Consider the following 58,085-nt stretch of genomic DNA (forward strand, 5'->3'; position numbering starts at 1 on the left):
GAATTGATGCTTTTAAACTGTGGTGTTGGAGAAGACTGTTGAGAGTCCCTTGGACTGGAAGGAGACCCAACCAGTCCATTCTGAAGGAGATCAGCCCTGGGATTTCTTTGGAAGGAATGATGCTAAAGCTGAAACTCCATTACTTTGGCCACCTCATGCGAAGTGTTGACTCATTGGAAAAGACCCTGATTGCTGGGAGGGATTGGGGGCAAGATAAGGGGACGACAAAGGATGAGATGGCTGGATGGCATCACTGACTCGATGGACGTGAGTCTGAGTGAACTCCGGGAGTTGGTGATGGACAGGGAGGCCTGGCGTGCTGCGATTCATGGGGTCGCAAAGAGTCTGACACGACTGAGAGACTGAACTGAACTGAAACTATGGTATTGACAGAAAAAAACACCCGTAAGTAAATACCTAGCCAAAATATTAAGCCTCTAAAGAAAGTGTAGTCATTTTATGACTCTTTAAAATTCAGTTAAAATAATGTTTCTCGATATTTAAAATAAATGTTAAAATAATGTTTCCTGATGCTTTGACCAGGCTCTGGTACATAATGCAAAAGTTCAGAAGCGTTCTCCTGTGACATTTGATTTCCCATTGAGTGCTGCCCTCTGCCGGGAGAGTTGTGTCACGTCTGGTCCCACTTTTCTGTGCTTCTCAATTTTTGTAAAAGTTTCCGACTTTCGTTTTTGTGAATGAAATGTATTTATCTTCCTCCGAAAATGCTTCATATGAAATTAAAGCAGTTGTAAATAAGGTAAAGATGGCTATGACATATTTTCAATTAAACTAAGAAAAAAAATCTATTTTTACATTTACAAAGAAAATCATAAAATGGAAAAAATATGTATTATCGATTGCATTGCATTATTAAGAAGAACTAAAATCAAATATTTTAAAGAATTTTAAAAGCAGGTATTTGAAGCAGGTATATGAGCACTTAAAATCATCTTAAATTTTTTCTATTTTATAGTGGAGTATATTTAACAATGTTGTGTTAGTATCAGATGTACGGCAAAGTGATTCAGTTATACACATACATATATCTATTCTTTCCAAATTCTTTTTCCATTTAGGTTATTACAGAATCCTGAGCAGAGTTCCCTGCACCATACAGGAGGATCTTGTTGGCTATCTAATTTAAATATAGCCGTGTATACATGTCAATCCCAAACACCCAATCTATCCCTCCCCCTTCATTCTTCCTCCCTGGCAACCATAAATTCATTCTCTAAGTCTATGAGTCTGTTTCTGTTTTGTAAATAAGCTCATTTGTATAATTTTTTTTAGATTCTGCATAAGTGATATCATATGATATTTGTCTTTGTTTGACTTACTTCACTTAGTTAAGTATGATAATCTCCAGGTCCATTCCTGTTACTGCTAATGGCATTATTTCAATATTTTTAATAACTAACAGTCTATTGTGTATTAGTACCAAATCTTATTTATCCATTCGTCTGTTGATGGACATTTAGATTGCCTTCATATCTTGGCTATTGTAAACAGTGCTGCAGTGAACACTGGGGAGCAAGTATCCTCTCAAACCGTGTTTTTCTCCAAATACATGCCCTGGAATGGGATTGCTGGATCATCTGATGGCTCTTTTTAGTTTCTTAAGGAAACTCCATACTGTTCTCCCCAGTGGCTGCACCAGTTTACACTCCAACCAATAGTGTAGAAGGATTCCCTTTTTTCCACACCCTTTCCAGGATTTCTTGATTGTAGACTTTGATGATGATCATTCTGATAGTGTGAGGTGATAGCTCATGAGCAATGAAAATGGATTTTAAAATTGCATCTTCCTAACTATTTGGTTTAAATTGCTATCACATAATTAAACATAAGAAAGAGTTTTCTTATTTTAATGATGCTGTCATCACTCAAAACCAGTTTTGAACTGTTTATATAAAATTTTCTTCAAAAGATGTTTAAAAGAAATATAAGGAAATCAGCCTAATTATTTTACATTTTTGCTAATAATACTGCTAAATTTCATCAGCAGCATTACTTAGAAACTTAATTTTGATTGCTATTCTTATTTTAGAGCAGATATGATTTTTGGAACTAAAGATTTTCCACCACCCAGGGTATTTGAAAGAATATGATGAATGATTCTAACAAATCAATTCCAAAACATATATATGTTGAAAGGTTAAACAATCATTTATATGTAAACTGTCAGATGTCAGCTTCTGCCTAGAATATAGAAAGTTGCAAGAAAAATGTCCTTTCTACCCTAACAATAGTACAAGCCAGATAACCCATGAAATCATGGTTTATTATAAATCTGTCAAGAGAGCTAATGATGGAGAAAAATATCTCATGAATTAAAATCCAGAAAGTCACAAACCTCTCTTTGGAGGGAAGCAATGCAACAGTTTCTTTCATTCTTGCTGAAGCAGTAGAAAAGGACAAAGCCATCAGAGCAAGAAGAAAGATAAGAAGATAACTGGGGAAACTTAAGAAGAAAACTACTGAAATTTTAAGAATTTTTTGTAGACTAAGTGCGAGCTGATATGATAGTTTAGAATCTTTAGAACACAGAGTACACCCACCTACCAATACTTCACAGAGTAGTCATGAAAAATGTTGGGGCTGGAGTAGAAATGTTAAAAGAAACTTTTGAGCACTCAGGCTTTACAGATACAAGGCACCAGGCACCTAACTTTGGTGAAGAGGTGCAGAAATACTGAGAGAGAGCTGCCCTACCAAGGACCTTAAATTCTCCCGGTTGTACACAGAGTAAGAGCAGTGATAATCTATGACTGAGGGAGGGGCAGGGAAGCTGAAAGGGATTCTTCCTGAGGTGTAAGCATAGAAGGTTTCTTGAAGTCTGAAGGCAGCATAGGAAAAACTGAACTGAAATCTTTAGGTCAGTCAGTTCAGTCACTCAGTCGTGTCTGACTCTTTGCGACCCCATGAACCGCAGCAAGCCAGGCCTCCCTGTCCATCACCAACTCCCAGAGTCCACCCAAACTCATGTCCATTGAGTCAATGATGCCATCCAGCCATCTCATCCTCCGTCGTCCTCTTCTCCTCCTGCCCTCAATCTTTCCCAGCATCAGTGTATTTTCCAATGAGTCAGCTCTTCACATCAGGTGGCCAAAGTATTGGAGCTTCAGCTTCAGCTTCAGCATCAGTCCTTCCAATGAATTTTCAGGACTGATTTCCCTTAGGATTGACTGGCTTGATCTCCTTGCAGTCCAAGGAACTCTCAAGAGTCTTCTCCAACACCACCGTTCAAAAGCATCAATTATTCTGCCCTCATCTTTCTTTAGAGTCCAACTCTCACATCCATACATGACCACTGGAAAAACCATAGCCTTGACTAGATGGACCTTTGTTGGCAAAGTCATGTCTCTGCTTTTTAATATGCTGTCTAGGTTGGTCATAACTTTCCTTCTTCCCTGGGTACAAAGCAATGACTGATGTTTGGCTGGGAGAGAAGCAAGAGAACCTAGAGACATTCCTCTGAGATGTAGACAAGCAGGGTCCCAGGAAGGCTGCAAGCAAAGCAGGAGAATGGAAACAAATCCTCCAGGTACTCGGGTCCCTTGTCTGACTGAAATGAAAATTCTGATCCCTTGCACTAATTATCTGAAGCCTGTGGTAAAGATAAACCTAACTAAAGAAACAGCTAAGCCCAGATCCAACTAAATCTTAAATGAGATTAACTCAATTCTTCATGTTACTGGCTTGACAGAATGAATGTGCCCTTCTCTGGGCATAAATATTATTTATTTCAGTTTCTATTGTTCTATTGTCAATATCCAAATATTTAAAAAACTGTGACATGAAAAAAGGAAAAAAAACATGTGACTCACACTCAAGAGAACAAACAGTTCATTAACATCTGGTCCAAACATGGTCTAAGTGTTAGAATTACCAGAGGGACTTTAGAGAATAACACTGAAATATATACATTACCATATATAAAATAGATGGTCAGTGCAAGTTTGATGCATAAAGCAGGGCACCCAAAGCCAGTGCTCTGGGACAATCTAGAGGGATAGGGTGGGGAGAGAGGTTCAGGATGGGGGGGACACATGTATACCTATGGCCAATTCATGCTCATGTATGGCAAAAACCCATCATAATATTGTAAAGTAATTATCTTCTAATTAAAATTAATTAATCAAAAATAAAATAACAATGATTAAATATATTAAGGAATTGCATGGAAAAGATGAATAGCATGGTGAACAGATGGGGAATTTGTTCCCTATGTAGATGAAAACTACAAAAAGGAGCCATATGGTAATCCTAAAAATAAAAAAATAAAATATAAGATGAGGAATTATTGTGATGGCCTCATTCACATTCTGAACACATCAAAGAATCTGTGCATTTGAAGACAAGAGAAATTAGTCAAACTCAAATATAAAGTGAAAAAAATTAAAGAGGAAGGGATCAAAACATTCAATAACTGTGAAACAAAATCTAATGGGCTATCATTTATGTAACTGGAGACCCAAAACAAGAAAAAGGAACAGAGCAGAAGAAATATTGGAAAAGATAATGACCAACAATTTTCCAAAACTGAGAAAAGACTTCAACCCATAGACCTAAGAAGTTCAGTGAAACCCAAGAACAGTAAATTAAAAAAAAAATTACACCTAGGAATATCATAGTTGTACTGCTGAAATCAAAAGCATAAAGATAAAATCTTGAAATGAAAAAAGATATTATTACAGACAATGAACAATGATGAGAATGACAGCTGATTTTTTATCAGAAAACACAATGAAAGTTAAGCAATTAAATAGCATCTTTAAAGTACTGATATGTAAAAAAAAGTTAATCTATAATTTTGTATCCAGTAAAAATGTCCTTTTAACATGAAGTCAAAATAGAGCCATTTGAAAGCAGGCAAAAGCTAAGAGGATTCATCAAATCTCTGGCACATCTGTACTATTAAATACTCACTAATGCTGGGTTTGTTTTTTTTTTTTTCAGTCATTCTTATGTTCGTCATTTGTATAGTTTCATTACTATGTCTTCAAGTTCCATAATAATTTCTTCCCCAGTGTCTAAAGTGTCTAATTCGTCATTAATCCCAATAGTATGTTTTTCATTTGCAGTTTTCATCCCTGGAAGTCTAACTTGAGGGTCTTTTTAACACTTTCTGTCTTTACTTAACATGTGCAATATTTACTCCAGATTCTTAAACTTAGAAATATAGCAATTGTTTACTGTTCTTGTTTACTAATTCTATCTTCTGTGTCCCATTTAGATTGGTTTTGATTATTTTTCTCCTTATGGATCATATACCTTGCTCTGTGCATACTGATAATTTTGATTGGACATTATTGATTTGGTCTTGTTGGATGCTGTGTATTTTTGAATTCTTTTAAATATTCTTGAGCTTTATTCTGTGATGTTATTATTTAGGAACAGTTTGAGCCATCCAGGTCTAGTTTATAAGCACTGTTAGAAGGAAAGAGCAGCATTTAATTTAGGAATGATTCTGCTACTGCTGGGGCAAAACACTTCTGAGTCCTCTATCCAAATCCCATAAATTATGAAGTTTTCCATTTGGCTGGCACCCTCTGTAAATACTGAGTATTACTTCCTCTAATCCCTTCTACATCAAGCAGTTTTCTCACCTTCATGCAGTGACCAGTAGTCAACCGAAGACACACAGGATTTGCAGATCCCCAGAGAGCTCTTTCCCTGTCTCTGAACAGCTTTTTCCTGTTATATTCTTCCCTATGAACTCTCAGTTCTTGGTGTACCCAGATTCCTAGCTTCATCTTCTCAGTTTAGGAAGACCACTACACTTTATCTGGACTCTTTCTCCCTTGTGGCTTGGGAAATCTGCGGGTAATAAGCTGGACAATTTAGGTCATCTCATCTATTCAAATAGTGAATGGAATCACTACTCTTTATTGCTTAATGTTCAACACCTACAAAAACTTTTTCATATATTTTATTCAGTTTTTTGTTGTTTATTCAGGAATATAAACTTTGTTTCTCTGAATCTACTATCTTGATTAGAAATTCCTGTATCATGCTTTTTAAAACCAGTTTAAATCTATATAGTCTGCATATTATCACTGAAATGCTGGTTTTTTCCTTTCAGATTCACCCAAGTAGGATCCTCTAGGTGTTGTACAATATCAAATTTAGATACAACATAGGGTCTTCCCTGGTGGTCCAATGATTGAAAATCCATATTCCAATGCATGCAATGAGGGTTCAATCCCTGGTCTGGGAACTAAGATCACATATGACATGGGGCAACTAAGTCCTTGCACCACAACTAGAGAAGTCCATGTGATGCAACTACTGAATCTGTGCACTCTATGGCCCATATTCTGCAACAAGAAGCCTGCACCATAACTAGAGAAAGCCCACCTGCCACAACGAAGACCCAGTGCAGAAAAAAAACAAAACAAAACAGTATTCCCTATGATCACTTTCTGCTCCACAGAGGGAGTAACATAGGATGTATAAAAACCCTTTTAGTTGTCAAAAACTTTGCAAATTTGCAAACTCTGCTTTATCTAGGTAATGTAGCTTAGTCAATTTACTCTGGAATTTCTCTAGAAGTGAAGAAACATAAACACATACAACTCACACCACACATTTGTCCATTTTATCATGTTGTTCAGTTGCTAAGTCGTGTCCAACTCTTTGTGATCCCATGAACTGCAGCACACCAGGCTCCCGTCCTCCACTATCTCCCAGAGTTGGTTCAAATTCATGTTCACTGAGTCATGAGTGATGCCATCCAATTATCTCACCCTCTGTCACCCCCTTCTCCTCTTGCCCTCAATCTTTCCCAGCATCAGGGTCTTTTTCAGTGAGGCAGCTCTTTGTAGCAGGTGGCCAAAGTCATGGAGTTTCAGCTTCAGCATCAGTTCTCCCAATGAATATTCAGTGTTGATTCCTTTAGGATTGACAGGTATGATCTCCTTGCTGTCCAAAGTACTCTCAAGAGTCTTCCCTAGCACCATTATTTGAAAGCACCAATTCTTTGAGCTTAGTCTCCTTTATGGTCCAACTCTCACATCTATATATGACTACTGGAAAAATCATAGCTTTGACTGTACGGATCTTTGTCAGAAAAGTGATGTCTCTGCCTTTTAATACACTGTCTAGGTTTGTCATAGCTTTTCATCCAAGGAGCAAGTGTCTTTTAATTTTGTGATTGCAGCCACCGCATGCAGTGATTTTGGAGCCCAAGAAAATAAAATCTGCCACTATTTCCACATTTTACCCATCCATTTGCCATGAAGTGATGGGACCAGAAGCGATCTTAGTTTTTTGAATGTTGAGTTTTAAGCCAGCTTTTTCACTCTTCTCTTTTACCTTCATCAAGAGGCTCTTCAGTTCCTCTTTGTTTTCTGCCATTAGAGTGGTATCTGCATATTTGAAGTTGCTGGCATTTCTCCCAGCAATCTTGATTCCAGCTTGAGATTCATACAGCCCAGCAAGTTGCATGATATATTCTGCATAAAAATGAAATAAGCAGGTGACAACATACAACCTTGACCTACTCCTTTCCCAATATGGAACCAGTCTGTTGTTCCATGTCTAGCTCTAACTGTTGCTTCTTGACCTGCAAACAGGTTTCTCAGGAGGCAGAAGGTGGTCTGGTATTCCTATCTCTAAAAATTTTGCAGTTTATTCTGACTGACACAGTCAAAGCCTTTAGTATAGTCAATGAAGCAGAAGTAGATTTTTTTTTTTTAATTTTCTTGCTTTTTCTATGATCCAGTGGATGTTGGCAATTTAATCTCCAGTTCTTCTGCCTTTTCTCTTTTCTAAATTCAACTTGTACATCTGGAAGTACTCAGTTCATGTACTCTTGAAGCCTAGCCTGAAGGATTTTGATCATTACCTTGCTAGCAGGTGAAATGAGGGCAATTTAATGGTTGTTAGAACATTTTTGGCATTGCCTTTCTTTGGGATTGGAATGTAAACTGACCTTTTCCAGTCCTGTGGCCACTGCTGAGTTTTCCAAATTTGCTGGCATATTAAGTGCAGCACTTTCACAGCATCACCTTTTAGGATTCAAAATAGCTCAGCTGGAATTCCATTACCTTCACTAGCTTTGTTCATAGTAAGGCTTCCTAAGGCCCACTTGACTTCACACTCTAGGATGTCTGTCTAGGTGAGTAACTACACCATTCTGGTTATCTGTGTCATTAAGAATTTTTTGTATAGTTCTTCTGTGTATTCTTGCCACCTTTCTTAATCTCTTCTACTTCTGTTAGGTTCTCACTATTTTTGTCCTTTATCATGACCATCTTTGCATGAAATTTTCCCCTGGTATCTCCAATTTTCTTGAAGAAATAATGATCTGAGATAAATTTTATACCATTAGTGTCTATGCTTTAGTTTTCATTCCAAAATGTAATTTAAGAATTTAATTGAGATTAGCCCCTGATGTCTCTCTTTTGCATGTTCCTCAGATTTCAGACAAACTGTTTGTTGCAATCAATGATTATGAAGTGATTAAAATAAAAATTAACATCCTGTCTTCCTAAGTACATAGAAAAAGACAACATGAGTAGTTTACAAATGCTTCTATTATATGCAATATTGAGAACAGAGCAACAGCTGGTGTTCAAATAACTAAATCCTTTTACTGAAAATTCAGAATAGAGAGATTGGCTAGATGTGGATGATGCATCATAATTATATGATTCAGTGCTTTGCTCAGAGGTTTCTGCTTTAAGGAGAGTGTTTATATGGCCTTAATTACATAATTTGGAATTCATATATGAGAGAGGAGAAGGAGAGAGAGAGAGAGGTGGAGAGTGAAGAAGGAGGGAGAGGAAAGAAGAGAAGGTAAGGGAGGAGTGGGGAGAGGGATAGAAAGAGGACGTAGGAACATGTGTAACACAGGATTCAGGTGGCATAGTAACTTAATCCTGCTTGAACACTACCCTGAGTATATTAACCTACCTCACTTCTTTCCCTTTGCTCCTTGTTGTATGCTTTCAATTGATTCAACTAACAACATGATTAAATTATCTTGATTTGGTCTGTGAGCCCTTCTGTTCTATTATGTCTGAGAGAGCCTGATTAGTAGAATATTTGGAGACTATCATGTTTTTGTCCAGTCACTCAGTCATGTTGGACTGAGACTATTATATATCAAGCTATTTATAACCATGATGATGATTTCATTTCAGTTCAGTCACTGTTGTGTCTGACTCTCTGTGACTCCATGGACTGCAGCACGCTAGGCTTCCCTGTCCATCACCAACTCCCAGAGCTTGATCAATGTCCATCCAGTTGGTGACGCCATACAACCTTCTCATCCTCTGCTGTCCCCTTCTCCTCCCACCTTCAATCTTTCCCAGCATCAGGGTCTTTTCTAGTGAGTTGGCTCTTTGCATCAGGTGGCCAAAGAATTGGAGCTTCAGCTTCAGCATCAGTCCTTTCAATGAATATTCAGGACTGACTTCCTTTAGGAATGACTGGTTGGATCTCCTTGCAATCCAAGGGACTCTCAAGAGTCTTCTCCAACACCACAGTTCAAAAGCATCAGTTCTTTGGCACTCAGCCTTCTTTATGATCCAACTCTCACATCCATACATGACTACTGGAAAAATCATAGCTTTGACGATATGGACCTTTGTTGGCAAAGTAATGTTTCTGCTTTCTAATATGCTGTCTAGGTTGGTCATAGCTTTTCTTCCAAGGAGCAAGTGTCTTTTAATTTCATGGCTGCAGTCATAATCAGCAGTGATTTTGGAGCCCAAGAAAATAAAGTCTCTCACTGTTTTCATTGTTTCCCCATCTATTTGCCATGAAGTCATGGGACCAGATGCCATGATTTTCATTTTTTGAATGTTGAATTTTAAGCCAGCTTTTTCACTCTCCTCTTTCACCTTCATCAAGATGCTCTTTAGTTCTTCTTCACTTTCTGCCATAAGTGTGATGTCATCTGCCTATCTGATATTATTGATGTCTCTCCCAGCAATCTTGATTCCAGCTTGGGCTTCATCCAGCCTGTCATTTCACATGATACACTCTGCATATAAGTTAAATAAGCAGGGTGACAATATGCAGCCTTGATGTACTCTTTTCCCAATTTGGAACCAGTCCATTGTTCCATGTCCACTTCTGTTGCTTCTTGACCTACATACAAGTTTCTCAGGAGACAGGTAAGGTGGTTTGGTATTCCCATCTCTTTAAGAATTTTCCACAGTTTGTTGTGATCCACACAGTCAAAGGCTTTAGCTTAGTCAATAAAACAGAAGTATATGTTTTTCTGGAACTCTCTTGATTTTTCTGTGACCCAGTGGATGTTGGCAATTTGATCTCTGGTTCCTCTGCCTTTTCTAAATCCAGCTTGAACATCTGGAGGTTCTCGGTTCACGTACTGATGAAGCCTAGCTTGGAGAATTTTGAGCATTACTTTGCTAGCATGTGAGATGAGTGCAATTGTGCAGTAGTTTGAACATTCTTTGGCATTGCCTTTCTTTGGGATTGGAATGAAAACTGATCTTTTCCAGTACTGTGGCCACTGCTAAGTTTTCCAAATTTGCTGGCATATTAAGTGCAGCACTTTAACAGCATCATCTTTTAGGAAGACTTACTTTAAAATAAATTTGATAAGATTCAAGTTTAATCCCATATTAAAGTCACTTTATTTCACTTGCCTCCCAATATTTCCAAAGAGAAAGGGAGATAGAATTACAGAGGGCAAGTCTAGATAATGCAAATGCCTTGTGTAATGCATGGGAACATCATCCTTCATGTGTCAAAGCTGAACAGAAGTTGAACACTTCTGAACTAGAAAACTAGTACTCCCGGTGCAAAGTTCCCATATCCTCTAGACTTAAACTGATACTTCTTTCTGAATCCAAATCTTCAGATTTATTTCTCTGCCCTTTAATAGAGGTATGAAATCACATTGAAAGTGGAGGTAGGGAAGTCACATAGAGAAAATGCCTCATTTAACTTCATATACTTCCATTTTCAACAAGAGCCACCCCCAAAGTTGGTAAGAAAATCCTATGCTCACGTTTCTTTTTCAACTCCCACTTGCCCCATCCAATTTCCCCACATTTTCCTATCATCTTCCTATCTGAACCCTCTAAGTATACTGTGCTCTGTGTTGAAACTTTCAGAAACCTAGGATCTGCTTGCATCATTACCTAAAAAGTGTAACTGCCAGTGCTACATAAAATGAGAACAAGCAAAGCAGTACTCTTTTATTTCATTAGCACTAAGTTTGCAGCTTTAGACTCCTAGTTAAAAGATTCACAAATATTCATATTCATTCAGGCTATTCTACTTTTTATTTGCTACATTTGGTTAGAAACATTTAGACATGTGAACTGTTCTTCTAGTCAAAACAAATACTTGCTGTGTTCGTAGATCAGTCAACTGATGATTGTCTTTTGTTGAAAGCAAAATATAAAAACATGCTTTTTCCCATTTTCAATTTTCCTTTATTTCTTTACATAAATAATTATATTTGCATGAAAGAAAGTTACTGTTCTAAGAGTGAACTTTTCAATTGCTACTGTTAGCATCTTCCAGTAGCAACAGTGTTTTCAAGTTATGCTGGTAAATACAGTATAGGAAACTATGAACTGGAGAAGTTAATATTTTTGATAAAGACAGTGATCAGATGCAGGGAGGGGTGACTTGAAGTTTTACCACCTGAAGAGTGGTTGAAGGATCAAAGGGTAATTATTCCAGAGAAAAGAAGGTTTTATGGGCTGTATATTTGATTTATTCTTTCTTGTTTCAGAAGACACAACTAGAATTGATAGATAAAAACTATAAGGAGGAAATTGCAGTTCAAGGAAAGAAGACTTGCCTAACAATTACATTTGTTCAAAAATAAAGTGATTTGATTTTAGACTACCATAGGATAAATGGGGTCACCTAAATTAGAATCTCCATACACCTTCTGAATATCATACAGATCTGAAAGAATAAGTAAAACCACTGATAACTCATGTCTACAGCATGAATAAAACAGAAAAAGACTTCAATTTATAAATAACTAGGGAAATAAACATTAGAGGCACTACTGGAGCCCACATTAAAGCAGCAAATAAGCATTTAAGGTATGGAATATTGATATTTTCCAAAAGAAGTAGAGTCCTACCCTTTGGGCATAAATGCTGAGAATAAGTTTGATATTCAGATGTTCAGAGTTCTGATTATGGGGAATCAGGGGGGAAAGCCTTGAAAATGTTTGCAATCAGAAGTGGGAGTTGTACCCCTTCTCGAAGAGTGGAAAAGAATTGGAAAGGGAATAACTTTAGGGAGAAGGATTTATATGAGTTTGAGGGTGAGGGGAAAGAAGGAAATAAGCAATAAAAAATATCTCTTCTACACAAAAATAAAACAAATTTCAGAAGACTTCATTATCCTCTCATGACACTCAAAGAATGTATACATTAATCAAAGAACCTGAATTTCATCATTAACAACAGAAGAGGACACTCATGAGCTAAGAAATTTAATACACTACCAAACTCCTCCTTTTCTACACACAACTGTTAATGCTGGCCTAGAAAAATGTAAGCCATTCCTAAAATTAACAAAAGATAGAAGACAATATCTATATTAAAAGTATTGTATAGAAAATAAAAACAGTGAAAATCAAAACATTTCAGATGATGAAAATGATTACCCTGAAACAAATACAAAACAAAGAAAAATGAAAACAAAACATGCCAATCAAAATTAAATACCTTTAAACGAGCATTTATGTGAAAAAAAAAACTTAAAGAATATATTTAAAAGTTAAAATAGAAATGAACATAAAAATAAGAAGATGTAAAATGAAAGTTAGCAACACAGGGGAAAAAATGAAGATAAATTCATCATACCTTGTATGATGACCAAGGAAGAACAGCACACATTGGGACTATAAAGAGGGCCATAATCAAAAATCAAAGCAAATAACATAGTGAAAATGAAATACAGAAAGAGGTAAAAAGGGTCACTAAAAGAGAAATCTAAGAAAATAGGCATTCAAGTACTTGTAAAAAGACAACCATAAAAATATACAACATAAGAAATACAAAATATTTTCATATGACATATAATATTAACAATATTTAAGAACATATCAAAATAAAAGAAAAAGAAATATACAGTTTAGTTCAGTCACTCAGTTGAGTCCGACCCTTTGCGACCCCATGAACTGCAACATGCCCGGCCTCCCTGTCCATCACCATCTCCCACAGTTTACCCAAACTCATGTCCATTGAGTTGGTGATGCCATCCAACCATCTCATCCTCTGTTGTCCCCTTCTCCTCCTGCCCTCAATCTTTTCCAGCATCAGGATATTTTCAAATGAGTCAGCTCTTTGCATTAGGTGGCCAAAATATTGAGTTTCAGCTTCAACATCAGTCCTTCCAATGAACACTCAGGGCTGATCTCCTTAAGGATGGACTGGTTGGATCTCCTGGCAGTCCAAGGGACTCTCAAGAGTCTTCTCCAACACCATAGTTCAAAAGCATCAATTCTTCAGTGCTCAGCTTTCATTACAGTCCAACTCTCACATCCATTCATGACTACTGGAAAAACCATAGCCTTGACGAGATGGACCTTTGTTGACAAAGTAATATCTTTGTTTTTTAATATGCTGTCTCGGTTGGTCATAACTTTCCTTCCAAGGAGTAAATGTCTTTTTATTTCATGGTTGCAGTCACTATCTGCAGTGCTTTTGGAGCCCCCAAAAATAAAGTAAGCCACTGTTTCCACTGTTTCCCCATCTATTTGCCATGAAGTGATAGGACCGGATGCCATGATCTTAGTTTTCTGAATGTTGAGCTTTAAGCCAACTTTTTCACTCTCCTCTTTCACTTTCATCAAGCAGCTCTTTAGTTCTTCTTCATTTTCTGCCATAAGGGTGGTGTCATCTGCATATATGAGGTTATTGATATTTCTTCCAGCAATCTTAATTCCAGCTTGTGCTTCATCCAGACCAGTGTTTCTCATGATGGGAAAGACTAGCGATTTCTTCAAGAAAATCAGAGATACCAAGGGAACATTTCATGTAAAGATGGGCTCAATAAAGGACAGAATGGTATGGACCTAATAGAAGCAGAAGATATTAAGAAGAGGTGGCAAGAATGCACAGAAGAACTGTACAAAAAGGAGCTTCACGACCCAGATAATCACGATGGTGTGATCACTCACCTAGAGCCAGCCATCCTGGAACTCGAAGTCAAGTGGCCTTAGGAATCATCACTATGAACAAAGCTAGTGAAGGTGATGGAATTCCAGTTGAGCTATTTCAAATCCTAAAAGATGATGCTGTAAAAGTGCTGCACTCAATATGCCAGTGTGTTTGGAAAACTCAGCAGTGGTCACAGGACTGGAAAAGGTCAGTTTTCATTTCAATCCCAAAGAAAGGCAATGCCAAAGAATGTTCAAACTACCGCACAATTGCACTCATCTCAACCCACTCCAGTGTTCTTGCCTGGAGAATCCCAGGGATAGAGGAGCCTGGTGGGCTGCTGTCTACGGAGTTGCACAGAGTCGGACAGGACTGAAGCGAATTAGAAGCAGCAGCAGCAGCATGCGCTAGTAAAGTAATGCTCAAAATTCTCCAAGCCAGGCTTTAGCAATACATGAACTGTGAACTTCCAGATGTTCAGGCTGCTTTTAGAAAAGGCAGAGGAACCAGAGATCAAATTGCCAACATCAGCTGGATCATGGAAAAAGCAAGAGAGTTCCAGAAAAACATCTATTTCTGCTTTATTGACTATGCCAAAGCCTTTGACTATGTGGATCACAATAAACTGTGGAAAATTCTTCAAGAGATGGGAATACCAGAACACCTGACCTGCCTCTTGAGAAACCTGTATGCAGGTCAGGAAGCAACAGTTAGAACTGGACATGGAACAACAAACTGGTGCCAAATAGGAAAAGGAGTACGTCAAGGCTGTATATTGTCACCCTGCTTATTTCACTCATATGCAGAGTACATCATGAAAGAAATACACAAAGACATCACAAAAATAGGAAACTAGAGTTTCAAATTTTCAGTATCTGCAGTCAATGTGATACACCATATATCAACAAACTGAAAAATAAAAATCATATGATCATCCCAATAGATGCATAAAAAGTTTTTTTAAAAAATTCAACATTCATTTTTGATAGAAACTCTCCAGAGAGTGGGAACAGAAGGAATACATAATAAAGACTGTAGGTGACAAAGCCATAACTAACATCAAACCCAAGAGGGAAAAGCTGAAAGCATTCCCTCTAAGATCAGGTACAAGACAAGGATGTCCAGTCTTGCCACTTTTATTCACCATAGTATTGGAAGTCCTAGCCACAGCAATCAGACCAAAAAAAAAAAGAATCCTATTTGAAAAGAAGGAACTAAAACTGTCATTTGCAGATGACTTGAAACAAGATAGAAAATCCTAAAGATGCTACCAAAAAACTACTAGAGCTCATCAATGAATTCAGTAAATTGCAGGTACAAAATTAACACAGAGAAAATCTGCTGCATTTCCATACAATAACAACAAACTACCAGAAAGAGAAATAATCCCATTCATCATCACATCTAAAACTATAAAACACCCAGGAATAAACCTACCTAGAGTAAATGAGGTATTCAAAAATCTATAAGACTATAAGACTCTGGTGAAAGAAATCAAAGACACACAGAAAGATATACTGTGTTCTTAATTGGAAGAATTAATATTGTTAAAATGACTATACTACTCAAGGTAATATACAAATTCAATGCAATTCCTATCAAAGTACATTTTGGGATTTTTCAAAATACAATGGCATTTTTCATGAAACTAGAACGAATAATTTTTAAATTTGTATGGAAATACCAATGGCATCACCAACTAGATAGACATGAGTTTGGGAAAGCTCAAGGAGTTGGTTGATGGATAGGGAAGCCTGGCATGCTGCAGTCCATGGGATCACAAAGAGTTGGACACAACTGAGCAACTGAACTGAACTGATGCAAACATTAAGACCCCAAACAGCCAAAGCAAACTTGAGAAAGAATGGAGCTGGAGGAATCACACTCCTTGTCTTCAGGCTACGTTATGAAGCTACAGTAATCAAAACAGCATTTATTGCTGGCACAAAAAAAGACACATAAATCAATGGAATAGAACAGAGAGCCCCCAAATAAACACGTACACCTATGTTCAATTAATCTGTGATAAATGAGGCAAGAATATACAATGGGGAAAAGACAATCTTGTCAATAAGTGGTGCAGGGAAAATTGGACAGCTATATGTAAAAGAATGGAACTGAACATTCTCTAATGCCATATACAAAAATAAACCCAACATGGATTAAAGACATAAATGTAAGACCAGAAACCATAAAGCTTTTAGAAGAAAACATAGGCAGAACACTCTTCAATATACATTATTAAAATCCAGAGGCATCACTTGGCCGACAAAGGTCTGTATAGTCAAAGCTATGGTTTTTTCAGTAGTCATATATGGATATGAGAGTTGGACCATGAAGAAGGCTGAGTGCTGAAGAACTGATGCTTTTGAATTGTGGTGCTGGAGAAGACTTGTGAGAGTCCCTTGGACAGCAAGGAGGAGACCAAACCAGTCAATCCTAAAGGAAACCAGTCCTGAATATTCATTGGAAGGACTGAGGCTGAAGCTGAAGCTCCAATACCTTGGCCACCTGATGCAAAGAGCCGCCTCACTGGAAAAGACCCTGATATTGTGAAAGACTGAAAGCAAAAGGAGAAGGGGGAAACAGAGGATAAGATGTTTAGATACCATCACTGACTCAGTGGACATGAATCTGAGCAAACTCCGGGATATAGTGAGGGACAGGGGAGCCTGGGGTGCTACAGTCCATGGGGTGGTAAAGAATCAGTCACGACTTAGCAACTAAACAACGGCAAAGAAAGTATTAATAAATTAGACTACATTTTAAAAAGCTTTACACATTCAAAATACTGTCTGTTAAGTCAGAAGACAAATTGATAAATTGGGAAAAAATACTTTTTCAACATACACCATAGACAAGATTAGTCTCCCTGATACACAAAGGCCTTTAAATTTTGAGGTGCAAAAAAGAACAACTGAATAGAAAAATCGCAAAAGGCATAAACAGAAAGCTCAAAGAAGAAAAAATTCAAATGGTTCTCGAACATAATAATGTTCATAAAAACAACCTCAAAAATTAGGTTAAAGTAATAAGTCTATGCTGCTGCTGCTGCTAAGTCGCTTCAGTCATGTCCAACTCTGAGCAACCCCATAGACGGCAGCCCACCAGGCGCCCCCATCCCTGGGATTCTCCAGGCAAGAACACTGGAGTGGGTTGCCATTTCCTTCTCCAATGCATGAAAGTGAAAAGTGAAAGTGAAGTCGCTCAGTCGTGTCCGACTCTTAGTGACCCCATGGACTGCAGCCCACCAGGCTCCTCCATCCATGGGATTTTCCAGGCAAGAGTACTGGAATGGGGTGCCAAGTCTATACAAGGTAACAAATGATTTATTACCAGTTACTACCTTCTACTTTATTAGTGAATTATTCATCTAGATTTCTGACTTAAAAGTACATCATTTTTTTTTCTAATTTTATTTTATTTTTAAACTTTACATAATTGTATTAGTTTTGCCAAATATCAAAATGAATCCGCCACAGGTATACATGTGTTCCCCATCCTGAACCCTCCTCCCTCCTCCCTCCCCATACCATCCCTCTGGGTCGTCCCAGTGCACTAGCCCCAAGCATCCAGTATCGTGCATTTTTAAAAGAAGCAGATGCACAGATACAGAGAACAAATTAGGGTTACCAATGAGGACAGGAAAGGGGGAGGGGTATAATAAGGATAGGACCTTAAGAGGGGTTTAAGAGATACAAACTATTAGCTGTAAAACATAAATTTTAGTTAAAATAGTAATTTGGCAAAGGAATGTTTAATTTATTTAAAACTTTTAAGATCCTTATAAGGTAGATACTACTGTTATCTTCATTTTAAATTAGGGAAACTCAGGCTCTTGCCCAAGATCATGAAGTAATACAGTTAAGATCTGAATCTGTACCAATCTGATTTTAGGGTCCTCACACATGATAATTTAGTTATACCACCTTTAACAACTTCTTATACAGTATGTAGAAAAATAAGCAACTAGAAATTTTTAAATACAGGAAATTTAATTTGATGAGATTGGTATCAAGAATAAGATCTCATATGTTATACAAATTTGCTTAGGACTTATTCCAAGGATCAAAGAATACAAAGGTAAACAAAATTCCACCAAAAAATAGTAAAATGTCATCATACTGTATAGTATAAATGAAATAATGATGAAAATCATGAGGAAATGAGACTATGTGAGAACTTCTCACAATATATAATAATAGTAAGTTAGTATAGTTCAGATAATGCATGGACATAACACAAAAAATGTTTTAACAAATGAACATTGTAATCTAGGACATCGTAGGTGATAAGGTGTTTAAAAGACAGGTAAAAACCACTAACAGTTGTTTTCAGATAGAATGTAGAAGGTCACAAAAGATTATTATTGCAATAAAATAATACAGGATAAAATAAAAATCATACTTTAAGTCATCAAAGAATAGTATATAAAAGAAATCTGAATAAACTAAATTCCAAAGAGAATCAGGCTATTTCAGTGATCAAAGAGCTACACTGCTTTTATGGAACCAATTGCCTATTTTGGGTATCTTTGGATGGAATAGCAGCCCCATCATAGAAAGCAAGATTTTGCTGAGATGAGAAAAATACCACTGAAGTCTTTAATGACAAAATGACTAGCACAACATATTGTATTGAACAGATGAAAGAACTCCAGATGTGAAGACAACTCGTTGAACCTCCCAAGTCATCCCTGCAGGAATTTTAGCAAGAGACAAAGAAGGCAGAAAAATCTCTTACATTTTTATTCAGTGCTTAGGTTTCAAGACTGCTAGAATTACATCTAGAGATGAACTGAAACTGACTATACAGGCAACCCAATCCCTTTCCAGATGGTATCAATGAGACCAGTTCTTTGGTGGTAGCATAACATATTGGGGATTGGCATCAATGGAAAGATATGATCTGATTTGCAAAAGAGTTAAGTTAAATAAAGACATGGTCTAGCTCCAAGTCAACCAAGCCTGACTGATGAAAATAGGAAGGATGAATGAAATTGCCTAAAAAACAAAAGACAAAATAAAAAGTATTACCTATTTCACAATCTACTATTCTCTTAAGGAAAAATTCTCTGCATATAATTTTTTTTAAATAGGAAATATATAGTGAAAAAGGAAAAATGTGGCCCCAAGTCAAGAGAAAGTATAGTGAATAGAGAGATAGGCTCCCAAATGACCTAGATGATGAAATTAATTTAAAATGATTTTTAAAATAAGTATTTAAATATGTTAAAGAATGTAGTAGAAAAGAAAGAATGAATGAAAAGGTAATTTTAGCAGAAAAAGAGAAGCTCTAAGAGAATGAAAATTTTAGAATTAAAAAGTATGACTCAATTTTTAAAAAATGAATTATATATAAGAAACTAGGTAGAATAGAAAAAAAAATAAGCTGCATGGTGTGGCAAATAAATAAATAATAAAAAATAATATTATCAGAGACCTGTGGGACAAAATGTCAAATGATCTAATATATTTGTAACTGGGAGTTCCAGAAGCTGTAAAGAGAAAGAACTGGACAAAGGAAATATTTAAATATATTGGCTAAAGATTTTACAAAACTGATGGTCAGCCAGAGATCCAAGAGGTTCAGTTCTTTAGTTCAAAACTAAGAAATCACACTGAGACAGATCAAACCACTGAAAATTAAAAATTAAAAAAAAAAAAATTAGGGCTTCCCTGGTGGTCCAGTGATCCATGTGGTCCAGGAAGATCACATGTGCCATGGAGCAACTAAGCCTGTGCCCTACCACTACTGAGCCCAGCTCTAGAGCCTGAGAACCGCAACTACTGAGCCCATGTGCTGCAACTACTGAAGCCCTCGCACCTACAGCCTGTGCTGCACTAGAGAAGCCACTGCAATGAGAAGCATGCGCACCACAACAAAGAGTAGCCTCCATTCACTGCAACTAGAGAAAGCCCATGCACTGTAACAAAGACTCACTACAGTGAAAAAATAAATAAGTGTCTTCAAAAAAAAAAGAGAGAGAGAGAAAGTTAAAGTAGCCAGGGAAGTATAACTCAATCAATTCAGGGAACAAAAATAGCATAGATGGCTGACACTTATCAAAAACAATGGAAGCCAAAGGTAATTAATTATATCTTTAAAGTGCTGAAAGAAAAATGTCAACCTAAGAGTCTATTTCCAAATGTATATTACAATTCCTAGAGCAATCTTGAACATTCATTGGAAGGACAGATGTTGAAGTTCTAATACTTTGGCCACCTGACGCGAAGAGCTGCCTCACTGAAAAAGACCCTGATATTGGGAAAGACTAAAGGGAAAAGGAGAAGAGGGTAGCAGAGGATGAGATGATTAGATAGCATCACCAACTCAATGGACATGAATTTGAGCAAACTCCAGGAGATAGTGGAGGACAGAGGAGCCTGCTGCCCATGGGGTCCCAGAGAGTCAGACACAACTTAGTGACTGAACAACAAAAGAGCAACTACTAAAAAATAATATAAAGTGACATAGCTATAGTGTCAAAATGATTTTTGGCCCAACAATTTACTACTGGGCTAACTCTTCCACAGAGAATATAATATAAAAAAGCAGTTACCTGATACAACTAAACAGTCAAGAGAAGCAGGCAAATTTTGGTAGAAAATATACACTCTCTGGGAAGTTTGACAGAGTGATTTCCCACTGTTTTTTTTAAATTGTAGATTGTGGGTAGGTATTGGTATATATACATTGTAGAATGGGGAACTGGTAGAATAATCACAGCCTCTGGGGCATGAGGAATGAGCCTACCAACGCAGGCCAATTGCAGTCATTAGAGAGACAAGGGGAAGTCTTAGAAAAGAAAAATCTAGGAAGGGAATCCCCTAATTCTCTGTCTATATCTTTGTCTGAATCTTGTGTTCAAAACCACTTATGCTGCTCACTTAAACAAAGACATGAACTGAGAGTACAGCTATTGCCCAAACTGGATAGAACCTGCAATTTATATCTAAACATGTTAACTGTTCAAATGAAAACAACATGAACTATTGGAGAAAAATAACAGATTCCAGAGTCTCCACAACTTAGTATATTTATTTTTCAGGATACAATAAAAAATTCTTCAATATAATAAAAAAAAATGAGAATGACACTCTTTTCCTTAATAAGAGAATATCAACTGAAATCCATTCTTTCAGATTTTGAAATTAACAGACAAGGATTTTAAAGTAGCCATCACAATCATTCTCAGTGATGTAAAGGAACGTATCCTCTCAATGAAAAAAATCTAAGAAAAATAAACTTAAAAAAAAGGAAATTGTAGAACATGACATCTAATTGAAAAATTCTTGGGGTTTATTTAACAAGAGGATAGAGACAAAAGAGGAGTTTGAGGGACATTAATCAATTGCAACTGCCCAAATTACAGAACAAAGATTGAAAAAAAAAAGGAGTAAAGAGTCAGGGATAGGTTAAATAACAACATATTTTATGGTGTTACACAATGGAGACCTAAAAGGGAAGAAAAGAAGAGAGAAAGGAGAAGAAAATATATTTGAAGAAATAATGACCCCAAATTTCCTAACTTGGTTAATGAGATGAATTTCTATATTCAATATGTTCATTAACAACCTCCAAGTTGGATAAATATAAAGACACCATACCTGGATGCACTATAACAAAAGTGTTGAAAACAAAGATAAAAAGTAAACTTGAAAGCAGTAAAAAAAAAAAAAATTATATTCAAAGGACTGAAGATGCAATTAGTGAATGACTTATTGGAAATTAGAGTATAGAAGAGAAAAAAAGAACATCTTGAAGGGCTGAGAGAATAAAATTGTCAACCAATGATTTTATATATATTGGCATACCTTGGCATACCAGTACTGGTATTGGCATACCAGTGCAATACAGCAAATTATCACAATAGAATCACACAAATTGTTCAGTTCCCAAATATTGGATTGGCCAAAAAGTTTCTTTGGTTTTTAAATAAATATAAAAGACACATTTTTCATTTGCACCAAGAACTTTACTGAATAACAGTTTCACCTTTTGTTCCACTCCCTTTTGCCATTCTTCAAGCAACTTCATAATTGCGTCTTCCAAAACTTTTTATCATTTTGAGCCAAGAACTCTTCCTGGTGCCTTTTACAGTCTTCCAGGAAACTGAAACTTTTTCTATTAAGATAATTTTATAAAGACTGAAATAAATCGAAATCCAAAGTTACAATGTTTGATGAATACAGAGGATGAATCAGAACATCTCAACTAAGCTGTAACAGTTTTTGCCTATTCATCAAAGAAACATGCAGTTGTGCATAACCCTGATGGAAGATAATGCATTTTCTGTTGACTCACTCTTGACACTTTTTGTCAAGTACTGCTTTCAGTTGGTCTAACTGGGAGCACTCAGTCAGTTCAGTTACTCAGTTGTGTCTGACTCTCTGTGACCCCATGGGCTATAGCACGCCAGGCCTCCCAGTCCATCACCAAGTCCCAAAGTTTACCCAAACTCATGTCCATTGAGTTGGTGATGCCTTCCAACTGTCTCATCTTCTGTCATCCCCTTCTCCTCCCGCCCTCAATCTTTCCCAGCATCAGGGTCTTTTCAAATGAGTCAGCTCTTCGCATCAGGTGGCCAAAGTATTGGAGCTTCAGCTTTATCATCAGTGCCTCCAATGAACACTCAGGACTGATCTCCTTTGGAATGGACTGGTTGGATCTCCTTGTGCTCCAAGGGACTCTCAAAAGTCTTCTTCAACACCATGGTTCAAAAGCATCAATTCTTTGGCGCTCAGATTTCTTTATAGTCCAACTCTCATATCCATACATGACTACTGGAAAAACCATAGCCTTGATGAGATGGACCTTTGTTGACAAAGTAATGTCTCTGCTTTTTAATATGCTGTCTAGGTTGGTCAAAGGAGCAAGCATCTTTTAATTTCATGCCTGCAGTCACCATGTGCAGCGATTTTTGGAGCCCCCAAAAATAAAGTCTGCCATTGTTTCTACTGTTTCCCCATCTATTTGCCATGAAGTGATGGGACCAGATGCCATGATCTTCGTTTTCGGAATGATGAACAGTAAGCCAGCTTTTTCATTCTCCTCTTTCATCCTCATCAAGAGGCTCTTTAGTTCTTCTTCACTTTCTGCCATAAGCGTGGTGTTATCCACATATCTGAGGTTATTGATATTTCTCCCGGCAATCTTGATTCCAGCTTGTGCTTCCAGCCCAGCATTTCTCATGATGTACTCTGTATAGACGTTAAATAAGCAGGGTGACAATATACAGCCTTGACGTACTCCTTTTCCTATTTGGACCAGTCTGTTGTTCCATGTCCAGTTCTAACTGTTGCTTCCTGACCTGCATACAAATTTCTCAATAGACAGGTCAGGTGGCCTGGTATTCCCATCTCTTTCAGAATTTTCCACAGTTTATTGTGATCCACACAGTCAAAGGCTTTGGCATAGTCAATAAAGCAGAAATAGATGTTTTTCTGGAACGCTCTTGCTTTTTTGATGATCCAACGGATGCTGGCAATTTGATCTCTGGTTCCTTTACTTTTTCTAAATCCAGCTTGAACATCTGGAAGCTCACAGTTTACATACTGTTGAAGCCTGGCTTGGAGAATTTTGAGCATTACTTTAGTAGCATGTGAGATGAGTGGAATTGTGCAGTAGTTTAAACATTATTTGGCATTGCCTTTCTTAGGGACTGGAATGAAAACTGACCTTTTCCAGTCCTGTAGCCACTGCTGAGTTTTCCCTAACCCAAATATGCTGGCATATTGAGTGCAACACTTTCACAGCATCATCTTTTAGGATTTGAAATAGCTCAACTGGAATTCCATCACCTCTATTAGGTTTGTTCATAGTGATACTTCCTAAGGCCCACTTTACATTGTATTCCAGGATGTCTGGCTGTAGGTGAATGATCACACCATTGTGATTATCTGGGTTGTGAAGATCTTTTTTATACAATTGTTCTGTGTAATCTTGCCACCTCTTCTTAATATCTTCTCTTTCTGTTAGGTCCATATCATTTCTCTCCTTTATTGAGTCCATCTTTGCATGAAATGTTCCCTTGGTATCTCTAATTTTCTTGAAGAGATCTCTAGTCTTTCCCATTCTATTGTTTTCCTAGTAGTACTAGGAGCACTACTTGTTGGAATTAATCATTTGGTTTTCCAGAAGATGCTAATAGAGTACTCCCTTCCAATCCCACAATATACATAGCCTCACCTTTTCTGGATGAAGATTGGCGTTTGGTGTGGTTAGTGATTGTTCAAGCACAATCTCTTCCATTCCACATTATGGTACAGTATACAGTTTTCATCACCCATAACAATTTGTTCTAAAAATGGAATGCTTTTGTCACATTCAGTAGAGAATTGCATGTGGAAATATAGTCAAGAAGTTTTTCAATTGACTTACATGGAACCCAAACATCAAAGCAATTAACATAATCAAGCTGGTGCAAACGATTTTCAATGCTTGATTTGGATATTTTGAGAATGTCAGCTAACTCTTACATGGTATAACATTGATTGTTGTCAATTATGTCTTGATTTGATCACTATCAACTTCAGCTGGTCTGAACATCATCCAGAGAGAAATCTCCAGCATGAAACTTTGCAAACCACTTTTGACATGTTTGATCAGGGTCAGCACCTTCTAAATACACGGGACAAATCTTTGCTTTCAGTTATGTTTTTACCATTCTTTAAATAATACAGCATAACATGCCAAAAATGAGGTTTTTATCTTCCATCTTCAACATTAAAATGGCTACACAAAAATTCACCAATGCTGGTAAGTTTTTTAATGCATGCTGATATGAGAACTGCTCCAATACAATCTAACAAAATTGCTTTGAATGAAATTAAAGACAACTAAGCACTACTAGAGTCAGCCTACAGAAAAAACGAATGATTTTTTTGGCTAACACAATACATACAAAGTTATGTTCACGGTATACTGTAGGCTTCCCAGGTGGTGTGGTGGTGAAGAATTCGCCTGCCAATGCAGGAGACACAAGAGACATGCATTTGATCCTGGTTGGGAAGATCCCCTGGAGTGGAAACCCACTTCAGAATTCTTGCCTGGGAAATCCCATGGACAGAGGAGCCTTGAAAGCTACAGTCCATGGGGTCACAAAGAGTTGCACATGACTGAGTGACTGAGCATGCACAAACTCATGTAGTCTATTAAGTGTGCAACAGTATTATGTTTAAAAATACAATGTAAGGGGGCACTCCCAAGACGGTGGAGGAATAGGACAGGGAGACCACTTTCTCCCCCACAAATTCGTCAAAAGATCATTTGAATGCTGACCAACTTCCACAAAACAACTTCTGTATGCTGGCGGAGAATACCAGGCACTCAGAAAGGTAGCCCATTCTCTTTGAAAGGAGGTAGAACAAAATATAGAAGACAAAAAGAGACAAAAGAATTAGGGACGGAGATCCGTCCTGAGGAGGGAGTTGTGAAAGAGAAGTTTCCAAACAGTAGGAAACCCTCTCACAGGCGGGTCTGTGGGGAGTTCTGAAATCTCAGAGGGCAATATAACTGGGAGGAAAAAAAAAAAAAACAAAACCCACAGAACAGGCACCTAACCGCAACTGCCAGCAAAGTAGTAGCCCAGAGGCTGGTATCCACCAGCAGCGAGGGGGATCTGGACAGGGAGGTGTGGGTGGCGTCATCGGTCCTTAGTGTAAGGACTGGGCCTGAATGCCCTGAGGACAATCTGAAGGGGATAATGTGAGATAGCAACCCAAACTGTGAGATTGCCAGAAAGGGAAAAAAAAAAGAGAGAGAACTTTCCTGCAAAAGGCTCTAACTCACAGCCTGGCTCATTCACAGAACAAAAGGATTGAGTGAATACCAAAGGAGAGCTACCAGGCTGCATACAGGCCCCTCCCTACCACCACCGGAGGCAGAGAGGAAGGTGTGCAACAGCCAGAGCTGGAAGGCAAGGGGCTGCTCTAATCTCAGCCCCAGAGACCAGCATCCTCCAGCAAACTGTGAGCAGGCTCCCAGTTGCTAATCGTGTCTTCCTAGGATCCTGGATGGTTGACATCTGCCAGGAGGGCCGCAGCCTGAGATCAGCTCCCCAAAAGAGACATATGGCACACCTGAGATGGTGCTCTCACAGTGCACCTGGGAAGCCGAGCAGCCAGGACCAGGGAGGTGATTAAGACACACGGCCCACCTGGAACAGTGTGCTCACCAAGCACCTGGTCACCTGAGCTGGTCAGACCCGGGAAGGGCACAAAATGCACGCTCAACCGAGTCTGTGCCCTTGAGGAGAACCCGAGAACCTGAACCTGAGCGGCTTAGACCTGGGAAGTGCATGAAACATAGGGCCTGCTTTGGACAGTGCCCTGCAGAGCACCCTGGAGCCAGAGCAGTGAAGACCCGGAAAGCACATGCTGCTGTGAGCTGGGGCAAAGCCAATGCAGTCCATACACTGCGAGCACTCCCCATACACGTCAGCGATATTTGTTTGCAGTGTTCCTCCCTCCCCATGACACAACTGAACAAGTGAGCCTAAATAAGTGACCACCTTCACCCCTTTGTGTCAGGGCAGAAATTAGACACCAAAGAGACTTGCAAATAGAGGAAGTCAAAATAAACAAAGAATAGGGACTCGCTCTGGAAGTGACAGGTGCAATAGATTAAAACCCTGTAGTTAACACTGACTAAGTATTGGAGGCGGCCTTCAGACTTTGAGAACAAGTACAAGCTGGAACAAGGAACTATCTGAAACTGAACTGACCCCACACTGCCCACAACAGCTCCAGAGACGTTCCTAAATATATTTTTACAATTATCACTTTTTAATTTTTGTAATTCAAGTTCATTTCTCCTTTAATTTTCATTTTTATAACCTCCTGTTACCTTGCCAAAAAAAGACCCTAATTTTAAAGCAAACTTCATGTATATTTTTCACAATTTTTGTGATTTTGTTTTGTATTTTTAATATTGTATTTTTGAGAGTCTAGCCTCTACACTAGATTTTTAATCTTTGCTTTTTGGTATTTGCTATCAGTTATGTACCTTTAAGAATCTAATCTTCAGCCAGGTAAAGGCCAGCGCGTGGCTCCCGCCGCCTCTCGCCTCTCGTTTCTCTCCCGGCCCCTCAGGCTGATTCGCCAAGATGACCAACACAAAGGGAAAGAGGCGGGGCACCAATTAAAAAAAAAAAAAAAAAAAGAATCTAATCTTCAGTATCCACTTTCACTTAGGGGTGCGATTACTGACTTGATTGCTCTCTCCCGTTTTGACACTCCCTTTTCTCCCCCAGGCCACCTCTATCTCCTCCCTTCCCCTTCTCTTCTCTACTTTGTGAATCTCTCTGGGTATTCTAGGCTGTGGAGAACACTTAGGGAACTGATTACTGGCTAGATTGGTCTCTCCCTTTTTGACTCCCCCCTCTTCTCCTCTTGGTTACCTCTATCTCCCTCCTCCCTCTTCTCTTCTCTAAGTAACTGTGAATCTCTCTGGGTGTTACAGACTGTGGAAAGCACATAGGGCATTGATTACTGGCTAGATTGCTCTCTCCCCTTTGACTCTCCCTCTTCTCCTCCTGGTGACCTCTATCTCCCTCCTCCTCTTCTCTTCCATGTAACTCTGTGAACCTTTTTGGTGTCCCTTGCTGTGGAGAATTGTTTCACCATTAACTTAGATGTTTTATCATCTGTGCTGTATGGATGGAGAAGTCTTGAGGCTACTCTAAGACTAAGACTGAAAGCCAGAGGCAGGAGGCTTAACTCCAAAACTTGAGAACATCAGAGAACTCCTGATTCCAGGGAACATTAATAGACAAGAGCTCATCCAAAAGCCTCCGTATCTACACTGAAACCAAGCTCCACCTAAGAGCCAACAAGTTCCATAACAAGACATACCAGGCTAATTCACCAGCAAAGCAGGAACACAGCCCTGAGCATTAAAAGACAGGCTGCCCAAAGCCATACCAAAACCATAGACACCCCAGAACTCACTACTGGACACTTCATTGCACTCCAGAGAGAAGAGATCCAGCTCCACCCACCAGAACATGGACGCAAGCTCCCCTAACCAGGAAACCTTGACAAGCCACTAGTCCAACCCCATCCGTACGGAGCAGGCTCCACAATAAAGAGGAACCACAAACTTCCAGCCAACAGAAAGGGCACCCCCAAACACAGCAATCTAAACAAAATGAAAAGGCAGAGAAATATTCAGCAGGTAAAGGAACATGATAAATGCCCACCAAACAAAAAGAGTAGGAGATAGGGAGTCTACCTGAAAAAGAATTCAGAATGATAGTAAAGATGATCCAAAATCTTGAAAACAAAATGGAGTTACAGATAAATAGATTAGAGACAAGGATTGAGAAGATGCAAGAAACATTCAACAAGGACTTAGAATAAATAAAGAAGAGTCAATCAACAATGAATAATGCAATAACTGAGACCAAAAGCACTCTGGAGGGAAACAACAGTAGAATAACTGAGGCAGAAGACAGGAAAAGTGAGATGGAAGACAGAATGGTAGAAATAAATGAAGCAGAGAGGAAAAAAGAATTAAAAGAAATGAGGACAACCTCAGAGAGCTCTGAGACAATGTTAAATGCCCCAACATCTGAACCATAGGAGTCCCAGAAAAAGAAATAAAAAAGAAAGTGCATGAGAAAATACTTGAAGAGATAATAGTTGAAAACTTCCCTAAAATGGGTAAGGAAATAGCCAACAAAGTCCAAGAAACTCAGAGAGTCCCAAACAGGATAAACCCAAGGCGAAGACACACATTAATCAAATTAACAAAGATCAAATACAAAGAACAAATATTAAAAGCAGCAAGGGAAAAGCAACAAATAACACACAAGGGTATCCCCATAAGGACAACAGCTGATCTTTCAATAGAAACTCTTCAGGCTAGAAAGGAATGGCAGGACATACTTAAAGTGATGAAAGAAAAACCTACAACCCAGATTACTATACCCAGGAAGGATTTCATTCAAATATAAAGGAGAAAGCAAAAGCTTTACAGACAAGCAAAAGAATTCAGCACCTCCAAACCAGCTCTTCAACAAATGCTAAAGGATCTTCTCTAGACAGGAAACATGAAAAGGTTTATAAATTCAAACCCAAAATAATAAAGTAAATGGCAACAGGATCATACCTATCATTAATTACCTTAAATGTAAATGGGTTGAATACAGCAACCAAAAGATAAAGACTAGCTGAATGGATACAAAAACAAGACCCCTATATATGCTGTTTACAAGAGACCCACCTCAAACCAAGGGACTGAAAGTGAAGGGCTGGAAAAAGATATTTTATGCAAATAGAGACCAAAAGAAAGCAGGAGTAGCGGTACTCATATCAGATAAAAATAGATTTTGAAATAAAGGCCATGAAAAGAGACAAAGGATACTACATAATATCAAAGGATCAATCCAGGAAGAGGCTGTAACAATTATAAATATATATGCACCCAACATAGGAGCACCTCAATACACAAGGCAAATGCTAACAAGTATGAAAGGGGAAATTAACAAGAATAGTGAGAGACTTTAATATCCCACTCACACCTATGGACAGATCAACCAAACAGAAAATTAGCAAGGGAACACAAACTTTAAATGATACAATGGACCAGCTAGACCTAATTGATATCAATAGGACATTTCACCCCATAACAATGAATTTCACCTTTTCCTCAAGTGCACACAGAACATTCTCCAGGATAGATCACATTCTGGGCCATAAATATAGCCTTAGTAAATTCAAAAAAACTGAAATCATTTCAAGCATATTTTCTGATCACAATGTGGTAAGATTAGATGTCAACTACAGGAAAAAAACTATTAAAAATACAAACATATGGAGGCTAAATAACATGCTTCTGAATAACCAACAAATCATGAAAGAAATAAAAAAGGAAATAAAATATGCATAGAAATGAATGAAAATGAAAACATGACAACCCAAAACCTATGGGATTCAGTAAAAGCAGTGCTAAGGGGAAGGTTCATAGCAATACAAGCCTACCTCAAGAAACAAGAGAAAAATCAGATAAATAACCTAACTTTACACCTAAAGCAACTGGAAAAAGAAGAAATGAAGAACCCCAGGGTTAGTAGAAGGAAAGAAATCATTAAAATTAGGGCAGAAATAAATGAAAGAGAAACAAAGGAGACTATAGCAAAAATCAACATAACTAAAAGCTGGTTCTTTGGGAAGATAAATAAAATACACAAACCATTAGCCAGACTTATCAAGAAAAAAAGGGAGAAGAATCAAATCAACAAAATTAGAAATGAAAATGGAGAAATCACAACAGACAACACAGAAATACAAAGCATCATAAGAGACTACTATCAGCAATTATATGCCAATAAAATGGATAACTTGGAAGAAACAGATGAATTCTTAGAAAACCATAACCTTCTAAAACTGAACCAGGAAGAAACAGAAAATCTTAACAGATCCATCCCAAGCACAGAAATAGAAAATGTAATAAAAAATCTTCCAACAAACAAAAGCCCAGGACCAGATGGCTTCACAGGTGAATTCTACCAAAACTTTAGAGAAGAGCTAACACCTATCCTGCTCAAACTCTTCCAGAAAGTTGCAGAGGAAGGTAAACTCCCAAACTCATCTATGAGGCCACCATCATCCTAATACCAAAACCAGATAAAGATGCTACAAGAAAAGAAAACCACAAGCCAACATCACGATGAACACAGATGCAAAAATCCTCAACAAAATTCTAGTAAACAGAATCCAACAACATATTGAAAAGATCATACATCATGAGCAAGTGGGCTTTATCACAGGGATGCAAGGATTCTTCAATATTTGCAAATCAATCAATGTGATACACCACATTAACAAATTGAAGGATAAAAACCATATGATTATCTCAATAGATGCAGAGAAAGCCTCTGACAAAATTCAACATCCATTTATTATAAAAACTCTCCAGAAAGCAGGCATAGAAGGAATATACCTCAACATAATAAAAGCCATATATGATAAACCCACAGCAAACATTATCCTCAATGGTGAAAAATTGAAAGCATTTCCCCTAAACTCAGGAACAAGACAAGGGTGCCCACTCTCACCACTACTATTCAACATAGTTTTGGAAGTTTTAGTCACAGCAATTAGAGAAGAAAAAGAAATAAAAGAAATCCAGATTAGAAAAGAAGTAAAACTCTCATTGTTTGCACATGACATGATTCTCTACATAGAAAACCCTAAAGACACCATCAGAAAATTACTAGAGCTAATCAATGAATATAGTAAAGTTGCAGGATATAAAATAATATTCAGAAATCCCTTGCATTCCTATATACTAACAATGAGAAAACAGAAAGAGAAATTAAGGAAACAATCCCATTCACCACTGTGACAAAAAGAATAAAATACTTAGGAATAAATCTACCTAAAGAAACAAAAGACCTATATATAGAAAACTATAAAACACTGATGAAAGAAATCAAAGATGACACAAATACATGGAGAAATATACTATGTTCACGGATTAGAAGAATCAATATAGTGAAAATGAGTATATTACCCAGGGCAATCTATAGATTCAATGCAATCCCTATCAAGCTACCAACAGTATTTTTCAGAGAACTAGAACAAATAATTTCACAATTTGTATGGAAATACAAAAAAACCTCGAAAAGCCAAAGCAATTTTGAGAAAGAAGAATGGAACTAGAGGAATCAACCTCCCTGACTTCAGACTACACTACAAAGCTATATGACAGTATGGTATTGGCAAAAAGACAGAAATACAGAGCAGTAGACAAAACAGAAAGCCCAGAGATAAGTCCACAAACCTATGGACACCTTATCTTTGACAAAGGAGGCAAAAACATACAATGGAGAAAAGACAATCTCTCTAACAGGTGGTGCTGCGAAAACTGGTCAACCACCTGTAAAAGAATGAAACTAGAACACTTTTTAACACCATACACAAAAATAAACTCAAAATGGATTAAAGATCTAAATTTAAGACCAGAAACTATATAACTCCTAGAGAAAAACATAGGCAAAACACTCTCTGACATAAACCACAGCAAGATCTCTTCCAGAGGATCTTCACAGCAAGACCCACCTCCCAGAGTAATGCAAATAAAAGCAAAAAAAAATAAATGGGACCTAATTAAAAGCTTTTGCACAACAAAGGAAACTATAAGCAAGGTGAAAAGACAGCCTTCAGAGTGGGAGAAAATAATAGCAAATGAAGCAACTGACAAAGAATTAATCTCAAAAATATATAAACAGCTCATGTGGCTCAATACCAGAAAAATAAATGACCCAATCAAAAAATGGGCCAAAGAACTAAACAGACATTTCTCCAAAGAAGACATACAGATGGCTAACAAACACATGAAAAGATGCTTAACATCACTCATTATCAGAGAAAGGCAAATCAAAACCATGATGAGGTACCATCTCATACTGATCAGAATGGCTGCTATCAAAAAGTCCAGAAACAATAAATGCTGGAGAGGATGCAGAAAAAAGGGAACCCTCTTACTGTTGGTGGGAATGCAAACAAGTACAGCAACTATGGAGAACAGTGTGGAGGTTCCTTAAAAAACTGAAAATAGAACTGCCTTATGACCCAGCAATCTTAATGCTGGGCATACACACCAAGGAAACCAGAATTGAAAGAGACATGTGTACCCCAGTGTTCATTGAAGCACTGTTTACAATAGCTAGGACATGGAAGCAACCTAGATGTCCATTGCCAGATGAATGGAGAAGAAAGTTGTGATACATATACACAATGGACTATTACTCATATATTAAAAAGAACACATTTGGATCAGTTCTAAAGAGGTGGATGAAACTGGAGCCTGTTATACAGAGTGAAGTAAGTCAGAAAGAAAAACACCAATACAGTATATTAACACATATATATGGAATTTGGGAGAAGGCAGTGGTACCCCACTCCAGTACTCTTGCCTGGAGAATCCCATGGACAGAGGAGCCTGGTAGGCTGCAGTCCATGGGGTCTCGAAGAATCGGACACGACTGAGCGACTTCACTTTCACTTTTCACTTTCATGCATTGGAGAAGGAAATGGCAACCCACTCCAGTGTTCTTGCCTGGAGAATCCCAGGGACGGGGGAGCCTGGTGGGCTGCCGTCTCTGGGGTCACACAGAGTCGGACATGACTGAAGTGACTTAGCATAGCATTAGCATATGGAATTTAGAAAGATGGTAATGACAACCCTATATGCTAGACAGCAAAAGAGACACAGATATAAATAACAGACTTTTGGACTCCAGGGGGGAAGGTAAGGGTGGGATGATTTGAGAGAATGGCATTGAAACATATATATTACCATATGTGAAAGAGATCACCAGTCCAAGTTTGATGCATGAAACAGGGTACTCAAAGCTGGTACACTGGGATGGCCCAGAGGGATGGGATGCAGCGGGAGGTGGGAGGGCAGTTTGAGATAGGGGACACATGTACATCCCTGGCTGATTCATGTCAATGTATGGCAAAAAAACACCATAGTATTGTGAGGTAATTAGCCTCCAATTAAAATAAATTAATTAATTTTAAAAATAAAATGTAAATATCTTAACAAATACTTAACTGCTAAAAAATGCTGATCATCATCTGCTGCTGCTGCTAAGTCGCTTCAGTCGTGTCCAACTCTGTGCGACTCCAGAGACGGCAGCCCACCAGGCTTCCCCGTCCCTGGGATTCTCCAGGCAAGAACACTGGAGTGGGTTGCCATTTCATTCTCCAATGCATGAAAGTGAAAAGTGAAAGTGAAGTCGCTGAGTCGTGCCCAATCTTAGAGACCCCATGGATTGCAGCCCACCAGGCTCCTCCGTCCATGGGATTTTCCAGGCCAAGAATACTGGAGTCGGGTGCCACTGCCTTCTCCAGATCATCATCTGAGCTATCAGCAAGTCAGAGTGGTAACATCAAAGATCACTGATCATAGATCACCATAACAAATACAGTAAAAAGAAAAAGCTTGAAATATTGTAAGAATTATCAAAATGTGACAGAGATATTAAGTGAGCAAATGTTGCTGGAAAAATGGTGCTGATAGACATGTTCAGTGCAGGGTTGCCACAAAACTTCAATTTGTAAAATACACAGTTATCTATGAAACGTAATAAAGCAAAGTACAATAAAATGAGGTATGCCTATATCTTGAAAAGAATAAAAGATTACTTTTATTATTTAAAAATTTTTTTCTTCTTTTAATTTCTTTTTAATACATATGACTGTTTCATCAAAAATTGATAACACTGTCTTCTGGAATTTACAATATATGTAAGTGCAATACTTCAATGCATGCATACTCAAAGAACTGCTCAGTCATCTTCAACTCTTTGCAACCCCATGTGTATGTGCGTGCTCAGTCACTCAGTAGTGTCTGACTCTTCACAACCGCATGGACTGTAGTCCATCAGGCTCCTCTATGGAATTTTCTGGGCAAGAACACTTCAGTGGGTTATCATTTCCTTTTCCCAGGGGTCTTCCCGACCTAGGGATGGAACCTGTCTCTTGCACCTCCTGCACTGGCAGAAGGTTTCTTTACTACTGTGCCTCAAGCCTACAATGACCTAAATTTGTACCTTAATAATATAAAAAAAAAAAAATTGAAGTTTTATAATTTAAAAAGCAGAAAAATAGAGATTAGAGCATAAATCAATGAAACAGAATATAGAATAAATTAGTAAGACCAAAAGCTGGCTCTTTGAGAATAATAAAATCAATAAAACTCTAGCCAGATTGATCACGAAGAAAAAAAGAAAATACATTACCAACATCAGCAAAGAATGAGGTAACATGTGCTCAGTCACTCAGTCATGCCCAACTCTCTGCGACCCATGGACTGTAGCCTGCCAGGCTCCTTTGTCTATGGGGATTCTCCACGCAAGAATAACTGAGTGGGTTGCCATGCCCTCCTCTAGGGGATCTTCCCAACACAGGGATTGAATCCAGGTCTCCTGCATTGCAGGCAGATTCTTTACCATCTGAGCCACCTAACTACACATAATTAAAAGTGGAGAGGATGTATTTTTGGCATAATAGCATGAAGAATATCATGTGATGGTTCCCCAGAAAAACTGGAGAAAATTAATTTTAAAAAATCATTAAAATCTAAGGGTACACAGCACACACAAAAAACAACAACAACTCAGTAAGAACAGTAAGAGTATGTGGGATTTGAACCAAGACATCCCTCCTCCAGCTCAGAAAGACAGAAACTCCATTCTAGACCAAGGCAGTCAAGGAAACAGCACTCTCTCCCCAAGTCAGAGGGCTTCCTTTCTAGGAAAAGCAGGATGTCAGCATTTCTCACTCTTCCCCCAACTACAAATGCTCAAGTTAAGGGATGAGTAAGTGCACCCAAGATGTGAGAGCTCCTTTCTTCAGAATGGCACCCACTTGTAGGACGGAGGCTGTTTCTTGGGTGCAGCACCACTGAGAATATAATGCTCTTTTTAACTGTAATTTTTAAATCCCTCAATTCCACTGAGATAGGAGGATTGTTTCCTCTGCAAAGTGGAAGCAATTAGTGAGTAGGAGGTCATATGATCATGAATATCTCTGGAATATTTTCTTCATGAGCAAGGAAAAAAATCTGGCTTTAGCACTTCATGAGCTTTCAGGTTATTTGAAAACAGCAAGAATTTCCAGTTATTTTCACTGAATTAGTATTGAATAAGACAAAAAGTTAATTCCGACTATTTCAGAAAAGAAAAAGAAGTTGTATGGCCATACCAGTAAATGAAATTTCAGTGAATATTCAAATCTTTAAGCAGGATATTTATTAAAAATAGATAAAACTTATTTTCTGATAACCAGTTAAGGACCCTTGAAAAGAATCTATTTAAAGCTTAGCAAAGTTGCTATTCCCCACGATGGCAATCTTTGAACTGAACAGAAGAGAAATCACGAAGAATGAGAGAGGCACAAACTTGTTTTTTTTTTTTCTTTTCAGAATTTAATATTAAAATATATATATGAAAGTTATTAAAAAATCTTAAAAGGTTCATTTTGGGGCCAAATGCTACCACTGAAACTTTTTTCTTGTAATTGATCTAAGGTAAAAAGTAAAAGTTATATAAAAATTAGAGTGGTGACAGCTGTCCAACATAAAGCCTACCTGCAAAAAGGCAGGGCAGAATGAGCTGACTTGAGCAAATATCCACATCATGACCTTAGTAACAAGTTTCAAATGCTTTCAGTTGCCAAGGTTGACGAGGAGGATCATCTTGCATGCTTAGATTCTACTTCTTCAAGAATCCACTGAATACCATTCAAAAAACCAGTTAAAGTTTCAGCCTCAGTGTCCTGGACCTATAAGCAAATAAAAAGAGACCATTTGTTACTAAGAAACTTACTAAGAAACTAAGCACAAATACTTATAATTATGTGGGACATTTTTCTGGACACTCAAAAACAAATAGGACTAAAAAAATCCCAGTAAACTGTGGGTAAATAACCAAGTTTTGTCTTCTAGAGAGTTTAGATTAAAAATACCATCTTCTCTTCTGTCTTATAATTACTATCAATATGAAGTTTATTACTTATTTTGGAACTCAGCTTTGATATCAAATATCTCCCACTGATTAAGCTATTAAAACTGACTTTTAGAATGCTATTCTTTCAAAAAGAATGAATAGTAAAGAATAAAGAAAAATAAAATAAATTAGAAATCAGAGTGAAAAATAAAATGAGATTTTTCTCACTAGAGAAAATAAAACCTTACCATCCATGGGTGGTTTAGATGATTCAGGCGCAGCTCATGGGCCAAATAAAAACAGGGCATTCTTTTTACGTTAGCTTGAGAAATACAAGATAAAACCAGCATTGGTCTCCCGGAAGATCCAAAAGCTGGATCAGTCATTGCCATAATACGAGAAAATTCATCTTGCCATTCATGTCCTAAGGAATGTAGTTAAAGTTCTTAATTTTCATTATTTAAAAAATAATAATACAAAATTGAAAACTATAAAAATTACCAGGATCCAAACATAACAAACTGCATCTATCCCTCTATTGCTGTGTTCATTTACTGATCTTTCATAAAACTACATTAATCAGCCTTGCAAGGATCAGGATTTAGATGAAATCAGAGAGAACAAAACAGTACCACTTACATGTTTCTATGGTTTAAAAGCAAAACTACTCTGATAAAAGTATTTTCTTCTCACAAATTCTGTAGCCGTCACTACCCTTTCTTTCAAAGGCCAGAGTTTCTAAAATTTAAACATATGATTGAGTCTAGCTTTTTTATTGAAATCGAAAATCTCTGCCTTTCAGTGGAGTGTAAGTCATTGACATTTGGTGGTGGGCAGAATTCTAAAATAACCCTAATAACTCAAATTCTTTTCTATTCCCTCCTCTGAGTGTGGGAAGAATCTGTGAACACATGGGATATCACCAACATGGTTAGGCTATATTACAAGACACAGCTGACTTCAAGAAAGGGAGACTATAATCAGTGAGCCTAGTCTAGTCAGGTAAGCCCTTAAAACAGATTCGATTCTTCCTAGTCAGAGAGATCCTCCATTGCTGGATTTGAAGACAGAGGGGTCACATGGCAAGAAATGAAGATGGCTTGTGAAGCTGAGAGCAGCCCCTAGCTGACAGCCAGATAGGAAACAGGGACCTCAGATCTACAAAAGTAAGCTGAATTCAGTCAATAATCTGAGTGAGCTAGGTAGCAGATTTTCCCCCAGAACCTCCAGAAAGGGACGTAACCCATCTCTCACCCTAATTTCAGCCTGTGAGTCACTTGGCTGACAACCCAGCCATACTGTACTCAGACTGCTGACATAAAGAACTCTGAGCTAATAAATAGATGCATTTTTAAGCCACTAGGTTGGCAGTAATTTGTTATATATTAATAGAAAACAAACATTGAATGTAATTATCAACACAGTACATTTAAGTCTATCACATATTTATTGAATTTTGACTTGTCCCATCTATTCTTTGTTCCTTTTGCTCTCTTTTCCTGTGCTCTTTTGAACTGACTTCTTTAATGATTACATTTTATCTTCACTACTGGCTTATTTAATTATATCTGTTATACTTTTTTGGTGGTTGGTTGCTCAAAGATTTACAAAGTATATTTTAAACTTACAACAGTCTACCTTTAAAAAGTATTATATAACTTCACATATAGAACCTTACAACATTTCCATTTCTGTCTTTCCATGCTGTGTAATATTGTTACAATATATTTTATTTTAAAAAATATCATGTTTTCCTTTAAATAATGATAAAGAAATTAAACTTAGAAAAAAACATTTTATGTATAGCTATACTGTTTCTATCCCAAGGCTTTTTCTTCCTTTCTGTAAATGTAGTTTTCCACCTGGTATACTATTTTCCCTAAAGTTTCCTTTAATATTTATTGTAATAAAAATTTGCTGACTGAACTTTCTCAGATTTTGTTTGTCCAAAACATGTCTTGATTTTGCCTTCATTTTGAAAGATATCTCTGCTGGATTTTATCCCCCCCACCCCACCCTTTTCAATACTATAAAGATTTCCCTTTGCTACTATCTAGCTTACAGCAAAATTCTATCAGAAAGTCTCCGTCCGTATCTTTGGTCCTCTATATGTATGTTTTGTTTTGCCCTGGCTGCCTTCAAGATATTCTCTTTATCTTTTGTTTTCACCAGTTTGGCTACAATGTATCTGTATTTTTTATTTACCACGTCTGGAGTTCTTTGAGAATCTTGGATCTGTGGTTTATTGTCTTTCAGCAATTTTGAAATAGCTTTGGTCATTATTTGTTCAGAAATTTCTTTTTCCCTGTTCTTACTCTCTTCATATTTTGGGACTCCAATCACATATAAATTGAATCAGGGGTCCACATACCACACACTATAGATATTTTTATAAGTAATTATTTTGGTAAAAACCGCCAAGCCCATTCATTCGCAAACTGTCTATGGCTACTTTTGCACTATAGTATCAGAGCTGAGTAACTGTAAGAGATTATATGGCTCACATGCCTAAAATATGTACTACCTAGACCTTTAAGAAAATGTCAACCCTGAGTTAGATCACTTCATTGGTTTTCCCCAGCTCTTGCTCTGCCCTCCACTACCAATTTTTTCCTTTTTAAAAACCTTTATTTTTTAATTAATTTCTGGCTGTGCTGGGTCTTCGTTGCTATGTGGGCTTTTCTCTAGTTGTGGCAAGTGGGGGCTACTCTCTAATTGCAGTGCACAGGCTTATCACTGCAGTGCCTTCTCTTGCTGCAGAGCACAGACTCTAGGGTGCATGGGCTTCAATAACTGCAGCACACAGGCTCAGTAGTTGTGATTCCCAGGCTCTATGACAAAGGTTCAGTTACTCTGTAGCATGTGGGATCTTCCTGGAATAGAGATCAAACCCATGTCTCCTGCATTGACAGGTGGATTCTTGACCACTGAGCCACCAGGGAAACCCATCTCTTTAATTTGAGTAATTGCAATTGATCTATCTTCACATTCACAAAAGGTTTCCTTCGTTGATATGTCCATTGAAGGAATTATTCACCTGTTGTATTTTTGGTATTTAGCACACCCATTTTACTTTTTTCATAGCTTCTTTCCCTCCGCTGAAAATCTCTATTTGTTCACATATATTGGTCACTTTTTTTTTTACTAGATTCTTCAACATATTAATCATAGTTCTTTTTATGTCCTTTTCTGAGGGTGCCAATATTGAGGCCATTTCTGGGTCTAGTTCCATTGACTGCTTTATCTCTTAAGAACGGGTCATTTCATTTTTTTTTTTTTTTTTTTTGGTATCATACTTTTTAATTTAATGCTAGGTTTTTATGTGGAAGAATAGAAGAGACTGAGGTAAAAAGGATTTACTTCTACAAATGGGTATGCTTCTTCTCCTGTTAGGCCATTTATGCAGTGAGACAAGTCCAATTAGTCAGTAGTTGAGCTGCATTTGGCTTCTGTTGTTATAATTTCAGTGCACTATAAACTGTAAATTCTTTCAGAAGTGGACTGCTTCTACCTTTTTCCAAGTGAGAATAATATAGTGCATATTTATGCCCTACCTTGTTCACAATGGATTTGGGAAAGAAATTACAATATTGGCTTATGGCCCAATAGTATTCTATTTTCATGCTCTTTATCAATGTGAATGGCAATTATTCAGAATATATGGAGAGTGTTCTTAACTAATCCACTTTACTGAACACTCCACCAACTCTACTAACTCACACTCTACTATCTGGATGATTAAAATAACCTAAAATTTTTCATTTACCTGCATAAATTATTTGAATAAGGCCAAAAGCAAACAAAATATCAATAACTAAAAGTACAGAAGCATGAAACAACAAAAAAAATACTATGTAGTTATAGTAGCAAGCTTCAGTGTGCATCAGAATTCTGTAAAGTTTGTTTAAAAAAACAGAGCCAAGACACAACCCACATCTATGAGTCATAATCCATCAGGATAGGAATCAGGCTGCCATGTTTTTAACAAGATCCACGGCGATCCTAACACACATCAAGGTTGGAGAATCCAATATTGATAGTAATATTAACAGAATCACACTGATAAAATTAGCCATGATATTCTTAACAAGCCACAATAAAGCCTATAAAAATACTTTCTTATTTGCTCTGCAAAGAAAGCGCTTTTAAAAAGAAAATAAGATAATGCTTACTTTTATGAGCTTCAGCATTTGCAACATAGATGAACCCATCAACAACTTCACACACCTTCTGAATTTGTGGAATTACACTGTACCGGCTCCCTTGTTGATCGTCCCCTTCATTTTGTACACTGAACATCTTGTTAACTGCACTTGTATGTTCTTCTCTTGCTCTATCTCTTTCCTTTCTATAAGAAAAATGTAAATATAAAACATAAACAGACACTAAACAGGCTTCACCCCCTCTAAAATATTCTATTACTGATGTCTCAGGTAGGCTGCTAAATAGGTAGCCTTACCTTGTAGTTGAATATAGTATTAGGATGTTGAATTTATGTTGATTGTTCAACTGAAAACTAACTCCTGATCCAATACCTAAAGGAGAAAATTACAGTTATCAAAACAAAAAATAAAGATAGCAAAAGATGACAGTGCAAAAATTACTTAGTATAAAAAGAACAACAAAAAACTATGACAAGTTATATATAGCTTTGGAATAAAATGTTTATGTTAAAGAAAAGATGCTATATGCAATTTTCATTCACAAAATAGTAAATCATGGATACAGAATAAAAAACTCCTAGGCTTTAACATTGCTTTTTTTTTTTTTTTACCATCATCACTATCATTATTAACTTTATTATCAACCTGTCCGTAGCAGCTGCATAATAACAACTACTTCTACTTATCCTCAAGTCTGACTTAGTTTCACTTTTTTTTTGTTTCTCATTAGTCTCACACTCCATGTATACATTCAACCAAATGGGTTTTTCCCCTGCACTCTGAAAAGGCATTTTTAAATTCATGGTGTCTTAGAAAATTGAAGAAATACGGAAAACACTGAAATTTGGAATTAGATTTGAGCTAGAATTTGTCACATATACTCATGTTTCTGTGAGCCTTGGTTTTGACACTGAAATACAGAAATAATACACATTTTTTAGGGTTATTGTAAGCATTAAATAAGATCACATACATAACTGGTAAGTAACAGGTGCTAAATATTACTTATTATATTTTATATCTAAATCATTCAACACTATTATTTGTCCAATTCTTAACTATTCTTTCTTAACTCCTTCCCTCCTTTGTGTTAACACTTAGGGGTTGATTCTCCTCTTGCCTCCTGCAAAGATCCTTCTACTCCTTTTTGGCTTTGTGTCTTTTTGCTATATATTAATAAACATCCTTTTAGATCTGTCTACTCCTCTCCATTCCCACCCCACAGCTTTAATTTAGATATCATCATCTCTCACTTGAACTTCTGTAATCATTTCTAACTATGCTCCTAATCCACTTCTGTTCCCTACTATCCAATCTTCTGACAGCAGCTGGAGAGATTGCTTTAAAATGTCTTTAATTATGTCTCTTCTCTTCAAAGCTGCTGCTCTTCAGATAAATAAAACTTTAACATAATATGGCCTCTACTTACCTCATTGTGTTGTGCTTAGTCGCTCAGTTGTGTCCAACTCTTTGCGACCCCATGGACTGTAGCCCACCAGGCTCCTCAGTCCATGGGGATTCTCCAGGCAAGAATACTTGAGTGGGTTGCCATGCCCTTCTCCAGGGGATCTTCCAGACCCAGGGATTGAACCCAGGTCTCCTGCATTGCAGGTGATTCTTTGCCATCTGAGCCACCAGGGAAGCCCAAGAACAACTCCATCTTTCATATCCTTAATCCCTGCATTATAACCAATCTAGACATTTAAAGAAGCCATGCCATACTATCTTACATCACCATTTCAGGCAACACATTATATAGAGATCCTAGCGGGGTCTGTAAGCATTTCAGGTAAAGCGGCCCTAGTCTTCCACCACCAGGGGACTTCCCAAAGATATCATAACAACATTCTACCATGTTGGGAAAGATGGAAGTCAGGAGGAGAAGGGGACAACAGAGGACGAGATGGTTGGATGGTGTCACTGACTCAATGGATATGCATTTTGAGCAAGCTCCAGCAGATGGTGAAGGAAGCCTGGCATGCTATAGTCCATGGGATCACAAAGAATTGGACACAACTGAGTAACTGAACAACAACCATGTCTCTGATCTTTGTTTTCATCAGTTTAACTTCCAGAAACTACCTTCTCAACGCATCTAACCTCAGTCCAATAAGATTTGCATGCTGTTTTGCCCCACCTTGCCAATGACTCATCCCTTTACCCTTCCCTGACCTTGCAGGATCTGAAGCAGTTAGACTGGCAATTTCAAACAATCACAATTACTCTGCAGAATGAAATGGCTATTTCATAATCAGCCAATTTCCCCATATCCCCAACCTCTAATTGAAATGGGATCCTTCCACCTCATGACCCGACCAGAAACTGGCCTGTGCCTAGGTGCTGCTTCTCTTGCAGTGGGCTTCCAGTAACTAAACTGCTTATTCTATCACATCTCAGGGTACAGAGATAAGTGTTCTCTTTACTTCTCAATGCCACGTCTTAAACCATTACTCACCAACCCTCTTGAAAAAACTCCACCTCTTTGAGACACACACCATTTAGCTCTAATACCATCTTCCCATCCTTAACCTGGTCACTTATGAATCTACTTTTGATAATCCCTTTCTCCAAACATTCACTGAAGACTATATGACCTGGCTCACAATTTTCTTTATTTTCAGAAACTTCCAAGTTCACATGGACTTCATATGATTCCCAAATCTTCACTTCTAGCCCAGGTCTTTCTTTTGACACATGAATGCATAAAGTATTCCATAAAATCATTCATTTATTCATCAAATACGTATTGAATGTCTACTATGTGCCTAGCACTACAGATACAACTAAGAATAAAGCTGACAAGAGAGACTTCCCTGGTGGTCCAGTGGTTGAGAATCCATCTGCCAATGCAAGGGATACGGTCCAGAATGATCGCACATGTCGCAGAGCAACCAAGTCTGTGCACCACAACTACTGAGCCTGCAAGCCGCAACGACTGAGCTTGAATGCTGCAACTATTGACGCCTGCATACCTAAAGCCCATGCTCTGCAACAAGAGAAGCCACCAAAATGAGAAACTGAGCACTGTAATGAAGAGTAGCCCCAGCTCGCCACAACTAGAAAAAGCCCACATGCAGCAGCAAAGACCCAGTGCAGCCAAAAACAGTTTAAAAAACAAAAACAAAAAAACCTCTTAAAAAAAAAAGGCTGAGATGTCTCGTCTAATGGGACTCACATTCAAATGGCTAGCTTATAGCAGGCATCTCTGATCTCTGCTTGTATAAAAAGTTTCTCTTCCTACTCCTGTGTTTCTTTAACCTAAAGAATGACACCATCATCCAATATGAAAATAAGACCCAGAAACTAGGAATTATTCTTATTACTGCTGATACACATTGAGTCAATTCCATATCCTTCATATTTTATCACAATATTATAGTGGTTTCTTAATGGGTATTCACGCCTTTGGAGCCCATTCTAATCAGTTCTCCACTCAGGAGCCAGAGTGATCTATCTAAAATGCCATTTTGATCATCTTACTTTTCTGCTTCAAATCCTTCAATATAATGCTTAAGTCTGACATATAAGCATCTTCTCACTTGGCCCCACTCCAGACACACAGAGCTACTTCAAGTGTGTCATGCACACCCAAAACTTTGAGAATTTAGAGATGCAGTTCTCACTGCTTAGAATATTTTACCCTTTTTTTGATGGCTTACCCCTGCTTATCAAAATGACTCATATAAGGCATCATGTTCAATGCAGAGCCTTCTATGACCCTTAACTTTCTACAAAGAAGCTCATTACACCATATTCTAATCATCTGTATACATGTCTCTGCCCTCACCTAGACTAACCACCTTTCAGGGCAAAGAGGAGATTTTTGATGTTGTCTGTTTTAAATCACTGCATCTTTAGTATCTAATAGGTACCCTCAACAAATGAAAAAGTAAAGCAGAAGCTAGACCACTATTACACATGTTTATTATAAATCCTACTTACCAAATTAACTACATGGTTGTTGTTCCTGTTGTTTTTCATAGAAATAAAGGTAAGGTGACAATTTAGCTCTTTTTGGAAATTCCAAGACATATCAAAATACTTTGAATATAGTAGATGCTGAATGGTTTTTACTGTAACATTCTTTTAAAATATGGTACAACATTTTAACAACATACAATTTGCTTTCACATAATCTCATATTTTAGACTAAGTAAGAGAAAGCTTACCTCTTATAAAAAAGTAAATTAATTCTTTCCATCCATAGAGACGTGAGGGCTCCCATCCATCAAATTAGTACATTTCATTACATCAAAGAGTTAAATAATTTAAAAAACTAATTTTTTTCTATGTAATTACTAGAGTCAAGCTCAAAGTGTTTGACTTATTATGAATTGTACATTAACATGAAAATTACCATCAATCTGCCTCTGAGGCAAACCAGCTGTTGGGCAAAGTTCCTCAGAAGACATCAAACTCAACACCAAAGATGTATTTAGTTCTTCCAAACCTGGTCCAAACATGGCAAATCGTGGTTCATTCTGAATGATCAATGAGTGTAAAAATGAGGTGACAGCTCCATACATAGGACGGCTAGATTTTGAGGATCTTCTTGTATGTGGACAGCACATTTTATAGCTGTATAAAATTGTCACAATTAGATAATTAACACAAATACTTAGCCATTTATTCACTCAACAATATATAATGCATCGAAAACTTGCTAGACAAAAGGGATACAACGGTTACCGTCCTAATCCTCATGGAGGGCAGTGGAGGACAGATACTATTATATTAATAATACATATGTCAAGTGCTATGACAGAAAAAGCACAAGGTGCTATGGTAGTAGTAGTGGTTAAGTAACTGAGGAAGTCTTCTCCAGGAAGTGGTTACTTTCTATTTTTTCATTTAGATTCTCTCATGAAACACTTGGTCTAACATGTGTTTTAATGGTTAAAATTCATTACATTGAGCAGTGATTCTCAACCTGGGGAGATTTTGCACCCCCTGGGAATATCTGCTGATGTCTGGAGACATTTTTGTTATTACAACTACAGGGGGAGTAGGGCAGTGCTACTAACATCTAGCAGATCCTGGGATGCTATTAAACATGCTACAATGCACACACAAGACAGTTCCCATAACACCCGGTGCAAAATGTCAATAGTGCCAAGACTGAGAAACCCTGCACTAAACTACATAGATAGCATAAAAATGTCCTTAGAGGTAAAAAAGAAAAAAATTACTAAAAGCTACCAATATAACTGAATTTCTTAGAGTACTTCCATTAACACTAGCAGTTCAATAAGTACTTATTACAGCTTACCCAGCAAACTAAGAATCATGTGAAAGAAACAGCTTTTTCAATAGCCATAAATTTCTAAACAAGTGATTCAACATGTCATCAAAAATTAAAACAGAGTTGCTCATATCTAAATAAAGCCCTTTAAATCAAGCTGGCTTTAAATCAAGCCCTTTAAAACAATCACTAACTTTATAAGAAAATCATCTTTACTTAGGAATCTTGTAATTTAAGAAGGAAAAAAAAAAAAAGTCAACGTTGCAGCTAGGTAGATTTGGCCAAACCTCACCACTTTAATTAGTCATATAAGCCACTTATAGTCTGAACTTCAGTTTTTTAAATTTGCATTATTTGAGCAATAACAATCAACTCTAGATAACAAGAATCAGAAATAATTTATATGCTCACAAATGGTCATGTTGTTTGCTACTAAATCGTTTCTCTCCAACCCCATGGACTGCAGCACGCCAGGCTCCCCTGTCCTTGACTATCTCCCAGAGTTTGCTCAGATTCATATCCATTGAGTCAGATCACAAATGTTCATTACTATGATTATTACTATCCCTATGAAAACATGGTTCCACAGCACCACAGATACACCTGATGTCTCGGCTGGCTGTGGGACAATGTGGAAGTAACCAGCAAGTGAGACTACAGTGCTATGCTGTTTAGTCACTAAGTCATGTCTGACTTTTGAGTACCCGTGGACTATAGCCTTCCAGGCTTCTCTGTCCATGGGATTTTCCAGGCAAGAATACTGGAGTGGGTTGCCATTTTCTCCTCCAGGGCATCTTGCTGACCCAGGAATTGAACCCACATCTCCCGCACTGCAGGATTCTTAACCACTGAGCCATCACTAGTTAAAATTATACACATGCACATTTTAGTCAACGAGTCTCACAAGACTTGATGTAATGGCATCTGTATTGGAATAAGGATTCTAAGTAACTTAAACTATGGGGGGAAAAAAAACCATATGTATTAAGTCTAGCACAGGAAAACAATCCTCACCTAAAGCACAAATATTCTTTTTTTTTAAGGTGCTATCTTCTGTCACAGACTTTTTTTTTTTTTTTGGCTTTACAGTAGGTCCTGAATGATGTTATTTAACCAAACCCCCAATTCTTACAAAAGGACCCTTAGACCTAAAATTCATGCTACAAATTTGTAGGACCAAGACTAACTTAGGCTACTGACTTGCTATAATCAAATTAATATCTTCTTTTTAGTTCATAAAACTAGATACTTACACTGCCATGTAGTCAAAAAATGCACCATTGGTGACCTCAGATATAGGCTTTTTTAAGATTTCTAGATCTGGAAGAGACTTCCAGTCAACAGAAGACCAAGAAGGAAGATCCCGCAACAGAAAATATCTCCACAGAATTGGATCTCGGACAGTTTCATTCCAATAACGACTTGTACTTCCCAACTGACATAGATCATGAGGTGAAAGAAATGACAAAATATATAGCTGTACATCAATCTGAAACAGAGGGAAGCAGCAGGTAGGTAAAGGGGATGAATAATTTACCTTGGCAGATAGGTTTTTTTGAAAAATAAATTACAAATTAATAATTATACTGGGAAAGGTCAACTGAACAATCTATCGTTTTAATAATTAAATCTATCACAATAAATTACAAAATTAACAAACAATTTTTATACTAAATAGCAAAAGATCAACTTAACAGTCATTATCTTTACTAATGAAATTTACCATGCTGAAGTTAATTTCCTGCCTCAGGGCAGAATCATAATGAACACTTCATTTTGACACACTGAAACATTCCTGAAAAACCACCCATTGTTCTGGTATTTTTCAAACAAAATAATCAGTTTATTTAATTTCTCCTAATGAATATTCTACCACATTATTTGCATTAAATTACTTAATGAAATAATTTATTCTTCAAAATAAAATCTTTTCAAGTGAACAAACTTCTGATTTTATCATTAGATCAAATCAAAGAGTATATCTGTCACCTGTGTTTTTCTGTAAAAAATCTGTTATCTCTGCAAGGAGAACCATGGATGAAATTTAAGCCTGCAGTTTTCAATTTCTGATGTACCTCAGAGGGAAGTGACAACAGTCCAGCTAAGATACAGAATTTTAATTTCTAAGATATTCTTCTCTCGCCGTGTTCCCATCTTCCTAAACAGTTTAACAAAGAATGAGATGTGTAATTCTCAAGGCCTGCTGTAACTTGAGGCCCTTGTAACTTAGTTATTTGATTTCACTTGTCGGTTTTGTTATTTGAAATACACGGTAAGAAAACAGCCGCAAAACCCTCAGAGTGTGTTTTGATACGTGAAGCCTAGGATGAAAGATGCTGAGAACACAGACGTTGAATGCTGTCCATGTTTCCAAGAATGTCTGGAATGGTCTCAGCATTTCCTCAACAGGATGTTCAGGGTGTCCCAGTCCCCAGACTCGTTTTGGGGGGAGAAAACCTGAGGATGACCTGGCAGGTTACCAGGGCGCTCCTTGCAGGTGAGTTTCGCAGCAACCTTGGGTCCGGCTGCCAGGCACCAAGCGTCAACGCTAAGGCGTCTCTTTTCAACTGCTGCCCCACAGGTGGCGACAGTGCCCGTAAAGCTGCACGGACCGGGCCAGACATAGGCTGGGCCCAGCGGGCTACCCTCTCCCCGGCCCCCCAAGAGGCCGCCCCAGCGAGCGCCCCTCCCTCGGTTCCTCGCGGGCGGCGACTGATGCTCACCGGCAGCCGCGTCAGAGAACTGGCCTCCTCGTCCACCTCCTCTGCGGAGGCCCTCGGAGCCGCCCTCTCCTTGCCAACCGACTGCCAGAAGTTCCTCCAGCCGCTGAGGAAGGCCGCCTCCAGGCGGCCCCAGTCACTGTGAGGAGGCTGAGGAGAGCTCCCTCGGCTGCCAGGGTCGCTTCCCGCCATGGCTGCCTACGCCTCTCCGGACGCGCCGCACGGTGACGCGGCACAGCCGCGCCCCGCCTCCTCCCCCTTCCCTTCCCTTCCTCCTCCCCGCCCCGCTCCCTGCGTTCCCCCCAACCCCCAGCCCTCCTACCCCGGTCCCACCGCAGACGAAGAAACCTTCAGAGCCGGGGAGAGAGATGGCCCAATTGAGCGTGGTTCGCAGCGGAGCTTGAAGCTCCCACCAGAAATCACTGCGCCCCTCACTTAAGGCCTCAACCTCAGGCGCGCTGACCTCACCCATTGATTTAAGAGCTCTCGCCCTTTGCTCCTCTGTAACTGCGTTACTTCACCCAAGGCCGTCCCTCTCTGTGTGGAACTCATTTCTTTTCCTCTTTGCCTGGGTCTGGGCGACTCTTATGCAATAGATGGCCCTCTTCCACTATTTGGTGCTTAATGCCTGATGCTGGGAAAGAGTGAAGGCAGGAGGAGAAGACAGAGGATGAAGATGGTTGGATGGCATCACCAACTGATGGACATGAGTTTGACCAAGCTCCTGGAGTTGGTGATGGACAGGGAAGCCTGGTGTACAGTAGTCCATTGGATCACAAAGAGTCGGACAGGGCTGAGCCACTGAACTGAAACAGAAACCTGGTTTAACTCACTGTCAACCTGCAGTTTCCAGGACATGCAGCTACCCATTCTCTTCGTGAAAATAATCAACTATGGAGGTTTATAAATTTCAGAATCAGCCTCTGCCCACCATTCTCTTATCTCAGTTGTTAAAACATTCTCATGTATTACCCAAATCACCCATATAAAAAATCCTTTTTTGTTGCAAACTTTTTAAAGTATTGATTTATAATGTGTTAATTTCTGGTGTGCAGCAAAGTGATTCAGTTATATGTATATACAATAAACTGTGGGAAATTCTGAAAGAGATGGGAATACCAGACCACCTGACCTGCCTCTTGAGAAATCTGTATGCAGGTCAGGAAGCAACAGTTAGAACTGGACATGGAACAACAGACTGGTTCCAAACAGGGAAAGGAGTACATCAAGGCTGTATATTGTCACCCTGCTTATTTAACTTCTATGCAGGGTACATCATGAGAAACGCTGGACTGGAAGAAACAAGCTGGAATCAATATTGCTGGGAGAAATATCAATAACCTCAGATATGCAGATGACACCACTCTTATGGCAGAAAGTGAAGAGGAACTCAAAAGCCTCTTGATGAAAGTGAAAGTGGAGAGTGAAAAAGTTGGCTTAAAGCTTAACATTCAGAAAACAAAGATCATGGTATCGGGTCCCATCACTTCATGGGAAATAGATGGGGAAACGGTGGAAACACTGTCAGACTTTATTTTGGGGGGCTACAAAATCACTGCAGATGGTGACTGCAGCCATGAAATTAAAAGATGTTTACTCCTTGGAAGGAAAGTTATGACCAACCTAGATAGCATATTCAAAAGCAGAGATGTTACTTTGCCAACAAAGGTCCATCTAGTCAAGGCTATGGTTTTTCCAATGGTCATGTATGGATGTGAGAGTTGGACTGTGAAGAAGGCTAAGCGCCTAAGAATTGATGCTTTTGAACTGTGGTGTTGGAGAAGACTCTTGAGAGTCCCTTGGACTGCAAGGAGATCCAACCAGTCCATTCTGAAGGAGATCAGCCCTGGGATTTCTTTGGAAGGAATGATGCTAAAGCTGAAACTCCAGTACTTTGGCCACCTCATGCCAAGAGTTGACTCACTGGAAAAGACTCTGATGCTGGGAGGGATTGGGGGCAGGAGGAGAAGGGGACGACAGAGGATGAGATGGCTGGATGGCATCACTGACTCGATGGTCGTAAGTCTGAGTGAACTCCGGGAGCTGGTGATGGACAGGGAGACCTGGCGTGCTGCGATTCATGGGGTCGCAAAGAGTCGGACAGGACTGAGCAACTGAACTGAACTGATACTTTTTTATATTCTTTTCTGCTACAGTTTAACACAGGCTATTGAATATAGTTCCCTGTGCTATTCAGTAGGATCTTGTTGTTTATCCATTCTATATATAATAGTTTGCTTCTGCTAAGCCAGAACTCCCCCTTCATCCCTCCCCCACTCCCTTCCCCTTCCTACCTGTTTAGTCTGTGGTCTATCTCTGTGAGTCCCTTTTGAAGATATGTTCACTTGTGTCATGTTTTAGTTTCCACACATAAGTGATATGGTATTTGTCTTTCTCTGACTTCACTATGTTTACTCTATGTCCAGTCATGTTGCTGCAAATGGCATTATTTTCTTTTCTATGATTCAGTAATATTCCATTGTATGTGTATATACCACATCTTTCTCCATTCATCTGTCCATGGACATTCAGTTGCTTCCATGTCATGGCTAGTGTGAATACTGCTGCTATGAACATGGGGTACATGTATTTTTTGAATTATAGTTTTGTCCAGATATGTGCCCAAGAGTGGGAAATTAATCCCATTTTTAAAATAACCTTCAAAAATAGAAGAGGATCAGCAACTTCACAAAAACATTTAAGCCTGTAAGGATCATGATAAGCTACAGGAAACATAGATAAGTTGTGTGTATTTATACAAATAATTAAATATATAATATGTTTAACATAATATTCATCTCTATCTCTATCTCTATCCGTATTTATATTCTACATAGCAGAGTGCGATAATGCTTAATAATGGACACAGTGCTTACGAGCTTGTATTTACACTTCAAAAGTAAATTATCTGGGGATCTAAATGTCAAATAACAGAAATCCAATAAAGCCCCAGAGGTTCTGTGAGATCTGAATATTAAGTTTCATCATTTATCTTGCATGCCATTGCTAGAAGCCAATAACCAATCCAATTTCAGGCTTAGTTCTGCAAGGGATTCCAGACAAGAAAAAGAACCATAAATTAATTGGCACTTCTCTTACCTCTCTAGGAATAACACAAATAAATCAGTTTAAGTATGAAGTACTAAAATGGTTCTGAACTCTTACAAAATGACTTCCCAGGGAAGCCTCAAAGTAAGTCATTCTTCTTTTCTGATATCAAACTGATTAATGGTTTCAAAAGTCTGATCCATTTGTAACTGAATGCTCCATAAACTTCTCACTTCAAAGGATTTAGCAGTTATCAATGTTATTTGTTTACAGTTGAAAAATGTTGCTATTCCAATTTTATAATTCCTTTTATTAGATAATTAAAGAAAAATTATCCCTAATCAACCCATTTGAATACCCTCCCCAAGACTGGAATTGGCTTTATCTCCAAGGAGCCCTACTTCATTTTAATGGGAAATGGTATTTGGACATTATTTAGTGGTCTTCATATACATAAAGGGATGAGTTATTACTCCCTATTCAAATTTAGAACTATAAAATTTTTACCTTAATTTCATGTCTCTTCTCTTACACTGAAAATTCTAATTACATACATTTCAATTTTCATACTTAATAACAACGTAAGTATCAAGGAGGTTGATTTCTTTCCAGTTCTTTTTGCCCTTGGGATATCACACTAAGGGTGTCCAAATTACTGTTTCATGTATGGATGTGAGAGTTGGACTGTGAAGAAAGCTGAGCGCCAAAGAATTGATGTTTTTGAACTGTGGTGTTGGAGAAGACTCTTGAGAGTCCCTTGGACTGCAAGGAGATCCAACCAGTCCATTCTGAAGGAGATCAGCCCTGGGATTTCCTTGGAAGGAATGATGCTAAAGCTGAAACTCCAGTACTTTGGCCACCTCATGCCAAGAGTTGACTCACTGGAAAACACTCTGATGCTGGGAGGGATTGGGGCAGGAGGAGAAGGGGACGACAGAGGATGAGATGGCTGGATGGCATCACTGACCCGATGGACGTGAGTCTGAGTAAACTCCAGGAGCTGGTGATGGACAGGGAGGCCTGCCGTGCTGCGATTCATGGCATCACAAAGAGTCGGACACGACTGAGCGACTGAACTGAACTGAACTGAAAGATAACTGACTCCAACAGGAAAGGAGTATGTCATGGCTGTATACGGTCACCCTGATTATTTAACTTATACGCAGAGTACATCATGTGAAATGCTGGGCTGGAAGAAGCACAAGCTGGAATCAGTATTGCCGAGAGACATCAATAACCTCAGACATGCAGATGACACTACCCTTATGGCAGAAAGCGAAGAAGAATTAAGAGCCTCTTGATTAAAGTGAAAAAGTGAAAAAGTTGGCTTAAAACTTAACATTCAGAAAACTAAGATCATTGCATTTGGTCCCATCACTTCATAGCAAATAGATGGGGAAGCAATGGAAACAGTCACAGACTTTATTTTGGGGTGCTCCAAAATCACTGCAGATGGTGACTGCAACCATGAAATTAAAAGATGCTTGCTCCTTGGAAGAAAAGCTATGACCAACCTAGCCAGCATATTAAAAAGCAGAGACATTACTTTACACGACAAAGGTCCATCCATCTAGTAAAAACTATGGTTTTTTTGGTAGTCATGTATGGATGTGAGAGTTGGCCTATAAAGAAAGCTGAGCACCGAAGTATTCATGTCTTTGAACTGTGGTGTTGGAGAAGACTCTTCAGAGTCCCTTGGACTGCAAGGAGATCCAACCAGTCCACCCTAAAGGAAATCAGTCCTGAATATTCATTGAAAGGACTGATGCTGAAGCTGAAACTCCAATACTTTGGCCATCTGGTGTGAATAACTGACTCATTGGAAAAGATCCTGATGTTGGAAAAGATTGAAAGCGGGAGGGGAAGGGGATGACAGAGGATGAAGATAGTTGGATGGCATCACCGACATGATGGACACGAATTTGAGTAGGCTCTGGGAGTTGGACAGGGAGGCCTGGCATGCTGCAGTCCATGGGGTCACAGTCAGACACCACTGAATGACTGAACTGAAAGGTAACTGAAACATTCCTGTATATTGAAGCCACCAACTTGCTACACAATTACAGTTAATTTGCTTCATTTTGTTTTGGATTTTTAGGAGTTTTCTTCTTGATGTTATCTTATTTTTAAAAAACTGCAAAAATGTAGTACGTGATTCCCAAGCCAATGGACAAAATTAACCATATATTCAGAGTAGTCTAGTTTACATCCTGATCCCCTACATCTGATTCCGCTCCCCCCATCTCCTCCTTTCACCATAACCATTTGTTTTTTGTTTTTTTAATATAAACAAGGTTATACAAACACATTTATACTTTCTTAAATAGTACTGTATACCTTTTCCACCTTTTCACTTAATAATACCACTCCATAGCATTTTAAAGAAATATTCCTCTTTGCTTTTTAAAGCTACATGCTACTCAGTCATGTGCATTTACCAGTTTAATCTATTTTGAAACAGGGTATGCATAATGTTTAGATGACTAATATTTATTAAATGCATCTGACTTGTGAGTTAAATATGAGACCAAAAGTTAAGTGTGAGACCAGAAGCCCAGTAAATGAAGCTGAATCATAACTGTAGAAGTTGGTATATTATAGCAGGTATATACACATTTGGAGACTGGGGCTGAAAAGCTTCTGAAAATTGTAGGTTTTCTTCCAGCCATACTAAATGTAAACATTTAAGATGCCTATACAATCAATAATTTCCTCTCTGAAAACTGCTTCCCACTTAGAATGCCAGCACAACTTGAACTAAGCAAACGTTAGTGAGTGCTCACTAGCCAGAACAAGAACCAGCCATTTGGGAATTCCCAGGCAGCCCAGTGGTTACGATTCTGTGCTCATACTTTCAATCCTTGGTCGGGGAACTAATATTCCAAAAGGGACAAGGCCAAAAAAACGGGGAGATAATTATTCTGGTTGATGAGTAAGGCAGATAGTCCCTTCAGTTGCTCAGTCATGTCCCACTCTGCAACCCTAGGGACTATAGCACACCAGAACCAACTCCAGGAGCTTGGTCAAACTCACGTCCATTGAGTCCATGATGCCATCCAACCACATCTCATTCTCTATTGCCCCCTTCTCCTCCTGCCCTCAATCTTTTCCAGCATCCGGGTCTTTTCAAATGAGTCAGTTCTTCGCTTCAAGTGGCCAAAGGATTGGAGTTTCACCTTCAGCATCAGTCCTTCCGATGAATATTCGGGACTGATTTCCTTTAGGATTGACTGGTTGGATCTCCTTGCAGTCCAAGGGAATCTCGAGATTCTTCAACACCACAGTTCAAAAGCATCAATTCTTTGGCGCTCAGCTTTCTTTATAGTCCAACTCTCACACCCATACATGACTACTGGAAAAATCACAGCTTTGACTAGACAGACCTTTGTTCACAAAGTGTCTCTGCTTTTTAATATGCTATCTAGGTTGGTCATAACTTTTTCTTCCAAGGAGCAAGCATCTTTTTATTTCATGGCTGCAGTCACCATCTGCAGTGATTTTGGAGCCCAAAAATATAAAGTCTCTCACTGTTTCCATTGTTCCCCCATCTATCTGCCATGAAGTGATGGGGCCAGATGCCATGACTTTGTTTTCTGAATCTTTAGTTTCAAACCACCTTTTTCACTCTCCTTTCACTTTTATCAAGAGACTCTTTAGTTCTTTGCTTTCTATAAGGGTGACGTCATCTGCATATCTTAGGTTATTAATATTTCTCCTGGCAATTTTGATTCCAGCTTGTGCTTCATTCATCCTGGCATTTTGCATGATGTATTCTGCATGTAAGTTAAACAAGCAGGGTGACAATATATAGCCTTGACATACTCCTTTCCTGATTTGGAACCAGTCTGTTGTTACATATCCAGTTCTAACTGTTGCTTCTTGGCGTGCAAACAGATTTCTCAGGAGGCAGGTAAGGTGAATCTAGGTAATTTGGAATCAGTCAAATAGAAGATGACAAGAGTGAACATTGATTGACATTTTAGGAATCAGTGAACTAAAATGGACTGCATTGGGTGAATTTAACTCAGATGACTATTTTATCTACTACTGTGGGCAAGAATCCCTTAGCAGAAATGGAATAGCCCACATAGTCAATAAAAGAGTCCAAAATGCAATTCTTGGATGCAGTCTAAAAAATGACAGAATGATCTCTGTTGTTTCCAAGGCACACCATTCAATATCACAGTAATCTAAGTCTATGCCCTAACCCGTAATGCCGAAGAAGCTGAAATTGAACAGTTCTATGAAAACCTACACGACCTTCTAGAACTAACACCCAAAAAAAATGTCCTTTTCATTATAGGGGACTGGAATGCAAAAGTAGGAAGTCAAGAGATACCTGGAGTAACCGGCAAATTTGGCCTTTGAAAACAAAATGAAGCAGGTCAAAGGTTAACAGAGTTTTGCCAAGAGAACGCACTGGTCATAGCAAACCCCCTCTTCCAAACAACACAAGAGAAGACTCTACACATGGACATCACCAGATGGTCAACACCAAAATCAGATTGATTATATTCTTTGCAGCCAAAGATGGAGAAGCTCTATACAGTCAGCAAAAACAAGACCAGGAGCTGACTGTGGTTCAGATCATGAACTCCTTATCGCCAAATTCAGACTTAAATTGAAGAAAGTAGGGAAAACCACTAGACCATCCATTTATGACCTAAATCAAATCCCTTCAGGTTATACAGTGGAAGTGACAAATAGATTCAAGGGATTAGACCTGACAGAGTGCCTGAAGAACTTGGACAAAGGTTCATTACACTGAAAGGAGGCAGTGATCAAGACCATCCCCAAGAAAAAGAAATCCAAAAAGGCAAAATGGTTGTCTGAGGAGGCCTTACAAACAGCTAAGAAAAGAAGAGAAGCTAAAGGCAAAGGAGAAAACGAAAGATATACCTATTTGAACGCAGAGTTCCAAAGAATTAGCATGGAGAGATAAGAAAGCCTTCCTCGGTGATCAATGCAAAGAAATAGAGGAAAACAACAGAATGGGAAAGATCAGAGATCTCTTCAAGAAAATTAAGAGATACCAAGGGAACATTTCATGCAAAGATGGGCACAATAAAGGACAGAAATGGTATGGACCTAACAGAATCAGAAGATATTAAGAAGAGGTGACAAGATTACACAGAAAAACGATACAAAAAAGATCTCCATGACCCAGATAACCATGATGATGTGATCACTCACCTAGAGCCAGACATCCTGGAATGTGAAGTCAAGTGGGCCTTAGGAAGCATCACTATGAACAAAGCTAGTGGTGATGGAATTCCAGCTTAGCTATTTCAAATCCTAAAAGATGATGCTGTGAAACTGCTGCACTCAATATGCCAGCAAATTTGGAAAACTCAGCAGTGGCCACAGGACTGCAAAAGGTCAGTTTTCATTCCAATCCCAAAGAAAGGGAATGCTAAAGAATGTTCAAACTACCGCACAATTGTAGTCATTTCACACGCTAGCAAAGTAATGCTCAAAATTTTCCAAGCCAGGTTTCAACAGTACGTGAATGATGAACTTCCAGATGTTCAAGCTGGATTCAGAAAAGTCAGAGGAGCCAGAGATCAAATTGTCAACATCTGTTGGATCACAGAAAAAGTAACAGAGTTCCAGAAAAACATCTATTTCTGGTTTATTGAATAAGCACTTCGAAGATTAACTCGTTTTTTTCTTCCAACCTGTGAAGCAGGTTATTATTCCTGTGTTAAACAACAGAATGCTAAGGCACAAAAAGGTTAAATAATTTATATGGTGTCACAAAGCTAGGAAACAAGAGAGCTGGGGTTAGGGCCTCTGGCTCTAGAACCCATATTCCTAACAACTAAACTACTCTGTCTGAAGGTTATCAGGACCAGAATAATATTGTCAATACATTATCAAACCAAACTTGAGTCCATTGCCTATATGCATTAAAGGCAATCTACTGACACCCAGATCATGAAGGACAGTGCAGCATCTATTGCAGACACAAAACAAGAGGCATGCACCATTAATGCTCAAAAGAAGACTCCCAGATTTGCTGATGGCTTTCAGAGAAAGTTTTTTAAAGACAGAGTAAGGGAGAGAGTTGCAGGGTACCTGATCGGCCTGTGGACATTCTTCTGATTGGTTGGTGGCAGTCAAGAGCAACATCCTTCTGGTTCATATCAGTCTGGGACCTATGTTCTTCTGGTTGGCCTACAATTTAACTTCTTCCATGTGGTGAAAGTTTGAAATTTGCAAAACAGCTCAAAGGATATGGTTTATAACATTATCTATAAACTCTGAGGAGGAACTAAAGCTCCTTGACTTTGTTTAATGGCTAAATCATTATTTTGTCTTGTTTGA

General features: G+C 38.3%; 1 protein-coding gene across 2 annotated transcripts; it reads right to left on the reverse strand.

Moving 5' to 3' along the window:
- Nucleotides 1-12,329: 12,329 nt before the first annotated feature.
- Nucleotides 12,330-49,710, reverse strand: FBXO4 (F-box protein 4). Of its 2 annotated transcripts, none has more exons than XM_019982901.2 (7): nucleotides 49,033-49,710; nucleotides 47,244-47,479; nucleotides 45,106-45,326; nucleotides 41,045-41,120; nucleotides 40,758-40,933; nucleotides 36,834-37,009; nucleotides 12,330-36,421 (listed from the first exon to the last, which is right to left on the reverse strand). In XM_019982901.2, exons 1-7 carry the CDS (start codon nucleotides 49,180-49,182, stop codon nucleotides 36,332-36,334), a joined length of 1,125 nt encoding a protein of 374 aa, XP_019838460.2. In that variant the 5' UTR covers nucleotides 49,183-49,710; the 3' UTR covers nucleotides 12,330-36,331. The 2 variants fall into 2 exon arrangements, with proteins under 2 accessions (XP_019838460.2, XP_019838462.1); XM_019982903.2 differs by lacking the exon at nucleotides 49,033-49,710 and adding an exon at nucleotides 48,714-48,941.
- Nucleotides 49,711-58,085: the final 8,375 nt, after the last annotated feature.

This window comes from Bos indicus, chromosome 20, assembly GCF_029378745.1.
Source record: "Bos indicus isolate NIAB-ARS_2022 breed Sahiwal x Tharparkar chromosome 20, NIAB-ARS_B.indTharparkar_mat_pri_1.0, whole genome shotgun sequence".
Lineage (NCBI taxonomy): Eukaryota > Metazoa > Chordata > Mammalia > Artiodactyla > Bovidae > Bos > Bos indicus.

What these genes read in the sequence shown, in the direction of transcription:
- FBXO4 (XM_019982903.2), bottom strand. Translation starts at nt 48,902, where the DNA reads ATGGCGGGAAGCGACCCTGGCAGCCGAGGGAGCTCTCCTCAGCCTCCT. An exon ending in GTTCTCTGACGCGGCTGCCG is followed by an intron (nt 47,480 to 48,713) that starts GTGAGCATCAGT and finishes CCTCTGTTTCAG; the next exon opens with ATTGATGTACAGCTATATAT. An exon ending in GCCTCAGAGGCAGATTGATG is followed by an intron (nt 41,121 to 45,105) that starts GTAATTTTCATG and finishes TTTCTCCTTTAG; the next exon opens with GTATTGGATCAGGAGTTAGT.